We start from the raw sequence: 71048 nt of genomic DNA, 5'->3' as shown, positions 1-71048 counted from the left end.
AGGTAACTGGGATGGGGGCCAAGAAAGTAAATGGAAACAAACCCAGGACAGGGAGGAGTGGAAGGTGCATTGCAAGATGAGCTGTAGACAGAGCATTGGGAGAGAGGATGAGGGAGGTGGGGCATGCATCCAAGCCGGTAGATCCATCTGTCCCCCAGGATTGGGAGACAGGCACTGCAGAAAGATGAAAACAGAGAACACCCTGTGCCCATGTTCAGACACTGTGGGGGAGTCACCTGGAGCATGCAGAAGCGTGACATTAGAGAACCAGAGTCTCCCAGAGCCAAGGCCAGCGAACAGCAGGCAGGTGGAGGCCATGCCACAGATGCTCATCACCAGAGGACAAGGAGAGGACCACGCCCTCCACACCCCAACCCCCTGCAAGGACCAGAAGCGACTCGTGTGGAAGGGCATTTCTGAACCACGTAGGCAGAGGGCACACTGGCTCAGGGTGAGTGGACTCAGAGTTCCACAGCCTATTTGGTGTCCTTCTAGCTGACCTGCCTGTAGAATCCAGGGTCATGCCCCTAGGGCCAGTGCCTCCACACCTGAGAACATGAGACTCTGGGATCACACCTTCCTCCCAGCAGTAGGAGCTTAACAAACACAAAAAAGTTTGCATAACTGCTGGGGGGCTGGGAGGTTCCAGCGGAGGAGGCAGGTGACAGCAGCCCCTCTTTCTCATCCCTGGCTGCCCATACAGGGGCTCTGGCAGCTGGGAGGTGGGTGTGGGGCACCTTCCCCCCTACCCAGGGAAAGAAACACTGCAGGGAAGAAATGCAGCAACACCAAGGAAGTACTCAGCACTTGCCATGCACAAAGTCAGCGCCCAACATTCAATGGGCATGATCTCATTCACTCTTCACAGCACCTTGTGAATAGACACTATTGAGTATGCTCATTTCCCAGTGGAGCAAATAGAAACACAGAGAAGCTAACCAATCTAAGGTCACAGAGGAAGGAAGTGATGGCTTTCTACCCTAGTCTGTCTTGCTCCAAAAATGGTGAAGAATGAGCAAGCAGAATGTCTTCTACACCTATACAGTTCATACAGCAACATGTGCTTTGCACAAATACCCACAGCCTTAGCCCTATTCTACATGGGTATGGGGGAGACATTTTACATTTGTGAGCAAAAATGTAAATTCAATTAAGCTTCATTTTGTGGCTTCAAGCTCTTTATGAAAATACTTTTATACATAATCCTGTGGCTATGGTGGCACCTAAGAGACCACCTGATACAAATGAGGACAAAGAGCTCAGGTCAGGATCCCTTACTGGCAAAGCCAGGTCTAGAACTCAAGTCTCTAGACTCACTCACCAGTGCTCTCTGCACTTCCCTCTGATGGAGAGAAATTACCATGAGCTACGGCATGGGTCCTTCCCAGCTGTGTGCTGGTGAATATTTAATAGCCAGCTCTTCAGGAAACCGAGTGACACCTTTCTTTAGCTCTGGCTTTAATTGCATCCTCTGTTTAAAAATCAGTAACCTGGCTAATATTTACACGTAGTTTTTCTAAAAAGTCATTATGTATTTTTTTAATGTTTATTTATTTTTGAAGGAGAGAGAGAGACAGAGAGGGAGCGGGGAGGGGCAGAGAGAGAGGGAGACACAGAATCCGAAGCAGGCTCCAGGCTCTGAGCTGTCAGCACAGAGCCTGACGCGGGGCTCAAACCCATAAACCACGAGATCATGACCTGAGCCGAAGTTGGAGGCCCAATTGACTGAGCCACCCAGGCGCCCCAAATTCATTATATTTTTAAAGTCCGTTTGCATGGAAATAAGAGTCTACCTTCCCCTGAGTTAACCACACCCATGGAAATCTGTAAATTATAATCCAGATAGTACATCTGTGTGGTGGCAAGACAACCAAATAAAGGCAAAGGGCTCAGACAAAAAACCTTTCCAGCATTAGCCTTACATACTCCATGCCCTGATATGACAGAGTTAATCCTGACGCTTACCCCACCATCCACGCAGCAGCCCCAAGAACAACAGGGGAATGTTCTGAACCTGGGGCTGGGGGGATTCTGTCTTCTGTTTCCACCCTGCTCTCTTTCTGTGCTCTCCTCCCCATTGCCCCTCCATCCCCTTCCCTGCAGACCTCAGTCCATCCCTCCACTGGCTTCTCCTCACCACTCTGCTCTCCTAGACTGGTCTGTTAGGGCATGAAAAATGGCTCCGCGGAATAAAGATGTTTCCCCTCTGATGAGCACATTTGCAGAAGGTATGTCAGAGATCCCAGGGCTGGGGTTGGGCGGTCTCTCAAGAAAGTTGTTTGTCCCCCCTATTTTCCCCCCTCCTCCTTTTCCCTCTCCCTCCAGTGCCCCCACCCCACTTTGCTTACTTATTGGAAGAGTAATAAATATTGGGCCGACAGGCCCTTCTCACAGTTACAAAGCCTACCTGTAAGCGAGCTCAATAATTAGCAGTCTTGAAGATGATATATGACTTTCATTACCCTTTGGGACCAGAGACTAAATGAGGACAGAGCTAATTGCCGTGCAAAGCAGTTTGGCATGAATGAGAAAAATGCAGGCCCTGTCTCCTGCCAAAAAAAAGGGCCCTATTGCCGCTCTGATCTCAAGGCTGGTTTCTGCCGCAGGAGTTCACTCGGTGTCCATAAATCATGGGCTGCTTACAGCTGGGGCTGCCCTGAGTCGTCAGCGGGCTGTGCGCTGAGTGACAGATCCCAGCCGACTGCATTAGAGCCTCAGCTCGCTCCTTTCTTCTCCTCCTCGTCGTCCTCTTCCTCCTCCTTTTAGCACTGACCAGAAAATTAAACCCAGACTCCTCAGAGCAGGGAGGCTGGCTGGGGGGTGGCAGCTGTCGACTGGGGTTGGGTTCTGGATGCCCATGCCCAGTTGCTCATGCCCAGCACATGTCTCCCCCACTCAAAACATGCCCTGGGCCCTAAGGCCGGGGGAGGAAGGCTCTCTCCACCCTCAGGAGGAGGCAGGCCCCTCCTGGAATGCTCCAGACTGAGCTTTTGTCCTTGGTTTGTCATCGAGACAAATGTGGCCTCCCTTCTGGCCACATGTCTCCCTCTTCCCCCACTCCCCTTCAGGAAATGTTTCCCTTCCCTTAAAGGAGAAGGACTGACACCAGCCACATGTGTGTCTGCAGCTGACAGATGGGCACAAGCCGTGGGGGGCGGAGCTAGCTGTGGCTGTGACAGGGAGGACACCTCCCAGCAATGTTTTCATCTCTGCCCCCTCAGCCCTACCCCTTAGCCACTCCTCAAGGAGCCCTGCTCCAGAGGGTCCAAGGTGGGAAACGCCCCGACCATGCAAACACCATCCTTGTCCCCTTCCATTCACTCTTACTGGTTGGGAAGGAGGTTCCCTCCCTTGTGGGCAGACACCAATTTCACACTCAGAGCAGAGCTTCCTGGCTTTTCTAAGGGCAGTCATATAATTAATTCTTAGTGTGGCCAAATTATATTTGACACTTAATTTAAAACTCAAGGTTCCATAATGCAAAACCCTCTCCTGGTAATAAGGGTGACATGCACAGTGTGTGTGTGTGTGTGTGTGTGTGTGTGTGTGTGTGTGTGTGTGTGTGTGTGACTTGACAGCCAGAGTTGGAGGGGTGGCTCCATGTAACTCCCAAAGAGGGAAGCAAGCTGACTTTTATTGAACAGCTACTTTACTTTACATCCAGGGATTTCCTGCTTTCTTTCTCATTATCCCTTTTATTTTCTCACTTCCTTCCCAACAATCCTGAGGCAAGTGTTCGTTATTGCTTCCACTGTGCAGATGAGGAGACTAAGACCCAGTGAGGTTGATTCACCCAAGGTCATCCTGCTAGGAAAGAAGACAAGCTGGTGTTCATGATCTTAGGAGCCTCTTACTTCTCTGTGTCATTCAATTCTTCCTTTAACGATGGGGGTAGGGGTCCCCAAACCGGAAGCCCCAGCTGCTTTACAGGGGTGAGAATAAGGGCCACACTTAGGCTGTGGATTGCAGACGCCTGGGTACAGCCCCTTAAACAAGTAGACATTATTTGTCTCACGTAACAAGAAGGCCAGAGACATGTCATCCAGGACTGGCGCAGCTCAACGAGGACTTCAAACAATCTCTATCTTTCTGCTCTATCCCCCTTACATTCCAGCTTCTTGCATTCCGGTGACCAAGTGGCTGCTGTACCACCAAGCATTATGTCGCAGTCCAGAGAGGGAAAAGAGGTTAGAGACAAGGGCGAGAAAGAATTCTCCAGCCAACCCTTTGTCTTTTTACTTGGGAAGAGGAGACTTCCTCTTGTATGTCATTTGCCAGAACTGGATCCCTATCCGCTACCTTCCCCCATCGAGACCAATCGGAAGCCAGGAGAAAGAGTTGCCGCAGTTCATTTAAACCAATCACAACTCATCCCCTGGGGCTGGGAGCGGGCCCAGGGTCCCAGCTTCCCAAAGACCAAGACCCTCCAGGTGCTAGATGTACAAGTCACATTATCAACAGGGAAGGAGAGAGGATGGCTGCTGGGTGTGCAATGGACAGTGCCTGCCACATGTAGTTCTTACCCTTGGCTGTCTCTTACTCTCATGGAAGAGACCTGGGGCCCAGCTGGAGAAAGACTGATTTGCTGGCTATGTGCACAGACAACTTTGGGGAGTTTGGGAAATTTGGCTCCCTCCAAAGCTACCATCTCTTCTGCGTTCTGTCTACCCCCAAGCTCCCTGATGGTAGGAGTTTGTGTTTTGTCCTCTGGACCTGGGTCTGTGGATCTGTTTGTGCATGGGGAGGGGTGACACCATGATCACTCTCCCATGTGTGAGCCCCAGAGCCAGCTGTGGACTCTGCTTGGGCAGACAATGGAATGAGTGAGTGAAGTGGCGGGGGGGGGGGGGGTGTGGATAATTCCCACAGGAAGGTAAAGATCAGGATGCCAGAGACCCTGTCAGTTCAGTGATAAATGTCACACTCTTGCTTTGTAAAGTCATTGAGAGTCAAGTTGCATTCGGTTGTTATAAGAGGGTTGTTCTCTTCCTACCTCTACCTGCTGCTGGGGCAGGACTGAGCATTCCCTCCCCACCAAGTCTATAGCGCCCATGGGGAAAGTTCTCATCACTGTCTCCAAATGGGGACAGATTCACCTGCTGGGAGAAACATCTGCCTAGAAGCAGGCTAGAGACAGGTGGCACACTCAAACAGGGCCACTGGGTGGGGGGCTTGGGGGGAGGTGCTGCTACATACCAGCTCTCCGCCCAGCCTGCAAGACTCAACAGGTGCTCTTGTCTGCCTCTCTCACGCCCAGATTTCTGATATTGCCCAAACCTTTTTCAAGAGGCTCCTACATGCATAAAGGAAACATGATGGAAGGTTTCTCAGTGCTACGGCCCCATTTCAGGCTCCAGGTGCAAACCAGGTCACATCTCTCTTTCCTCAAGACCCCAGTGGCTTCTCACATCCTTGAGAATGAAACTCTTTACCTTGACCTACAAGTAGGGTGACCTGTTATCCCGACATTATTATTAGTATCACGCCTCCCAGTCTCAAATGTGCCCTAGTCTGGATGATAAATTATGTGGCCATCTTATCAAGCAGTAGGCTCTGCATGTTCCTAGCCCTGCCTCTGCCCCCAGGCTCCTCTCCTCTGCTCACTCCAGCTCACATGCCTCACTCGAGCCAGGAAGAGCCATTTTTGAAGGCCTCAGGACCCTCGTGTCTGCATTATCCCACCTAGAATACACTTAGCTCTCTATTCAGCTCTCAGGTCTCATTTCAATGTTCCCTTTTCAGAGAGGTCTTCCTTTATCTATCCCTTATGAACCTTAGTTCTGTCATACAAATGATGTTATTTTCCTTTATTGCCAGAATCATCAATATGATGACATGTTTATTTGTTTAATATCTGCCTCCCCCACTGGCTTGTCAGCAGAGACCCCTGTATCTCCAAAACCTAGCAGAGGCTGTTGCCCTATAACTGTTTTGTGAATGAAAGGATGAATGAATGACTGACCGAATGAATACATGAATACATGATGTTACTCCCAAATGCATACACCCACTCCCAAATTAGCAAAGTCACTATAATCATCTGCAAGGAGATGTGATTCTAGCACAGTCTGAGCTTCCCAGCAACGTAACACATCACTCTGAGCAGCTCATCACAGGAGTTCAACAAAGGCATTATGGAATGAGAGACATTGCACCGTCAGGCCTTTCCTGCACCTGGTTCTCATCTTACTCCAGGCAGGACATCGGCCAATTTGCCTCCAAATCCACATCACCATATACAATGCCATAGTGAACATATACATGTCCCCTTATGGACCTGTGAGAACATCTCCCCCAAATCTAGATTTCCCAGGGAGCTAAATCAATAGACTACTAGAGATATACACACTTTAAATACTTAATTGGATTAAATCCTCACTTTTTTTTTTTTTTTTTTTTTTAGTCTGCATAAGTTCTAGAATTCTTGGGCCGATTATCCATCTTGACAAGTGGGGCCTTGAACCAAATTTAATTTGATAATTAAATATCAAATTTGATAAGTAAATATACACTGTTCATCTATTCCAATTATCATGGGAAATTTGCTTCTTGCTATAGACACAGCTTTAGGTCCTATTGCCCACTCTTAGGAAAAAAGGCATCAGAATGAGCTGGTTGCTATGGGGGTGGCCTGGGCAACATGAACCCTTGCCCAGCCCCTAGCATGGGTGAGGGGAGCAAGTGGAGAAGAAGAGAAATCTCTGCTAAAGGCTGGCACACACTAGGTTGTGTTCCTCCAAGACCTGGGCTGGGCTAATGGCAACACCCAGAGCCCTCCTATGCCCAGAGAGACCAGCATGCAAGCTACAAACCACAGAAGGGTCAGCCTGGGGCCTGTGGGAAGGGAGAGGAGAGGCAGGGCCCTCAGACTAGCCCCAGCAGACTCAAAACAGAAAAGCCATTCTGCTCCCACCCTGTCTTCCCAATCAGAATTACATAAGGCAAATGTCTGCTTGGCTCATCTGCAGCCTGTCCACAGGCCGGCCCAGGCCTGATGAACTCTGGCATAGGACATCCAGAAATTTGGCAGGATGACTGTATGAGCAGCCTGGAATTTCACCTGAGCAGACAGAAGGAAGAACCCTGTCCTGGGGGGGCAGCCACAGACAGCTTCCCGAACTCTGGTAGAATGCATTCAGGCATGCAGACAGACATTCAGACAGATGTGCAATCAGGGATGACATATATACAGCTATGGGCACAGAGATGCACACCCTCTCATTTAAACTCACTCCTCTCCTTCCAGCCAATCCCATAACCCCCTCAGTCTCCTCCAGAACTGCTGGCCTCCCACTTTAATGGCACTGTTTTGAAAGCAAAAGAGCACTGAGCACTTTCCACTTCCAGCCAAGATGGAGTAACAGGGACAGGATTTATTCTCCCACCTGAAACAATTAAAACATAGCACAAAATACATGAGACAATTTTTGAGACACTGAAAATGAAGCAACATTGATAGGAAATCAACAAGGTGAGCCATATACTTTTCCTAACTTATTGCTTTGAGAGTTTCCAGGATGCAGCAAAGAGAGGAAGAATCCCAGGCAGAGCTTAGTTAAGGAGATGAGTTAAGGAGATGGAGCTAAGATGATCTCTGAGTAAATCAAGTTATCTGGTGGCATTTGCAGGATAGATTCCTGGAGAGGAGAGAGCTGCACAGACAGGCAACCTCAGAGATGTGTAGTTCTTCCTTAAATACTCAAGTACTGGCCAGTGCATGGTGTATGAGGATGCTACCCGAGGCCACTGAAAGAACTATCAGAAAAGATTAAAGGGCCAAGAATATTTGGCTGTTTCCACCAGTCAGACTGGAAATGCTCATTTTTTTACTGGGTATTGGGTAGAGTACTTGGAAGGGTCTTGCATCAGTGGTGGGGCAAAATTAGCCCTAGACAAACACTACTCTGTTTCCACCTAGCAAATTTTAAAAGCAAGACCCAAAAGGATCAAACTGTTCCAATAGCATCCAGAAGAAAGCTTTAAGAGATTTATAAAAATACAAAGTACTAGAGCAGCTGGGTGGCTCAGTCGGTTAAGTGCCAGACTTCAGTTCAGGTCATGACCTCACAGTTTGTGGGTTCAAGCCCGTGTCAGGCTCTGTGCTAACAGCTCAGAGCCTGGAGCCTGCTTCCATTTCTGTATCTCCCTCTCTCTCTCTGCCCCTCCCCTGCTCATGCTCTGTCTCTCTCTCTCAAGAATAAATAAATATTTTTAAAAATAAATAAAAATACAAAGTACTCAACAAAGTAAAATTCAAAATGTCTGGCATTCATCAAAAATTACCACCCATTCAAAGAAGTAGAAAATGCAACTCATAAAGAGGAGAAGAATCAATCAATAAAAACCTAGAACTGGCACAGACATTAGAATTAGCAAAGAACAGTAAAACCATTAATGTAACGGTATCCATTATTTCCAAAAGCTGGAGGAGAAAGCAAACATGTTAAGTAGAGATATGGAAGACATAAAAAAAGATCCATATCAACTTCCAGAGAAATAAAATTGAACACATCATCAGCAAACTGTAGAACAACTCAAGCAGCCTAATATATAATTATATAATTACACAATATTATGTAATATATATTTTATATAATACACACACACACACATACAACGTGAATCCCCAAAAGAAAGGAGAGGAGGTCAAGAAGAAATAATGGCCACAATTTTTTTAAGTTAATTTATTTATTTTGAGAGAAAGAGAGAGAGAAGAAGCAGGGGAGGGGCAGAGGGGGAGGGTGGGACAGAGGATCCAAAGCAGGCTCTGCACGGATAGCAGAGAGCCTGATGTGGGGCTTGAACTCACAAACCATAAGATCATGATCTAAGCCGAAGTCAGACACTTAACCAACTAAGCCACCCAAGCACCCCTCACAATTTTTCAGCCAATTCCACTAAAGCTCACGCAAGAATAAATAGATATCCTGGGTGCCTGGGTGGCTCGGTTGGTTGAGCGAGCGCCCGACTTCAGCTCAGGTCATGATCTCACAGTCTGTGAGTTCAAGCCCCACATCAGGCTCTGTGCTGACAGCTCAGAGCCTGGAGCTTGCTTCAGATTCTATGTCTCCCTCTCTCTCTGCCGCTCCTCCACTCACGTTCTATCTCTCTCTATCAAAAAATGAATAAAAATGTTTACAAAAAGTTTTTAAAGAATAAATGGATATCCTGAATACCCCTGTATCTATTATGGAAATCAAATTTATAGTCATAAACCTTCCCAGTCCCAGATGACTTTACTGGTAAATTCTATCAAATATTTAAGTAAGAAATAACACCAATTCTACACACTCTTTCAGGAAGTTGAAGAGGACAGAATAGTTCTGAACCATTCTGTGAGGCTAATATCACTTTATCAAAACTAGACAAAGATACTACTAAAAAAGAAAACTACTGACCAATATCCCTTGATATAAAAATTCTTAACAAAATTTTAGCAAACTGAATCCAACAATATATAAAAAGAGTAATGCATTATGACTAGGTATGGTTTATCCCAAGACTGTAAGATTGACTTAACATCCAAAAATCAATTAATATGATACACCTTATTAATAGAGTGAAGGGGATAAAAGCCAATTGATTATCTCAATAAATGCAAAAAAAAAAAAAAAGAATTGGACAAAATCCAACACCCATTCATGATGAGAATGCTAAGAAATTAGAAATAGAAGGGGGTGCCTGGGAAGTTCAGTCAGTTAAGTGGCCGACTTCAGCTTAGGTCATGATCTCACAGTTTTTGGGTTTGAGACCCTCAGTGGGCTCTGTGCTGACAGCTCAGAGCCTGGAGCCTGCTTCAGATTCTGTGTGTGTGTCTCTCTCTCTCTGCCCCCTCTCTGCTCATGTTCTGTCTCTCTCTCTCTGTCTCTCAAGCATGAATAAATGTTAAAAAAAAAAAAGGAAAGAAAGAAAGAAAGAAAGAAAGAAAGAAAGAAAGAAAGAAAGAAAGAAATAGAAGGAAACATCCTTGACCTGATAAAAAGCACCATGGAAAGTTCACAGCTAGTACAATTCTTAATGATGATAGACCTAATGCATTTTCCTTAAGATCAGGAACAAGATAATAATATCACTCTTGTCACTCCCATTCAACACTGTAGTAGAAGTTCTAGACAATCCAATAAGGCAAGAAAAGATTTGTTTTTAATTTTTTAATTTTCAAGGGAGGGGCAGAGAGAGAGGGAGACACAGAATCCAAAGCAGCCGCCAGGCTCTGAGCTGTCAGCACAGAACCAGATGCAGGGCTCAAACTCATGAACTGTGAGATCATGATCTGAGCTGAAGTGGGACACTTAACCAACTGAGCCACCCAGGTACCCCAAGAAAAGATTTTTAAGAAGGCATCCAGTTTGGAAAAGAAGAAACAAATTGTCTTTATTTGCATATGAAATGATCATCTACGTAGAAAATCCATTGGTATCTATAAAAACCTATTAAAACTAATAAATGAGTATAGCAAGATTTCAGAATACAAGATCAATGTCCAAAAATCTATGTATTTCTATAAACTAGCACTGAACAAATGGAATTTTTTTTTTTTAATTTTTTTTTTTTTAACGTTTATTTTTGAGACAGAGAGAGACAGAGCATGAACGGGGGAAGGGCAGAGAGAGAGGGAGACACAGAATCGGAAGCAGGCTCCAGGCTCCGAGCCATCAGCCCAGAGCCCGACGCGGGGCTCGAACTCACGGAACGTGAGATCGTGACCTGAGCTGAAGTCGGATGCCTAACCGACTGAGCCACCCAGGCGCCCCTGAACAAATGGAAATTTAAATAAGAATTCAAATTCCATTATAGTAGAAATTAGAATGACTAATATCAAAAAGATAAGAGAAAACAAGTGTTGGCAAAAATGTAGAGAAAATGCACTGTTGGTAGGAACGTAATTTGGTATAGCCACTATGGAAAACAGTATGGAGGGCCCTCAAACCATTAAAAATAGAACCCAGCTTCTGGGTATATCACCAAAGTAAATGAAAACAGGAGATATCTGTATTCCCATGTTTACTGCAGCATTGTTCACAATAGCCAAAATCTGGAAACAACTTAAGTGTCCATCAATGGATGAATGAATAAAGATGTGGGATATATATAAATAATGGAATATTACTCAGCCATGAGAAAGGAGGAGATCTTGCCATTTGCAACAACATGGATGGAATTGAAGGCATTTTGCTAAGTGAAATAAGCCAGGCAGACAAAGAAAAATACTGCATGGCATCACTTACATGTGGAAACTAAAAAAGTCAAACTCATAGAAATAGTAAAGTGATTGTCAGGGTAAGGGTTGGAAACAGGGAGAGGTTGGTAAAAGGGTACAAATTTTCAGCCATAAGATGATAAGGTCTGAGGATCTAATATAAAACATGGAGACTATGATTGATAACACTGTATTGCATCATTGAAATTTGCTAAGAGGTTAAATATTTTCAAAAGAAAGAAAGAAAGAAAGAAAGAAAGAAAGAAAGAAAGAAAGGAGGGAGGGAGGAAGGGAGGAAGGGAGAGAGGAAGCGAGGGAGGGAGGGAGGGAGGGAGGAGCATGAAGGGATGGATGTCAGTTAACTAGATGGGAAGGCACTCCTTTCACAGCATATACATATATCAAATCACTGTGGTGTCCACTTTAAATATCTTACGATTCTATTTGTCAATTATACCTCAATAAAGCTTTAAAATGTTTTTTTTAAAAATCATATAATACCATATAATATACTATAATATTCATATAACATGAATTAGTTCATAATATGAACTATTTAGGGATAAATCTGACAAAAGATGTGTAAGACTTGTACACTGAAAGCTACAAACCATTCCCGAGAGAAAATTAAGCAGATCTAAATAAATGGAGACATATACCCAGTTCACAGGTCAGGAGATGGTTATGAGGTCACTTCTTCCCAAACTGATGTACAGCATCAAATCAATCCTAATCAGAATCATAGCAGGCTTTTGGCAGAAACTGAAAAATTCTTAACTGATTCTAAAATTATATGGAAATTAAAAAAAAAACTTAAAAATAACCAAAACAACTTTGAAAAAGAACAAAGGTGGAGGTCTAGCACTACCTGATTTCAGAACCTGTTAGAAAGCTGCAGCTAGCAAGATGGTGTAGTCCTGGCATCGAAAGAGACAGACAGATCAAGGGAACAGAAAGAGACCCACACATATGTGGACAATACATTTTCAACAGAGATGCAAAGTCAATTCAGTGAAGAAGGGCTAGTCTTTTCAAGAAAGAGCGCTGAAACAATAGGACATGTATATGTAAAAAAAAAAATGTCGTTCAAGCTAGACCTCATACCATATGCAAAACATTAGCTCAAAATGGATCATAGACTTACCATGTAAAACCTAAAACTCTAAAATTTCTAGAAATCTTTGTACCTGAGTTAAGCAAAAATTTCTTAGATATGACATCAAAAGCATGATGCATAAAGGGAAAAATGATAAATTGGACTTGATCAAAATTAAAATTTTCTACTCTTCAAAAAGCTGTTAAGAGAATGAAAAGACAAGTCATACATTTGGAAAATATGTGCAAATCACACATCTGAGAGAGGACTAGAATACATGAAGAACTCTCAAAATTCAATAACAAAAAAAAAAGAATTCAATATAAAAATAATCAGCAAAATATTTGAACACTTTCCCAAGGTAGATATACATATGGCAATAACAGTCAATAAGGAAATACAAATTATTTTTTTTTTTTTTAATTTTTTTTTTTCATCGTTTTTTATTTATTTTTGGGACAGAGAGAGACAGAGCATGAACGGGGGAGGGGCAGAGAGAGAGGGAGACACAGAATCGGAAACAGGCTCCAGGCTCCGAGCCATCAGCCCAGAGCCTGATGCGGGGCTCGAACTCACGGACCGCGAGATCGTGACCTGGCTGAAGTCGGACGCTTAACCGACTGCGCCATCCAGGCGCCCAGGAAATACAAATTAAAGCCACATTAGGATCCCTCTACACACCTACTAGAATAAATAGTTCAAATTTAAAAGACTGACCATACCACGTGTTGGTAAGGATGTAGAAGAATGGGAACTTGCATACACTGTTGCTAGGAACGGAACATGGTTCCATCACTTTGGAAAACAGTTTGACAGTCTCTTCAGAAACTTAAACATGTTAACTAACTAAAATTTAAATTATAAAAAAAGAAAAAGAAAGTTAAACATACACCTAACATATGATGAGCCAGCCTGTTCCCAGATATGTGCCCAGAAGAAATGAAAGCATAGACCCACATGAAGACATGTAGACAAATCTTTTAGCAGCTCTATTTGTAATAGCCCAAAACTGGAAACAACCCAAATATCCATCCACAAAGGAACGGACAAACAAGTGCTGTATGAAAAGGACAAAGTGCTAAGGAGATACTTGTACACCCATCTCCACAGCAGTATCTCTCACAATAGCCAGAAGGTGGAAGCAATCCAAGTGTCCACTGATGGATGAATGGATATGTTTACGTGGTCTATAGGTGTGATGGAATATTATTCAGCCTTTAAAAGGAAGGAAATTCTGACATTTGCTACAACATGGATGAATCTTGAGGACATTGTGCTCAGTGAAATAAGCCAGACATCAGAAGACAAATACAGTATAATTCCTCTTCTTATGACGCATCTAAAGTTGTCACATTCATAGAGACAGATAGTAGAAGGGTGGCTGCTGGGAGTTGGGGAGTGGGGGATAAGGAGTTATTGTTTAGCAGGTACAAAATTTTAGGTTTGCAAGATGCAAAGAGTTCTGTGGATGGATGGTGCTGACAGCACACATTATTGTGAATGTACTTAACGCGACTGAACCGTGTGCACTTAAAAATAGTTAAGATGGTTGAGTTTATGGCATGTGTATTTTATCACAATTAAAAATTTTTTAACTTTCTTTTTAATGCCAGGGAAAGAGATTCCTTGAAAGTATCCTAGACACCTTCCTGGAGGAGGTGTCAACTGAGTGAGATCCAAGAAGGAGAGCAGGATTTACCTAGAGAACAGGAATTGGGCATCACAGGCAGGGGACAGCTTGAGCAAAGGCAGGAAGGCTGGAATGGGTTGCAGGGCGTGAGGTCAGAGAGCTGGCAGCGGGGCACCTAGGGCTGGGGGGAACAAGGCTGAGAAGTAGACTGGACCCAAACCCACAAGGGCCTCTCAGCCTCTGTTAAAGAAGAGACATTTGTAAACATCAGCCCTGAGAGAGCCAGACTCACAGCACCATGGCTCCATCAAGACAGCCATGCGGGAAGGGAAAGACTTGGGATCAGCTCTGGACAGTTGTGGAAAAATAAACACGTCCCTGGACATTCAGGAAACGCTCAGCAAGGCTGTGTCCAGGCGGGGCTGTTTGCTTATTTGTGACTTTCCTGCTTTCCATCACCCTGTCAGCAGCCACCCTGCCCCTATTCTGACCCTGACACCTGGCCCGGCCTGGCCTCAGTCATTGGCTTCGGGAAAAAAACGGGTCCCTGGGAAGAGAAGGCAGGCAGGCGGGGCGGCACACGGGGTTGGTGGGTAAGTGTTTGTGTCAGAATGCATTTGCACACAAGCAGGTCTGGCAGCATTGTGACAGAAGATGTGTGTATGAGTGTGTTTGCCCACGTGCATGAGTGGGTCTGTGTGTACATGTGAAGGCTGATACATGTCAGTGTGTGCGTGTATGTGTGTGTGTGCACGCATGCATGTGTGTCACACCAGACGGAGTAGGTGGAGGCCTGGGTGAGGCAACGTAGACTCTAGCCCCAGATGGACTGGGTTTGAATCCAAACTCAGGCAAGTTACTTAACCTCTCTGTGCCTCAATTTTTATACCTGCTAAATGGGAAAAATAACAGTACCTATATTCACAGGGTTGTGGAAAGGACTGAAATGAATCCATGAATAAAAAGCACTTGAAGAAAAGGGGCCAGCACATAGTAAGTGCCCAGCAGTTATTATTCATAAGTGTGCCCACGTGCATGTGTGTGCACACGAATGTGTGTCTGCATGGGTCCTGAGGGTGGAAATGTGAGCAGCTTTGCAGTGAAAGAGCATGAATGCTCTGGAGGGTCATGTGCCGGGATTCGGGGAAGGGAGCCGTAACCAGCCAGTTGCCAGCCCCCACGGTGCTTTCCCTGGCATCCAGCCCTTGACAACCCAGGCCCAGCCTCCCTGTGGTGGCAAGGAAGGCCTTTGGGCAGCTTCCTTCTCCACAGCCCTGAACCCTGGGGAGCAGGCCTTCCACAACGCTGGCTTCTTCCTGCCTTGGGCTATTCATGCCCCTTGTTGTCTTTCCATTTCCTCAGGCTGGAGGATCCTGGGTATTTTTTTCTACCAAAGGCCACTGACCCCAAAAAGAAATCAAGCAAGGGTCATGTACAAAAATCAACTTAATCTGGGAACTGTTTTTCTTGAAAAACAACAAAGGAACTCAACTCCTCTGCTTTTTAAATCAAGAACAGTAAGTGGCGCCAATTCTAAAAAAAAGTCCTCAATTTCATATTATGTGAAATTGCTTTATAAAGGATAAAGCACTTTACAGATGTGAGGAAGTCTTCTCTTTGAGAGGCACAGTGCAGCCCACTAGGGCGGGCCTAGGAAGAGAGGAAAAGAAGACCAAGGAGAAATCTGTGGTTTGGAACAGAGAGGTTCATCCGGGTGTGAACCTCGGGTCCATCCTTCAGTGTTCATGCAGGTTAACCACCGCTTCTGTTCCTGAGGTGCTCTAACTCTCAAGCCTTCAGAGGTTAAATTCTAGGTGCAAATAGGGGGCTTCGGAATCAAGCTGGCCTGGATTCAAGTTCCAGCTCTGCTGTCACCAGCAGGACCGCAATATTAAACACCACATCCCTGGAATTGTGCCACGTGGGGGCCCATTTTCCAGGTACATGAATTGGGCTGAAGTGAGATGAAGGGTGACCCCAAAAGGATATGTCTATGTCCTATCCCAGGACCTGTGAGTATTACCTTATATGGTAAAAGATGTGAATAAGCAAAGGATCTTGGGAGGAGGAGCTTATCCTGTATTATCTAGATGGACCCTAAATCCTAAATCTAGAGAGGCAGAGGGAGATTTGAGACAGATAAGAGAGAAGACACAGACACACAGAGGAGAAAGTGATGTGAAGACAGAGACCAAGATGGGTGGACTTTTTTTGAGGATTAAAAAATGAAATGAACATACAATTAGTTGTAGAACTCAGGGATCCTGCTTTAAGATTTGGGCTGGCAATATTAACCCCTCAGGTGTGTCCCAGAGCACTTACTGCTGGGGATACATGGTGAACAAGATAAGGGATCTGTACTGCAATGAGAATTTTGAGTTTTATGTCTGCTTTGGAGGCCTCACAGCCTGATTCTCTGCCCTCCTCACCTCCTGACTCCCAGAAACAGTCTAGAGCTCTGCAGTTTCCTTATCACTAATTGTCTCCCATTAGCTATTCTCCCCTTTCTTCCTTTTAGTAGCAGCACCTGCTGAGTGTCAGCTGAACACGTGCTTTCCAGGTACAGACTTCATTTCCCAGACTCCCTTGCAGCCGGCATGGTGCCCTAAGTTCCAACCAATGGGGTGTGAGAGGAAGTGACGTGTGTCCTGAGAAGGAAGTTGCCTGCCTTCCCATTCCTCCCCCACCTCCCACACTTCCTGAAATCCACAAGTGGGATTGGTAGAGTCCTCTTCAGCCAGGTAGGAAGGGCAAGAGTCTAGAGGTATGCTGTTCAACACTGCAGCCATTAGCCACATATGCCTACCTAAATTCATTAAAATTAAATAAAATTTAAAACCCAGGTCCTCAGTCACTCTAGCCACCTTTCCAGTGCTCAGCAGACACATGAGGTTAGTGGCTACTCTACTTGCACACATTGAGAACACCTTCATCATCACCAAAAGCTCTACTGGACAGCACTGTCCTGGAGGATGTGGAGCAACAAGACAGAAGGAGCCTGGGTCCTTGGACCACTTCAAGGAGCAGTCACCCTACAGCCTCCCCTCCCCTGACCGCCCATAACATTATATTTTTACAAGAGAGAAAAAAAACTTGTCTTTATGTATCTGTCAATTCAGCCAGATTTATATCCTAATAAATACTTTAAAAAATCATTTAAGTTACCAGAGGCAATTTCTGTTGCCTGCAACTACTACATGTAAAACAAAAAAGGAAAAAGGGGGGTTGCTGATGTGGCCTGAGGGAGCAGTGAGGACTTTCTCGGGGAAATGCTGTTTATGCCAAGACCTTTGCCATTTTCCCTGTCCACAGCAATGAAACTGGGCTTAGCTCTTTGGGTCCTATAGTGCCCAGGCCAAAGTGAGACACACAATGTGAGAGAGGATGTCCCTCCCCGCAGAGGGACCTAGATTTAAACAGAAGTTCCCAGTTCTGAGGCAGAAAATGTACAAGATGAGCCATGCTATACCAGTCAGTTAACAAGGACTCTCCAAAGACCTCTAGGGTACTGTCAAAATGACTCAGGAGACAACTGAAGTCCTTCCATTGGACAAAGATGGGACAAGTTGGGCATTGATAATAAAACTAACTGCAGTGGATTGAAACGCATCAATATGTTTAAATTTATACATTCATAATGATACTAAAAGCAAACAAACCCAAGAAGATGATAGGGAATTAACTTGTTCTTTTGAAGACTAGTGAATAATAGAACAAATCCAGCCTTAGCCTGCCTTTCCTATATCAATTGTACTCGGTAACCAAGTAGTAGATGGAAGAGAAATTTCTCTCTGCTAGCAAATGAAGAAGGAATGATAGTTTTTACAGTCTCTTATGAATTTATGGATCTAGGGATTGAGTATCAGTGGTCCCTAATATCACAAAAAGAGAGACAACCAGACATTATGTGTCTCCTGATGGAATAATACACTACCACAGAGTAGCCTTACCGAAAACAGAAAAAACACCCACAAAACAACAAAAAATCTAAATCTAATCAAACCTTTAGATCCAACTTCCAATTTTGGGAAATTCAGAGTCCAGAGGAGGCTTACTAAACATACAATTAGAAAATTCAGGCTATGGGGCATCTGGGTGGCTCAGTCAGTTAAGCATCCAACTCTTGATTTCAGCTCAGGTTATGATCTCATTGTTCATGAGTTCGAGCCCTGTGTTGGGCTCTGCACTGACAATGTGGAGCTTGCTTGGAATTCTCTCTCTCCCTCTCTCTCTTCCCCTCCCTCCCTCCCTCTGTCTCAAAATAAATTCATTTTAAAAAACATTTCTTAAAAAAAGAAAGAAAATTTCTTAAAAAAAAGAAAATTCAGGCTATGGGAAACTCCCCTGAACAACATTCTAGTTTCTTCAACAAATCAACTTTAGGGGGAAAAAAATAGAGGAGGCACTTATGGATTGAAAAAGACTTTTGAGATACATCAACTAATCACAATGCACAGACCTCATTTAGGTCCTGACTCTGACAAACTAAATTTTTTTTAAAAATGTGGCATTAGTGAGACACTTGGAAATTGAATATGAAGAGATATTCGATGATCTTAAGGAATTACTATTAATTCTTCTAGGCGTAATAATGGTGTTATCAGTTGAAGTGATGTGATATGAAGGATTTCCTTCGATATAATCTGAAAAGAACAGAAGTAAATGGGGATGTGGATGGGGGAAAAATGGCCATGAGTTGATAATTGTGGAAGTTGGGTGATGGGTACAAGGGGTTCATTATATTCTTCTCTTTCTACTTGGATATGAAATTTTCTGTTTGACATTTTCTTAAAGAACCCTTTGGTATCTTTATCTGTTTGAAATTTTCTAAATATATATATATATTCTTAAATAATTCTCCACACACTAAATCTCAAGGCATAAATTAAGATGACTGGACCAAGGTAGAATTTGGTTTCTGCTGCCTTCCCCACTCCACCCACAGCCACCTCCCTCTCTATCAGCCAACCTACTGGTCCCAAGACTGTCTCATGGTGATTTTATCTCAGGGACCTCAATAACCTTCCCTCCTACCAGGTCTCTTTTATTATGGTTCTAGTAACTGCTTTACTGAAATATAGTTCACATATTGCACAATTCACCCACTTAAAATGTACAATTCAGTGGTTTTTGCTATAGCCACAGAAATGTGCAACCATCACCACAGTCAATTTCACAACATTGCCACTGAGTCTTTATCATATATACATTCCAAAAGTTCTTAATACCTGCACATCTTACACAAAAAGAGTTGGAGTCTTGGTCCTTTCTCTCCCAGAAGTCTGCTGCATTTATGCCAGTCTTCCTGCACTGATACAAGTCCCACGTATCATTTATGTTACATACACACACATGCACACACACACAGTGTCACCTGCCTGGCCACCACACCACAGAATGATGGTTTTCCAAGGCCAGGCTCAGCTCCAACAGAGGCCAGGAGGCATGAAGCTGTGAGCACAGGGGTTGACAGGAACCCTTAGGTCATTCAGAGGTGAAAGAAGCAGATGGAGAAATCCTGGCTGGGTGGAGGAGACTCTGGTGGGGCCCTAGCCATTAGGGGCTGCAGGTGCCCCTTCCCAGAAGGGTGGGAGCTGCTCTCCTCTGCCCTCCTCCAAGATAGGAAAGCTCTGTGTCCTCACTGCCCCTTTCCTGCCCTCCTACCCCACTCCTGAGGCCCACAAATCACGCAGGCCACTAAGCCTGCGCAGCCACACCTTTCAAAGCAGGGGTTACCTTTATGAGAGGATAAGAGACATTTCCAATGTGGGCAAGAGCCCCTTCTACTCCCCGTCCTTCCTTCCCAAGGAATCAATCTTCTTAAATTTTATCCTCCCAGAGACCATCTGGATGAAAACCATTCAGGAAACTCGGCTGGGTACTAAGCTTAGAGCTCTCATCCATCTTGCCCTGTCAGAGCCCAGTATTTTGGCCTTAAAGAATCCTTACAGCTGGGGCCACCATGGGCCTCCTGCACTCAGGGAGCCTCACCTTCCAGACATCTCAGGTCTGCAAACTGGCTTGCAGTCTTCTCCAGCCCTTGCCCTGCTAGACCCTTGGTCCTGCTCTGCTGTGTCACCCAATTATAATATTCAGAGAAATAGTGTGATAGAGTGAGAAGAATTCACATAGACCCAGGACTGGAACTTATCTCTGCTGTGTGACCTCTGAGCCTCAGTGTCCTCCTCATCAGTAAAATTATGGTAAAGATCAAATAGATAATGTACTTGAGAATTACTCTTCTCTTCATTTATTCTGCTCGAGCCTGCTTGCCATCCCTTGAATTGTGCCAACCATCTTCCCAACTCAGGGCCTTTGCATTTGTTCCCTATACTTGAAAGCTCTTTCTCTGGATAGCCATACGCATGGCCCACTGCCTGTAGGTCTTTGCTCAAAATGTTATCTTGCCAGGGAGGCCTTCCTTGACTGGACTATCTAAAATAGACACTGCTCCCACCCCACCACCTCCACCCCTCTCTGTCCTTTACCCCACTTTAATTTTCTTCAAAGCCCTTAATACTACCTAAGTCATTAGAGAATAAGGTGTTTATTGACTGCCTGTCTTCCTCACTGGAATGGAAGTTCAGTGAAGACAGAAACCATGCATATTTTGTTCTCTGTTTTATCCCCAGTGCTGGGACAATGCCAGGCACACAGAAAGCACTCAACAAATACTTAACCAATGAAAGAATAAATGGTGGATTGCATGAACATATTACACAGTACGGTGACCATCACAGGTGCTCAGTAAATAAGAATTATTATTGCTACTAATTTGGAGGTGCTAAGAATGTCCCAGGCAGGGGATGGATTTCTCAAAATGGGTAGGGACTAAAGAGAAGAACTCAGAAAATTCCCTGGCCTGAGAGGGACCTCAAGCTCCACCCACAGCAAGCCCTTCCCCCTGTGCTCTGGGAGCTTGGTCCTGGGTAGGTAGGGGACTGCAATGACCTGAGGCTGGACACCTCCCACCCACACCTGGATGGGTGCTCAGCTAGCCCCAGCAATAAGGTAACAAGAGGCTCTTTGTCCCCACAGGGAAGCCAAGCATCAGAAGAGACGGGTCACTAGGACCAAATTTGTGATTGACTCCCCCCAGGCCAGGTAGGGCATTAGGCCAGGCCCAGCCAGAGGAACCAGAGAACAGGATCATGAGTCTATCACCCTGAGATGTACCTCCAGAAATCTGGGGCTTCCCAATTCAGAAGAAGCTGGACCCCAGAGTTACAGAGGAAAGAGCAAATCTGCACAGAAAGCCCAGCTCCATCACTTTGTGTGCTCAGGCAAATCACTTAATCTCTCTGAGCCTCAGTTTCCCCATATGTCAGGTGGAAATAATAATATCCACTTCAAGATGTTGACAGGATGATTATTAAGAATAATAATAGTCAGCATTTACTAGCACTTTGCTATATGCTGGGGGTGTTACGTTATCTCCTTTGATCCTTAAAACATCCCTAATGTTAGAAATTTCTATCCCTACTTTACAGAGGAAGAAACTGAGGTTCAGAGAGCTTAGTGACCAGCCCAAAACCACACGGCTAGGAAGAATCAGAGCAAAACTGGACACAAGTCTGCTGATAGTAAAGCCCTGTATTAACTACCATCTACAGGATGCACTTAAGCCCCCAGTACCTGGCCAGGCACTAATAGATTCCCAGTCAAGGTGAATTTTCTTTCCTGAGCTTCAGGTCTGGGGGGCAGGTGAGCCCCGCTACAGGGGCTGAAGGTACAGGGAGCCAGGTGGCCCTTATCCACTGAGTTGAGGCTGCAGCAACAGCCCCCACCCCACCCCCGGCCACGCACTAGCAGCCTGGGCTGGCTTCAAGCTTCCAGAGGGTTGCAGGAAGCTCCTTCCCCAACACCTCCCCAGCTGGGATCAGGCTGGGCTCACCCCCGCAGAGGAAGTTCAGCTAGGTCAGACCTGCCCCTTTCCCACAGCCCCAGAGTGACCCTCCACAGCTTTTCCACTCACCTCTGGGCTGAGAATCTCCCAAGGTCCCCCGCCCAGGGCCTGCAGGGTTATGCTGCCGTTGGTGTTGCGCCTTCTATTAGGGGACAGCCTAATTCACGCATGACCCACACCAATAAATCAGGGAGGGGTAGGGGGGGTGGGGACATTCATAAATCCATATCAAACAGTCCCCAAATTATGACAGATGACATGGCAGTCATAAAATTGCACAAGCAAAACTCACCAAGTCATTAATTTCATGGCCGTAGAAAATAAACAGACACATTTTTTCGCGGCCCTAATAAATTTTTAAAAACTCAAAGAATGGTCCATCTGCTTCGAATAATTTTTAATTTCCTATTCTGTCTCATTCCCATTAGCTATTCCACTGAGATATTTGCTAAATTCTTTCATTTACCTCCTCCCATCTGTATTCAATTACCCTATTCCCAAATAGAGTGAGTTTTTGTTTCTCCTAAGCGCGGGACAAAATACCCCCGCCTGTACCTTAAAGCAAATGTTATGTGTGTTTTATTATCTGTTAGACTGTATGAGTCATTCTAACTCCATTGCCTGTGTGGAAAGGTTTGGAGAGCAATCTGATTTTGATGTTTTTTGGCTTGGGTGGAAAACACCTGCCCGATTCTCAAAGCTAATCTATTAACGTGGTAAATGCTGTAGCAGATGTTCCTGAGTGAGCAAGGGGCCGCACTGGGCTGTGACCAGGCCCAGAGTGTCGGGCACACAGTGGAAATGCTCAGAGATCAGAGGCCAGAAATATCACTGGGGGCCAGAGCTGTCATGAAGTCACATTTTCTGGCTGCCCCCAGGCTCTGGCTGTCGGGAGACTCCTCACTGCCTCCCTGGACTCTTAGCAGCCACTCAAGATAGAAGGACATCTCAAGGTCACCTGGTCTACCCCTCCACACCCCTGTTTTTTACATAAGGGACACTGCAGCCCAGAGAAGAAATAAGCCTTGCCCAAAGCCACACAGCATCCTAAAAAAGGACAACATCCTTTTAGGCTGCAGACCCCAATGTTCAGAAGACCTTACAAGTGAGGTGAGACTCCTTTTGTGGAGCTGAGATACAGAAGGGAGAGCATTCTGTGAGCACACCTTCCTCTACACCCCCCCCACACACACACACCAAGTGCCTTCTACCTGGGAAAACAAGATCAATGAGGGGCTTTTCAATCTAAAACTCTTCTATATCTTTCCTCATCCTGGAGGAGTTGGGCCAGGCCTGCAGGAAGTGGGGTGAGGGGCTAAAGCCTTTGCTCCATGGTGGGTTAGTTTCAACACTGTGTACATACCACTGGGAACTGCAAAGCCCTGGAACATGGACTTCCAGGCCAAGCAGCAGATCTGGGGAGGAATCAAGGTCTCCAAAGACACACATTGTAGGAACTATGTTGTTGCTCTCTGGGTGCCCACATCCCCTCAACTCTCATTAAATCCATGCATGCTAGTGGCTTCTTACTACAGGCACCTGAAATACTGCCCAAGAGCTTTCTCTGGCCTGGGATTATGTTCAGTAGAACCTCAGGACAGGCCAGAGGTGCCAGGGACTTGATGCCCCCAAGAGCAAGCCTAAAACAATGATGAATGGGAGTTGGTGTGCAAATATCCCAGCTCCCTCCCCTCTTGGATGGGAGGAAAACAATTCTGAGACATGTTCTAAACCCATGGTTCTCAACCAGACATGATCTTGCCCCAGGAGACATTTGGCAATGTCTGCAGATATCTTGGTTGAATGGTTGCTATCTGCATCTAGTTGGTAGAGGCCAGGAGGCCACCAAACATCCTACAATGCACAGGACAACACCCCCCCCCACACTCCCCAACCAATAGTAATCCAGTCTAAAATGTCATTAGTGTGGAGGCTGGGAAACCCTATTCTATATCCTCTCCCAGAGGTTCCCAAAGAGATTGAGCCGCAGATGCCCAAATCAATAAACTGCTCATTTAGGCACATTCTCCTGACTTCTTTCCCCTCCCTGGCTCACTTCCCCACTCTCCTTTCAGCACCTCCTAGGACCACCTCTCACATAACTACTTTTACTGAAATCTTCATGTCAAGGTCTGCTTCTTAGGGGACCCAACCTAAGATTATCCATTACTACAGTCATAACAACAACCTTGGAAGATTCTCAAAGGTTTGGGTTCCTGTTTCAGTCATCTACACTCTTACCATACACATGAAGTCCAGTGACACCCAAACTGATGTGGGTGATTAAGGACACACATATGTGAGGGCACACCGGCCAGCCTGGCTAGGAGGTTCTTTGGTCCTACTCTGGTGGACCAGCTGATTGGAACTGTGCTCACCCTGAAAAGTGACAGAAGACTTGAGTGCTGATTCAATGCAATCCCTACCAGAATCTCAGCTGATTTCTTTATAGAAATGGATGAGCCAATTCTAAAATTCATATGGAATTACAAGTGACCAGGAATAGCCAAAACAATATTGAAAAAAAAGAACAGGGGCGCCTGGGTGGCTCGGTCGGTTAAGCGTCCGACTTCGGCTCAGGTCATGATCTCACAGTCTGTGGGTTCGAGCCCCGCGTCGGGCTCTGTGCTGACCGCTCAGAGCCTGGAGCCTGTTTCAGATTCTGTGTCTCCCTCTCTCTGTGACCCTCCCCCGTTCATGCTCTGTCTCTCTCTCTGTCTCAAAAATAAATAAACATTAAAAAAAATTTTTTTTTAAAAAAAAGAAAAAGAAAAAAAAGAACAGAGTAGGAGGACTCATACTTCCTGATTTCAAAACTTGCCACAAAGCAACAGTAATCAAGATAGTACAGTACTGAGACAAAGATAGATATATAGATCAATAAACTAGAATTGAGAGTACATAAATACCCATATATCTGTGGCCAACTGACTTTCAATAAGAGTGTCAAGATCATTCAATGGATAGTCTTTTCAACAAGTGATACCAGGACAACTGGGTATCCGCATGCAAAAGAGCGAAACTGAGGGGCGTCTTGGTGGCTCAGTCAGTTAAGCATCCAACTCTTGATTTTGGCTCAGGTCATGATCTCAACAGTTCATGAGTTCAAGCCCTATATCGGGCTCCATGCTGGCAGTATAGAGCCTGCTTGGTATTCTCTCTCTCTCTTTCTCTCTCTCTCTCCTTCTCTCCCTCTCTCCCTCTCTCTCCCTCTCTTTCCCTCTCTTTCTCTGCCCCTTCCCTGCTCGCATTCTCACTCTCTGTCTCTGTCTCTCTCTCAAAATAAATAAATAAATAAATAAATAAATAAACAAATAAATAAATCACTTTAAAAAAAGAATTAAATTGAATCCTTACCTCACACGATATACAAATATTAACTCAAGATGGATCAAAGATTTAAATTTAAGAGCTAAAACTATAAAACCCCTAGAATAAAATATAGGGGTAAATCTTCATTATCTTGCATTTGGGAAAGTATTTGTAGATATTACCCCCAAAAGCATGGATAGTAAAAGAAAAAGTAGTTAAACTGGACTTCATCAAAACTGCAATATTTGTGCTTCTAAGAACACCACCAATAAAGTGAAAAGACAACACAGAATGGGAGAAAATGTTTGCAAATTATGTATCTGAAAAGGGACTTATATTATTAGGTATCTATGAATTTGGAACTACTATTTTCTCCTGATGAATTTAAACCTTACATATTGACCTTTAATACCACTATATCTTCCATAGCCTTTTTTCCTTAAATCTACTTTGTCTGATAGTAATACAATTATGCTAATTTTCTTTTGGTTAGTATTTTTCTGGTTTTCTTTCACTGTTTTACTTACAATTTTTAAAAAAATCTGTCCTCATGTTTTAGCTGTGTCTCATAGAAGCAGAATTTGGCTATTCTTTTCTTTTTAAATTTTTTTTAACATTTATTTATTTTTTAAAGATAGAGACAGAGTATGAGCAGGGGAGGGGCAGAGAGAGAGGGAGACACAGAATTCGAAGCAGGCTACAGGCTCCGAGCTGTCAGCACAGAGCCCAACGCAGGGCCGAACTCACAAACCGCGAGATCATGACCTGAGCTGAAGTCAGATGCTTAACCGACTGAGCCACCCAGGCGTCCCTTGGCTATTCTTTTTAAAATTCAGTCTGAGGGACACCTGGGTGGCTCAGTTGGGCAAGCATCTGACTCTTGATTTTGGCTCAGGTCATGATCTCACAGTCGTGAGACCGAGTCCTGCATCAGGCTCCATGCTGAACATGGAACTTGCTTAAGATTCTCTCTCTCCCCCTCCTTCTGCCACTTGTGCACACACTCTGTCTCTCTCTCAAAAAAATAAATAAATAAAATAACAGGGGGCACCTGGGTGGCTCAGTCAGTTGAGCATCTGACTTTAGCTCAGGTCATGATCTCGCAGTTCATGAGTTCAAGCCCCACATCGGGTGCTGTGCTGACAGTTCAGAGCCTGGAGCCTGCTTAGGATTCTGTGTCTCCCTCTCTCTCTCTGCCCCTCCTCTGCTCACACTCTGTCTCTCTCTCAAAAATAAATAAACATTAAAAATTTTTTTAAGAAAATAAAATTATCTTTAAAAATAAAAAATAAGAAAAATAAAAATAAGAAAAATAAAAATAAAATCCAATCTGATAGTCCATGCATATTAACTGAAGAGTTCAGTCTACTTTTATATATATAAAGATTTATGTAATATTACAATTATATTTATTTATAAAGATTTATATATATTTATAAAGATTACAAATATATTTGGCTTTATTTCTATGATCTTTTTGTGTGCGTGTGTGTGTGTGTGTGTGTGTGTTTTAATTTGTCCTGCTTCCTAAGGATTTCTTTTCTTCTTTGTTGCAATGCTTTGAATTGACTGATTTTTTTTACTCATCCCAGTTTTTCTCCACCTAGTAGTGTGAAAGATAGGCATTCTACTTCTTCTTTCTTTTTTTTTTTCAAGATTTTAGTTTTAAGTAATCTCTCCACCCAATGTGAGACTTGAACTTCCAACCCCAAAATCAAGAGTCACATTCTCCACTGACTGAGCCAGCCAGCTGCTGGCTTATTTCTTTACTGGTGATTTGGCATTTTGAAATGATTACCTAACTTAACATAGTCTAAAGTGAATCAATATTTACCCTTCTCCCAAACAACAAAAAATACTTTAAAAGTTTTAATTCCATTTATTGAGTCCTGGGCTTTAACTCCTTCTCTTGTTTAACCCCATAGAATAGACATTGTTTTGGACAATCAGCGTGTTTGTTTAAATTTACCCATATTTTTATTATTTTCTTAATTCATTGTTTCTTCTTGTACCTCAGACCTTCTTCCTGATATCATTTTTCTTCTCAAGTTCCTCCTTCAGAAATCCCTCTAATGGAGGGGAGGGATCTGTTATTTACAAATTCTCTCAGTTTTAGTATAAATGAAAATGTCTTTATTTCCACCCTTATTCCTATTTTTTGTATTCTTATTGAGATGATTCACATACTATAAAATTGGCCCTTTGAAAGTATACAATTCAACAGTTTTACTATACTTATACAGTCTTACAAACATCATACAATCTAATTCCTGAACATTTCATCACCCAAAACAGTATTTTTTCAATTCTCTTTAGTGTATGAGTATATACTTAGGATATACACTTATTCTTAAAAGATATGATACCTTTTTAAAAAAAAATGTTTATTTATTTATATGGGGTGCCTGGGTGGCTCAGCTGGGTAAGTGTCAGACTTCGGCTCAGGTCATGATCTCACAGTTTGTGAGTTTGAGCCCTGCATCAGGCTCTGTGCTGACAGCTCAGAGCCTGGAGCCTGCTTCAGATTCTGTGTCTCCCTCTCTCTCTCTGCCCCTCTCTCGCTCACACTCTGTCTCTCTGTCTCTCTCTCTCTCTCAAAATAAATAAATAAACATTTTTAAATGTTTAATAAATACAAATGTTAATTTATTTTTGAGAGAGAGAAAGAAAATGCAAGCAGGGGAAGGGGCAGAGAGAGAGAATGCCAAGCAGTCTCCATGCTGTCAGTGAAGAGCCCAATACTGGGCTGATGAAACTTGAGATCATGACCTGAGCTGAAATCAAGAGTTGGAGCAACTGAGCCACTCAGGCATTCAAGATAAGTTATCTCTCAAAAAATTATTTCAGGAGATGCCTGGGTGGCTCAGTCAGTTGAGCATCTGACTCTTGATTTCAGCTCAGGTCATGATCCCAGGGTCATGGGATCAAGCCCTGTGTTGGGCTCATGCTGTGCATGGAGCCTGCTTAGGATTCTCTCTCCCTCTCCCACTCCCCCACTCATGTTCTCTCTCTCTCTCTCTCTCTCTCTCTCTCTCAAATAAAATTAAAAATAAAAAAAATTATTTCAGTCTTATTTAGGATGAGTCTTGGGATGATATGACTTTTTTATTTTTTATATATATATTTTTTATTTGTGAGAGAAAGAGGGTGCAAGTGAGTGAAGGGCAAAGAAAAGAAGAGAGGGAGAATCCCATGAGGGGCAGAGAGAGAGGGTGAGAGAGAGAAGTGGGGCTCACCCCAAGTGTGGCTCCAGCTCACCCAAAGCGGGGCTTATGCTCACCCAAGGCACGGCTCAAACTCACCCATGTGGGGCTCAAACTCACGAACCATGAGATCATGACCTGAGCTGAAGTTGGATGATTAACTGAGCCACCCAGGTGCCCCAGTATGACTTCTTTAAACCTCTTTAAAGCTACTAGTCTTCTTTCACTGTTACTATTGATACTATTGTAAACTGATCAGCCATTACAGTCTAATTTCTTCTAATTATAGAAGTTGTGAACAATAAAAACTTTTCTGTTATTTTAAAGATCTTCTCCTTGGCATTCCTCAGTTTGACTATCATGTATCTATGTATGGACTTATTTTTATTTATCATGCTTTGGATTCACTGGAATTCTTGAATTTGAAAGTTCCTGTTTTTTTAATATCATGGAAAATTCTCAGCTACTATCTCTTTGAACAGTGCCTCTCTCCCATTATTCCTATAATTGCTTTCCAAAAGTCTGACTAGACATATATTAGAGCTTCTTATTTTGTCTTCCATGTCTCTTCTCCAAATTTTTCATTTTTCTTTCTGTGCTGAATTATGTGTAGTGCTTTCAGACCTGTCTTCCAGTGTACTAATCCTCTCTCCAGCTGTGTCTATTCCATTTATCTGATCCACTGAGTTTCTCATTTCAAATGTGATACACTTACATTTCTAGAACCTCTGTTTTGCAAACGTTTCTGGTCATTTTCATAATCCCTTGCTTCTTTTTTGTGCCACAGAAGCTCAGGGTGTGGAGTTGTCGGCTGCCCAGCAAGGTAGGTATCCCTGGGGACATAGAAATTTCAGCACTCACTCTCTTCCCTGGGTTCATGTTCCCAATTTGTTCCTGGCCTCTGAAAATTCCCTTATTTTATTTTTTTTTTTAATGTTTATTTATTTTTTAAGAGATGGAGAGACAGAGTGTGAGTGGGGAAGGGGCAGAGAGAGAGAGGGAAATACAGAATCCAAAGGAGGCTCCAGGATCTGAGCTGTCAGCACAGAGCCTGATGTAGGGTTTGAACCCATCAGCCATGAGAAAATGACCTGAGCTGAAGTCTGACACTTACCCAACTGAGCCACCCAGGAGCCCCAAAATTCCATTATTTTCTTAGAGGCTCTTTTGTTAACTGAAGAAAATTTCAAAAACATATTTCTAGCATCATTAAAAATTTTTTAAGCTTATTTATTTATTTCTGAGAGAGACAGAGGGAGTGTGAGTGGGGGAGGGGCAGAGAAAGAGGGAGAATCAAGCAGGCTCTGCCCCATCCACACAAAGCCCAACTTGGGGCTCAATCTCATGAACCGTGAGATCATGACCTGAGCCAAAATCAGGAGTCAGACACCTAACCGACTGAGCCACCCAGGAGCCCCATCATTAGTTATTTTGTAGCTGACATATTTGTATGCCTTTAATCATCATCATCTTATAGATTTTTAAATACCTTTGTTCCTTTTCCAACACCCATGTTTTCAGAACATAGCTATTAAGCACCTATTATGTGCCTAGAACTGTGCTGGGGACTGGGAGAATGAGACAGAGATTGTCCCTGCCCTCAGAGTTTCTTATGGTCTGTTGAGAAGCCAAACACTTAACCAGACATCTGCACCCACCCCACCCCCCATTAATCAGTGTGCTCTGATGAGGGAGGCATTCGTAAACAAGACCATGATGAGACACATAAAGTGCAGAAATACTCTAATAATCAAGTTGATCTCTTTATGTAAATATTCAATACTTATTTAACGGGCTAGCTTAAATAAAAACTCAAGCTCTTTGGGGCTCCTGGATGGCTAAGTTGGTTAAGTGTTCTACTTTGGCTCAGGTCATGATCTCATGGTTCATGAGTTTGACGCCCACAATGGGCTCTCTACTGTCAGCACAAAGCCCTCTTCCAGATCCTCTGTCTCCCTCTCTCTCTGTCCCTCCCCCACTTGGGTGCTCTCTCTCTCTCTCTCTCTGTCTCTCTGTCTCTCTCTCTCTTTCTGTCAAAAATAAATAAACATTTTTTTTTTAAAAAAAAGCTCTTTTCCTGCATTAGGAGGCATGAAGGAAGCTATTATTATTCAAGCCCATATTCTTACTGGGACATGCATCTTTTGGGGACAGGATCTAGCCCCACCCCAACCCCAATCTACTTAGAAAATCAATTACTCTAACCATATACCTCTTGGAGGGATGGTCTGGTAAATTTTTCCATCTCCTTGCATTTCTACTGATGTTTCAATTGCTTCCCTAGTCATCCCTTAATTCTGGTGTTCTGAGTAACTACTGCTGTATAACATATCACTCCAACACAGTCGCTTAAAACAACTACATGCTATGGGTTGAATTATGTCCCCAACAAAGATATGTTGAAGTCCTAACCCTCAATATTTCAGCATGTGATCTTCTTTGAGAAATAGCATCATTGCACATGTAACTAGTTAAGATGACATCGTACTGAGATAAGGTGGGTCGCTAATCCAATATAACTGGTGTCCTTATAGAAAGTGGGAAATCTGGACACAGAGACACAGGGAGAACCCAACACAAAGATGGAGGCAGAGATTGGAGTGATGTATCTATAAGCCAAGGAATGCCAAGCTTTGCTTACAATCACCAGAGCTAGGAGAGAGGCATGGAAAAGATTCTCCCTCAGAGCACTGGGAACCAATGCTGCCAACACCTTGATTTGGGACTCTAGCCTCCAAAACTGTGAGAGAGTAAATTTCTGGCTTTGTACCTAGTTTGTGGTCATTTGTAACCTAGGCAGCCCTAGGAAATTCATACATGATCCTCTATTCTGAGCATGAATCTAAAGGCTGCCTGGACCCCAGGCCGCTCCCACTCTGGGTCTGTCCTGCACTGGTGGCTGGGGCTGTGCTCACTCATCTCAAAGGCTCCTCAGGCACATGTCTGACACCTGGGCTGGGAAGACTTGAACAGCTGGGGCTGGATGCATTGGGGCCCCCGGGCATTTCTCTCTCTCCATTTCTCTCACCTGGCAGCCCTGGGGAGATGGACTTCTTACAGGGCAGCTGACAGTTCCCAGAGCAAGTTTCCAAGAGAGAATCTGGGAGAAGCTAGCAGGCCTTTTCTAACCAGCCTTGGAAGTCATAGAGCATCACTTCTGCTATGTTCTATTCATAGAGGCCCCCTATATCCAAGCAAGGGGCATGAAATCTACATCCTGATGAGAGGAGCGTGTAAGTATTTATGGACACGTTTTCAAATCTGCACACCAGCTCTGTCAGGGGACATCTGACCTGAGGGATGGGGGAAGGCTCCCTAGAGACAGTAACGTCTACCTGCCTGAATTCCAAGGCATGAGGAGTTAGCCAGGGAGGAAGGAGAGGAGCCATTCCCCTCCTCCCCCTGCCCTGAGCCTCCCAGCTGATGCGGGAATCCTGTCCCCCTTCCATTCTCACTACAGCCCCCAAGCCCAATGAAACCCTAGGCTCACTCACTCAACGCACTCACTCAATTGAGCCAGGCCCCACACATCCAGACTCTGCCCAGATAACCACCCAAGCCAAAGGTCAGTCCGGGCTCCTCTCTCCCACCAACCAAAGAGGTGGAGGGCAAACTTAGGTCCTTACGTGCCTGACAGAGACCCTTCCTCTTCTGTTCATTTCTGTCCCTCCTTCCCCACTGCTCTGGGGCAGACAGCAGGCCCCTCAGAGAGACTCCCACACACACTATAAGCCCCAAGGTTTGGCATCTCAGCCTTAGGGTCTGGTGCAGCTACTCCCCCCATGTAACCCCTCCTGTGGCTCCCCAATTCTCTCCTTTGTACTGAGTCTTTACAAATCTGCTCCCTACCCTCCCCCCAGCCCATTCCGCTGATAAGGAGATGAAAGCATCTCTGGCTATGTTGTTAGTCTGCCAAGGCCACTTTTCTGTGAAGGGCAACATCCAGGTGTCTCATCACCTGGAAGCGCCTAATCTGGGACAGTGAGGGGGCGGGGGGTGTACACACGCACACAGACAAACACACACACACACACACACACACACACACACACACACGTGCGCGCACTCCCTTTTCCCCACCAGGCCTCAGATCTCCGGAGGAGGCTGAACAAAGGTTTGTCCAAGGTCACATCCTCCGCCTCTCCGATCCTGCCTCCACCCTCAGAGCAGCAACCAAGACCATCAGACCAGTGTGTGCAGGGCAGGAGTGCCCATTTGTTGAGTATCTGCTACAGTTCAGCCCTGCACCCTCTGTCCCTGCCAACCCCCTTACTAGTCTACTCAATCACAGGATGAAGAAGCCGAAGCTGGGTCTGTGCCTGAGCTGAGATTCATTGTCATGTTTGTCTGAATATTGTTCTCTAAAACTACCTCCTTCACTTCTTGCTTCCTCCCACCCTCCTCCTCTTTACCTCTCCCTCTCTCTTCCTCTTCTTCCCTACCTCTGTCCATCTGTCTATCTGTCTCTAGGCTCCTTCTCTCTCTCCTTTGCTGTAATCCCCCACAAGGGTCTAGGGCTGTTTAGAAGCTAGAATTATCTCCAAGATGGATTTGACCTTCTATTCAGTCTTTTGTACCAGAATCTGGCCACACTTGTTAGGAAAACTGCAGGGAGGAATGAACAGTGGGCTATCTGCTGCCTCCTTCTCCCCACCCGCCAAGGGACCTTTCTCAGGTCTTTAAGCTGAGACCCAAGGTGGGTTGGGTGGGGGAAGGAACAACTAAAGACCAGAATGGTAAGGGAGATAGATCATTCCCAGTGGTCAGGCTACAGTAGGACACATACAGCCGAGGAGACAGGAATTAAGTGTTTATCAATAATCAAAGTCCCTCCCAACCTGAAAGCTCCAGCCCAAAAGAGTGCTACCACTTGAAACCTATGTGACCTCTGTTATGTCACTTAACCTCTCTGAGCTAATAGTAATCCCTAATTTAAAGGACTGTTATAACGATTTAGTGTTGATTTCTTTAGAATGCTTTGGGCTACAAATAACAGAAAAGTCAACCAAGACTTCCTTGAGTGGGGCGCCTGGGTGGCTCAGTCAGTTGAGCGTCTGACTTCGACTCAGGTCCTGATCTCATGGCTCATAAGTTCGAGCCCCTCGTTGGGCTGTGTGCTGACAGCTCAGAGCCTGGAGCCTGCTTCAGATTCTGTGTCTCCCTCTCTCTCTGCCCCTCCTCAACCCCCTCTCAAAAATAAATAAACATTAAACATTTTTCTAAAAAAAAAAGACTTCCCTGAGCAATAAAGATAGTTAATTCTCTCAAACACTGAGATCTGAGAGGTAGGTGTTTTCAGGTTTTGTGCAATGATTCAGAAATTCCATCAAAAACAAGTTTCTTTCTACATTTCTGTTCACTGTCCTTACCTTGTTGTTGGCATTTCATACTGCTCCTCATGGTTGAAAGTTAGCTGCTGCCACTCCAGACATCATGCACCACATTTAAAAAGTGGGGCGGGAGGGAGGATATTAATAATACAACACCCCTTCAGACAATGGATCCTAGTGCAGATGATCAAGGATCCCACCTTAAAAGATTCTGCCCTACAGCATGATCTCCCAATGAGAAACTCATTCTCAAGATACTTTTGCATCTTAAAGGTTCAGAGAAAAATGGTAACACCCCAATGGTAGGGCTCCACGCACATGTGAGGCTAGGTAGGGCAGGAGAAGGCTTCTTGGCGTCTCAGGTCATATCATAGACCTTCAGAACTGGAAGGGACCAGAGATAGTCTCCCCCAACCCCAACCATACAAATGGGGAAACTGAGGCCCAGGGCAGAGAAGTGATTTCCTTATGGTCACACAGCAGAGCCAGGATCAGGAATAAGGATTCCTGGCTCTGATCCCCTCTTAGCATTCTGAGGCAAGTCCTCAGAAAGGAGGGCTTAGACCAGGAAACGCAGGTGTCTTAGGTGGGCTCCCCAGAAGCAGAGCCTGAATCGGGGATGCCTATTCAGATGGTTCACTGGGAGAGGCTCTGAGAAAGGGAGTGAGGGTGCGCATAACAGGGGAAGGTAAAAGCTAAGTCTAGGCACAGCCTGTTCCCACTGAGGGTCCTGGAGCATGATCAGCATCACAGAGTTAGTCCTACCTTGAGGTCTGGGGGCGCCTGTTGTACCACCACATCCGCCAGCCACTGGCCGCAGCCCGCCCAGCTGGTTTGGCCTTCGGGGTGGGGCAGCTCTCCTCCCTCCGGTGAAGGGGCAGCTGTGAGCCACTAGCAGCAACTCTCTGGCAGCTGGGGGAATGCACACACCAGCAGGTTAGAAGCTAAACAAGCAAGCGTCCTCCCAGAGCCCCAAGCCATTCCTGGCAATCCCAGCCACAGAGCACGGTGTACCAGAGAACAGGCCTGTCCCCTCTGCAACGTCAGTTTCCCTGTTCATAAAATGGGCATGCAGGACCAAGGGACTGCCAGACTCCTTCCCAGCTCTTCCTTCCCAGCTTCTTTGATTCTACTTCCTCCTCACCCCAAAGTTCCAACCGGACAACCCCAGCTCCCAGACTGGCCACTTGCCCGGGCAGTGGAAGGATCAGTGAGAGCAAAGCAGGGTCTCCACTCAATCAGTCTTGAACCCCACGAGGCTGGCAGAGGCAACAGTTTCTTGGCATGTGTACGTCTCCAGCCTGCTGAGCAGGCCTGGGGAGTCAGTATTTCTTGAAATGTAAGTACCGAGACCACACTGGGTTGTCAGTAAATTCATTATCCCATTACGCAGACCTGAATTATTCAGCGCTCTTGAGGCCGCCTCAGGAACGTGCCCGAGCGCAGTCGATGCCGGCATTAGTGGGATGGATGGAGTCAGGCCCGGGGCATGGTTGGTGCCAGGATGACGGATCTGGGCCCAGAGAAGCTGCCGGCACAAGGGAGTGTCTGACTAGCAGGCTCTGGGCCCTGGGTGTTTCTGGGGCCTAGGAAGTGGATAATGCACACATCCACCACTCCCCTCATCCCCCAGGAAATTGGCAGAGTGTGTTTTTGGAGCCCCATCTGCTCCACAGGGCCCAGGGACAGAAGATCCAGACTTCACCTTTTCCTGGCTGTGTGACCTCCAGGAGGCTGTTTGCCTCTCTGAGTCTCAGTTTCTTTATCTGTAAAATGCAGCTAAATGTTCCCAGTATCCATTCTCCCACTTAACTATAGAACTGATTTTTCTCTGAGCATATAATGCTCTAGAATAAAGGCTATTTCTAGACTGAAGTGTGGCCATATGACTAAGTGCTGATCAAAGGAATGCAAGTAGAAGGATCCAGTGAAACTTTCAGGAGGTGTCCTCAAAGGAAAGGGGAGAGTCCTGTTTTGTCTCTTTCATTTTGCTGAAAACTAGGATGAAGGTGTGATGGCTGGAGCTCACGCAGCCATATTGCTCAGGGAGGAGAAGCCACATGATGAGGATGGCAGCACAGCATAGTACAAGCCTGAGTCCATGTTGGCCCTGGAGCCTCCTTATCACCTCAATCTCTATAAAATAGAGATCAAACTCTCTCTTGCTTAAGTTGCTATTCTTTTGGATTTTTCTGACACTCCCAGCCAAACCCAACCCTACCTTGTTGGGCAAGTCTGAGGGTGAAATGAGACGTTACAGGAAAAGCAGCCACCTCAGTAGGCATTTCCTCTAGGACACTTCAGTGATTAAGAACTGTAAGCCCTGAAACCTTAGGATCAAATCCCAACTCTATCGCTTATAAGCTGTGCAACTTTGGGCAAGTTGCTTAACCTCTCTGTGCTTCAGTTTTCTCATCTGTAAGACAGAGATAAAAATTACACCTTCCCCCTCACGGGGTTAATGTGGACTAAGTGAGTTAATATGAAGTTACAAAAAGTAGCTGACACACAGCAAGTGCTATATAAGAATCGGCAGTTAGTATCCCATTTTTACCTATCTAGGGGGATTCCATACACAGCTCAGGGACCTACGTTCCCATAACATCTCCCAAAGCTTCATCTCAGTTTGGTTTTTCCCCTGAAGGTGATTGTGCTCTCAGGGCAACGATGCCAATGGCATTCTGAGTTTCAGCCATGACACGAATAGCTTTGCCTCGAGGGAGAGGACCCCGGTCTGAGCCAGTAGAAGTGGGTGGCAGAGACTGGGCTCCTGGTGTGGACCCCAAAAGAGGGTTTTCTCTCCAGGATGCCTATGAAGTACTTAGGAAGAGAGAAAGAGAAATAAAGACCCCTTACTGGCTATGTATCCTGCACAGATATCCCTTCCTTCTGGGCCTCCGGGGAGTGTATTAAATCAGAGGTCACAGCTCATGTGCCAGCAGGACAGAAGACCAATATGAAATATGAGTGAAATGTGTCAGGTCTGAGGCAGCAGGGAGCAGTGGAGACCAGGACAAGAGCACATGACCCAGGGGGGGGCAGGCATCACACAGAGCCAGCTAACCTGCCAGGCTGCACAATGGGCCTGCTGCTGTCAAATCTTCCTTTCTTTTTTTTTTTTTTTTTTAAGTTTATTTTGAGAGAGAGAGAGAGAAAGAGAGCAAGCAGGGGAGGGGCAGAGAGAGAGGGAGAGAGAGAATCCCAAGCAGGCTCTGCACCATCAGCACGGAGCCCAATGCAAGGCTCACTCGAACCCGTGAACTCTGAGATCATGACCTGAGCTGAAAGCAAGAGATGGACACTTAACTGATTGTGCCACCCAGACACCAAAATCTTCCTTTTCAAAAGGAATGGAAATCAAATCTGAATTCTTTGTGAAATTTTCTGATCCTCCATTCAAACAAACAAAACACTGATAAAGGCAAACAAAATATGTCCCCGGGCCAGCTTCAGGCCACCAGATGTAAAACAAATGCTGAGAGGTGTGCTATGTGACACAGTCTGAATTCTGGAGTCCCAGGATATATTTCACGGCGTATGTGAGGGATCAGCTTGTGCTGAGCCCGGGCGGGCAGCATGGAGGAAAGACAGATGCTGGGAGCTTTCCCTCCCAGGGAAGCAGGTGCCATGGGCTGGACCGGGGTTCAGGATGGCAGGGAGCGCGGGCAGAGGCTCACGCCTATACCTCAGGTAACACTCTGGCCCCCAGAGCTTCACGTCCTTCCTCTAAGAAACAGATTAGGGAGTCCAGTTTCGGCCCCTGGCACAACCCTGGCCCACCCGCCCTGCTGAGGCCCTGCCCAATCCACAGCCTCTGCACCCACAACTTTGGGGACCCCCTCGGGGCCTGTGCTAGATTGGACTGCTGATCCTGCCTCTTCAGTCTGCCATCCGCAATGGGGTTGCACGCCCACACCCTTCTCCACGTGACTTCTCCACTGAGGGGGTAGACTACGCATGCGCCTGTACTCAGCCTGGCCAAGTGACTTGCTGTGGACACTGCAACATCAGCAGCCCTGACTGAGGCAGAGGCTTTAGAACCACTTGTGTGCTTGGCCTCTTGCTCCTGTGCGCTGGTCTCAGAATGATCTGAACCCACCACCTGAATGAAGCACCCCAGCTGACCTGCCGACCCAGGAGAGAAAAGTGCATGGTTATTTTGGAAGCCAATGACACTTGGGACTGTTACACAGCACTTTTGCAGCAGAAGCCTGACTATTATGTTGGGAAGACAGGGGCTTCCCCCACCCATACCCAGCTCACTGCACAAAATCTCTCGCCTGTCTGGTCATCATCACAGAAGTCCCTGTGCCCCTGCCTCCAAGGCAAACACAGAGAATCCCTCTGGAGGGGGGAGTCCCCCAAGCTGTGGGCTGTGAGACCTTGGATGAGCTACTTCCCCTAAGAGTCACCTGTAGGGTGTGGGTGACATGCCTACCTCACCAGGGATTGGGAGGTGTCCATGGGATGCGTCAGGTCTGAGGGGCACAGGGGTGGGAGGAAGTACCCAGGGCTGCTATTTGGACTTGTCAGGAAGGGGGGGGAACTTGGCCTGCCTCAAGTGATGGGGCGTCTGCTGTGAGAAAGCTCACCCCTGAGGTAAATGGGGCCTCACTTTTGCAGGGTGTGATTTTGAGTACAGTGGGGAATCTGACACTCTAGCCTGAAGAAAAAGCAAACAGGGTTATCTCAGGATCCACTCCAAACCACTCCTGTGGGAACAAGCCACATTGTTTGTATCAGGAATGCTTTCGAGCTTCCAGTAAAAGAATATGCAACTAATCGTTGCTTTTTTTTAAATTTTTTTTTAACATTTATTTATTTTTGAGAGACAGAAACAGAGCATGAGTGGGGAAGGGGCAGAGAGAGAAGGAGACACAGAATCTGAAGCAGGCTCCAGGCTCTGAGCTGTCAGCACAGAGCCCGATGTGGGGCTCGAACTCACGAACTGCGAGATCATGACCTGAGCCGAAGTCGGACTCTCAACCGACTGAGCCACCCAGGCGCCCCCTAATCATTGCTTAAATACAAAGGGTTCCACTTTCTTATGTAACAAGGAGTCTAAAGGCAAACAGTTGCTGGTGTTGGTTCAATGGCTAGATAAGGTCTTCAAGGACCAACCATCATTCCTCTTGCCATCTTTACTGTTTGTTTGGGTTTTTTAATCCCGAACATTATTGCCTCACAACCACAAGAGGTCTGCTATGTTTCCAAGCATTTCATTTTTACACAACCCCATTCAAGGTAGGAAGAAGCTAAACAAAAAAAAACAAAAAAAAAAAAAAAAAAGGAGGAAAAAGTCCTGAGAAGCACCCTTTTATCTCTGGCTGGAAAAGAGCTACAGGTGAGGATGAGACAGCAGGTATCTTCAAAAAAGGACTGGGATGGTCATGCCAGTCTGAGACCCATCACGGTTCATCCCCCAGAGTTGGGCATGTTGCCTGAACAACATGAGCTCCTGCAAGCAACAAAGAAAGAAGCAGACAGTAGACTAGGTTGACATTAACAGTGTCTGTTGGAGGTGGAAGAATCTTCCCCACAGAAGAGAGTGTACCAGGCAGGACTCTTAACTGCAAATCTCACAAGCTGCTCTGTGACAAACAGCAGATTTCACTTTGTTGCAAACAACAGAATCCACCTGGCTGCAGATAAACCCCATTGCGTTGCAAACAGCAAACTGGCGGGACCAGAGAACCGGGCTTGGGTGCTACACAGCCAGGAACTCCACCTCCGGAAGCTCCACCCACTCACTTCCTGGGACTCTTCTAGTTAGAACACAGCTCCCGCCACAGCCCACCTGTGGGAAGGGGCTCCGCCAAACCACCCAGCAGAGCGGGAACATCCACGTCTGCCACACTTGCTTGCCAGGGCATCAATCTCCACACAGCCAACGCACGGCGCCCACACTGGCATTCGGGACCCGTGCAGCACCTCTGATAGGTGGAAGCAAGGTCACATGCTTGCAACGGCATCTGAGAAGTCTGTATGCTTGTCTTCTTTTTGGGAAGGAAGGACCCACAACATAGGCCAGTGTCTCAACGTGGATAGGTAACAGCTGCAAGGAGACGCTCTCCACCCGTTCTCGGAAGGGCCCCATGAAGTCTTGGCCATTTGAAGCCTCCTGAGGATCAGCCAAGATGCCCCACAGAAGCAGTGACGCCCAGGAGTCACCATGGCAGCCCTGGCCATCCCGTCAAAAAAGGAGGAAAGTGGGGCACCTGGGTGGCTCAGTCAGTTAAGCGTCTGAGTGTGGCTCAGGTCATGATCTCCCCGTTCCCGAGTTCGGGTCCCACATCAGCCTCTGTGCTGACAGCTTGGAGCCCGGAGCCTGTTTCAGATTCTCTCTGCCCCTCCCCCATTCGTGTCTGTCTCTCTCTCTCAAAAACAAACATTAAAAAAAAAAAATTTTTTTTTAACATTTAAAAAAACAGGAGGAAAGAAACAGATGACATCGTGAGACACACACCAAGGTCATCGGGGATTGTGGCAGACAGAATTTTGCCCCCATGATCTCTGTGACATCCACCATCAGTGCGAATCCTGTGGTTCTTATCTTAAATGGCAAGGGGACTTTGCAGATGTAACTAAGGTTACTAACCAGGTCACGTTAAAATAAGGACATTACATGCTCTGTCTCTCTCTGTCCCAAAAATAAATAAAAAACGCTGAAAAAAAAAAAAATTAAAAAAAAAAAAAAAAGGGGGCGCCTGGGTGGCGCAGTCGGTTAAGCGTCCGACTTCAGCCAGGTCACGATCTCGCGGTCCGTGAGTTCGAGCCCCGCGTCAGGCTCTGGGCTGACGGCTCGGAGCCTGGAGCCTGTTTCCGATTCTGTGTCTCCCTCTCTCTCTGCCCCTCCCCCGTTCATGCTCTGTCTCTCTCTGTCCCAAAAATAAATAAAAAACGTTGAAAAAAAAAAAAATTAAAATAAGGACATTACCTGAGATTATCTGGGTGGGCCCAACGTAAGCACAGGAGCACTTAAAGGCAGAAGAGAAAGGCAAAGTGATTTGAAGCACCAAAAAGATCCAAGATGTCTTTGCTGGCCTTGACATAGGAGCTTTATGAGAAGGAACTGAAGTCCACCAACAACCAGTGGGCTGAGAAAAGAGCCGGGGGGCCCGGCAGAACCCCAGCCCCAGCAACACTGTGACGTCAGCCTGGCGAGACCCCCAAGCAGAGAATGCAGCCATACCTTGACAGCTTCTGCCCTACAGGACTGTGAAATGATAAATGGGGGCTGTTTAAAGCCCGCACGTTTGTGGGTGGTCAGTACACAGCAAGAGAGGTAGAGAAGTATCACCCTCATTTTCTAGCTGAGAAACTCTGAACTCACAGCCACGGAGCTATGGGACCAATGACAGACCCCAAGTCCATCTGATTCTAGAGCCCGTGCTGTTGCTTTCCCACTGGGCCTGTCCAGATAAGGAAGCCAGGGCACGGGAGGCCGGGGCATTGCCAGGTCTGTAGCATCTCAGCACAGAGAAGGCAGGAGCAGGCAGTGGGGCTCCATCGTCCCCACCTCATCTGAGAAGCCCCAGAAGCCCCTAATTCATGGTCTCTCTGATTCCATCTGCTTGGCCTGAAACACCCCCAGAGCCTTGGAGTTAAGGCATTGCCCCCGCCCACACCCCCAAAGTCTTAGGTGAACAGGTGCCATCCTCCCTGGGGAGCTTGGCAAACCTCACCCAGATGCGGTCAGACTTCAGGCTGCAAATTTCTATATGGAGAGGCCTACAGAAGGCAAGACCTGGACAGAGGCTCCAAGGTGCCCCTGGCAGCCCACAGCTGCTGGGGAAGAGCCCACTGAGCGTGGGAAGGGGATGGAGAGCCCGAAGGTAGGAAAAGGATTCCTGAGGTGGGGCAGGGCAGAGGCGTCAGCTGGCCCCACCAGACTCCACCTCCACGTCTCAGCTCCTCTGATACATGCTCCCAATCAGAGGAAACGGTGGTCCCAGGGGCCAGATCAAACCCAGACATCAAAGATGTATTCAGTTCGGCTGAAGCAATGCTTAAAAAAAAACAAAAGTCTAATCCAAATGCTTAAAATGGTGAGGTTTCACATTACAAGCCAGATTTCAACCCTTCCTGAGAACTCACAAGCTCTGGCCACACTGCATCCATCTTCCCACATGGCGGCATAGGCGGCCAAGTGGCTGCCAGGCCTTTGGACGGGACATGAGCTCTGCAGTGCCCCAGTCCGCACTGCCCCCTACTGCTTCCCCTCACCTACCTGTGCAGCCCCTGAACACTTCCATCTTCCAATTGCTTAGGCCTGACCTGACTCCACGACCCTACTTTTCTGCCCCTACCCTGCCCTGCACAGTCCTGGGGAGCCCCTGGGAGAGAGGATCCAACCCATGTGATGTCAGCAGTTCAGAAGTAGAAGCTGGGGGTGTCATGATAGAAATTCAGGGGCCTCTTCCAGACCCATTGTTGTGGAAAGCTGTTTCCAGGGCCCTGATTTGGCTAAGAATTTGTCAGGGGCCAATTCTCACTTCCTGGTATGGACCTAAAGGCATGAAGAGGCACCCACTTTCTCTGCCCTTACCAGCCTGAGAGTTCCTGGGTGCCTAGTGGGGCATTTGACCTGCATGGGACCAAAAGGGCAACCCAGAGAGGTAGAAATGGTGTTCCCCCTGCCCAGCCCCTCATGGCCCTGGGAGCAGCTGCCCACATCCAGATGGCCCTTTGGGGAGGCCCAGCTCCCTCCTCCCCACCGCAGGGGCACCTCTGAGGAAAAGAAGCAACACTGACTTTGTTTTCAGCCTCCTGGAAAAGGCTCTGTAGGATTCCAAGGCGACACTTTGCTCCCTTCATTGTGAGCTGAGATGCCCCGGTGCTGCAATGCAAGAGACAAGAAATGAGTAGCAAACGGGGGAGGGAGGTGGAAAAATTAAATTTTGCGTGATCAGCAAGGTTTCAAACAATCGCTCGCCAACTGAAGTGGGTGCCACGTCTATAAGTCATTCTGTTTTATAGACCATTAGGATCTCCAGAGAGAGCCTGCATGGAGACCACTGCTTTTTGTTGAAATTAAAATGTCAGAGAAAAAGAAATAGAACAAAACAGGGAATCTGCAATTAATTACCAGGCCATAAAAATTCAATAATCAGGAGGCAGAGCGGCCGCGGGCCCAGAGGTATCAGAGCCAGCGTAACAAGAATGGAATACATTAATCTTTTCAAATTAGTTTTTTAATCTGACGGGGATATATGGTGACATGCCTCCCCTCCCTGCCGGCTCCCCGCCCCCCCCCCACCCCCTCCGGGGCTCCCGCCGGAAGCCAGGCTTGGGGAGGGAGGCTCGGGTGTGAGCTGGGGGCCTGCCCAAATCCGGACTGCCAGACAAGGTAGAGCTGAGCCCAGGGCCCCCAGGCCGGTGGCCTGGTGGAGAGAGCCCAGCACGGCTGCCAGGAAAGCACGTCTTGGGTGTCTGGATCTTGCTGGGTCTCAGCGCATGGAGTCAGTGAGGAGGGCACCTCTCTGAGCTTTGGTTTCCTCCTCGGGAAAATGGAAATAGTATGCCAGCCTCATAGGTAGCCTGCATTTAGAAGGCCTGGTACTCAGTGGAAGGCCCCTACGGTTACTGTGTTGACTGTCTAGACCCGCAGCTGCAGCAGCAAGGAGCGGGGTGCCGCTACAGCACACTGCTCAGGCCGCACTTATGTATCATTTGCTGTGTGCTCAGCCCTGGAGGAGGAGAGACCAGCAGCCCTTACCCTGGGGATGAGGCTCAGAGTCTGGTCAGAGAAACATTTACTGGGGGCCAACCAGGATGCAGAGGATTCGAAGGTAAGGGGGCAGGTGCTTCCCAGCCAGCCTCACCCCCCGCCCAGCCCAGGCACAGACAGCAGGCTCCACCCCGCGCCCGGGGTCAGTCCCGCCCCCTGCGTCTGACTGGAGGTCACGTCAGCGGCTCCTGGAGACTTGACCCGGAACTGAGCCCTCCTCCTGCACCGCCTCCCAGCTGGGGTCAGGGCTGTGCTCTGAGTCTCTCCAGCTCGCTCCGATCTTCCTCGGCTTAGCCGATCTCACGGACCACCCCCTAAACCTCAACAAACCTGCCTCCGGGCCTCGGGGTCCGGGGGCCTCGCACCCGCTAAGCCTCCTCTGGGAAGCCCCCCGGTGGAGTTCCTGACTGGCCAGAGTGGGTACTAAATGGGCTGTTGGAGCACCCAGCCCGGGGGGAGGTGACCTTGAGCGGCCGGATGACCCTCTGCCCTTTGGCCCTGGACTCCTTTTAAATATAAGTTACAGCCCACCAAGTGCCGGCCCTGTGTAAATCCTTCACGTGGATTTTCTCGTTTCATCCCCTGGGAGGTGGCGACTGTGAATAACCCCATTTTGCAGAAGAGGAAATTGTGAAAGCAGAGCTGCTCCCCATTCTAGTTTGTGCTGTGGTCTCTGAATGCAGCGTCACTAGGAATACAAGCCACTGGCTTCTTTCGCCTTCCCCACTTTGTGTTACAGTAAGTGTTCCATCAATGCTCACTGGAGAGTGACCCTGCAGAACAGCCCTGCAAGGGGACCTCACCTGCCCTCCAATCACTCCCCCTCCCCCAAATGTCTCCACTCCCAACAGCTGCCATTTACTGGACACCTACTGTGTGCCAGGTTGTGGGATCTGGTGCTATTTACGGTAAGACCGTGGTTCCTACTTCACACAAAATAAACAGGCTGAGAAAGAGGGACCCAAGAGCTCATACGTCTGTCTGGCACCCAACGGCGGCTTTCTAAGAACCTTGTCTCAGAGCCCCATCAACAAGACCTGCCTCTGGACTCTCAAGCCTCCCCTCCTGTGGTTTTTGTCCACACACCGGGTCCTTCAACCGGATACCCTCACTCACCTCCCACAGGAAGCCTCCCCTAATTCTCTCAGTCCCTCTGGGAACTCCTGTAATTTCTATCACTTCGTGCAAATTACTATCCTGTTACGCCAGCGGCCCAGCCACCCACCCACATATGCCCAGGGTCCCAGCAGAAGCAGCAGCGATAATAAGAAGCACCCAGGAGGGGCATCAAATTTCTACCTCCCTGACCCAGGACCGTAGACCTCGAGGACCCGCACCGAAAGCCCAGACCCCAGATGCAGGCTTGCTCCCCTTCCCGGGCGCAGTTCCAAGCGCAGCCACCAGGTGGCGCCCGGCTCGCGCTAGCGGGGCTTGCAGTAAAGCTGTGCGGCCGCCAGATGGCGTTCGAGACCGCAGTTCTGCGGGCAGTACCGGGACAAGGCGGAGACTAGAAGGCAGGCGGGTCCCAGTGCGGGCGCAGAAGCCCAAGCCAAGTGACCTGGACGTCGCTCCCTCCTGGCCGCACCATGATCCAGCCCGCACCCCGGCTCTCTGTGCCCGCCGCGTTGGCCCTGGGCTCGGCCGCGCTGGGCGCCGCCTTCGCCACCGGCCTCTTCCTGGGTGAGTAAGGCGGGGCCTGCGGCACCTCCCGCAGAGCCCCCGCAGGCGGGGCAGGTGCGGGAGCAGAGCCCGTGACTACGCGAGGCTGGCTGAGGCTGAAGCTCAGCCCTGGCGCCCCGGAGTCCCAGACCCTGACCCAGGACCCCTCCCTGGCAGGGAGACGGTGCCATCCGGAGCGATCCCGGCGAGAGAAGCGCCTGCTGCCCCCTGAAGACAGCCCCCTCTGGCAGTATCTGCTGAGCCGCTCCATGCGGGAGCATCCGGTGCTGCGGAGCCTACGGCTGGTCAGCAGGGCCAGGGGCGGGAACAGGCGCCCACTTCGGACCCAGCGGGCCCCACGTGCTTGTGTGACCTTGGGCTGGGCCTTGGAGCTCCCCGGGCTTCCGGGACACCACAGGCGGGGCGCGGTGGGCGTTCCCTGAGGGCCAGTCCCCCTAGGCCACGCCCACAGCCGCGCACCTGGAGGGGGTGTGAACACGGGGCGGAGCTGGGTGACTGGCAGTGGTGGTGCGACCCTCTCCCCTCCACCACCGCGACACAGCTGACCCTGGAGCAGCCGCAGGGAGATTCCATGATGACCTGTGAGCAGGCCCAGCTTCTGGCCAACCTGGCACGACTCATCAAGGCGAAGAAGGCGCTGGACCTGGGTAGGGCGCACTGCTGGGACCACTGGGAGCCTAAGTCACCAGGATGTCCCCCATTCTGGCCTGAGCCTGTCCATGTCCCTGCCCACAGGCACTTTCACAGGCTACTCAGCCCTAGCGTTGGCCTTGGCGCTGCCCCCGGCCGGGCGCGTAATAACCTGCGAGGTGAACCCAGAGCCTCCGGAGCTGGGGCGGCCCCTGTGGAGGCAGGTGAGTGTCCTGCACATTTGAGGCCCTCATCAGGCCCTTGGAGCCTGACCACTCCCAGCCCTAGGAGAAGGGACCTGCTGGCTGTGACCCCACTCCTTCCGCAGGCTGAGGAGGAACACAAGATCGACCTTCGGTTGAAGCCCGCCCTGGAGACCCTGGGTGAGCAACGGAGTAGAAGGGGCCTTGGCACCATTTTCTAAGTGAGACGACTGGGCGTGAGCTAGTGACCAGGTCTGCTGGGCGGGCTTGAGGCAGTGACAGTCCTCTGCTTCCTGGCCTCACCTATGCGGCCACATGCTGGGTGGCAGGGCGCCCCTCCAGACCAGAGTCCCTGAATGGTCACAGCACCTGGGCAGGCCTGGGCAGGGGCTTCTGACCACCTGGGCTGCGGACTCAAGACCTATCTTACCCCCCGCCCCCGCTCCCCCCTCAAGACGAGCTCCTGGCCGCGGGCGAAGCTGGCACCTTCGACGTGGCCGTGGTGGACGCGGACAAGGAGAACTGTGCCGCCTACTATGAGCGGTGCCTGCAGCTGCTGCGCCCTGGAGGAGTCCTCGCGGTCCTCAGTGTAAGGGATAGACTAGGGGGAGAGCCCTCCTGGGCTGGGTCTCCATCTTTTTCCTTGGCTCCTCCCTGTGCCCCGCCCCCATGCCACAAAGCCCCGCCCAGTGCTTTCTCCCCCTGGGGTCCTGTCTCCAGCTCTCACCCCGCCTCCTGCTTAGGCACCTCCTCCTCGGCCCTGTTCCTCCATGATGCCCCGCCCCTCCGCAGGTCCTGTGGCGCGGAGAGGTGTTACAGCCTCAACCGCGGGACACCGAGGCCCAGTGCGTGCGGAACCTGAACGAGCGCATCCTACGGGACGCCAGGGTCCACATCAGCCTTCTGCCTCTGGGCGACGGCCTCACCTTAGCCTTCAAGATCTAGGGCTGGCCCCCCGAGAGTGGCCTCAAGTGAGGGGACCTGGGAACCCCAGACATCAACCCTGAGTTCTAAATTCGACAATAAAGTGGGGCCTGGGACAAGATCTTCTCAGCCTCCGTACGTGGCTCTAAAGTGGGGTAGGGAGGGAGGGCCCAGCACTGGCAGGTTCTTCAGCAAAAGGGAGCCTTGAGGTCATAGGCGTCATCCCCTCCGTGGCATTGTCCTGAGGACCACGTGGGACCAGGGCTAAAGCCTGAGTAGGAGCCTCCAGCTGACGGGAGGCAAGATATAAAGTTTTGATTGACCTGGCCACATACAGTGGCTCAGAGATCCCAGCTCTTCGGATTTGCCTCCATTCCACAGGATGCTGGCTAGAGCCCCGCCTTGGTCTCCCTCCTACTTAGCTTCCTAGGAGGGTCAAGTGAATGACGCTCTTGTTTGGCACAGCTAGGACTGGTTGGGAGACCATATCTGGAGTCTGACAACAGGAAACAGACCCTACAGCTGACCAGGTTTGTGGCTGGGTACTTTCACAGGTTATGCTGGTTCTGCTATCTGCCCATGTTTTCACAGCACTGTCAGCTCGATCTCACCTCTACAGTGGAGGCTCTGGTCAGTGGACATCACTTCTGAAAACCAGGCCACTTGACTTAGACCTGAGGACCACAAGGTTGGAGTATATATCCTGTCCTCCCCCTGAAGTCCTGGAGAAAGGTGAGGGACTGAGTGGGATCACTGACCAGAAAGGTGTGAAGCAGACAGGCCAACAGGTAGGAGACCATCAGTACTGCGGTTTTAAGTAAGTTCCCCAGAGGAAGATGAAGATATGGTTAGGCTGTCCGGCACCAACATCTACGAGCTGAGGTGGAGGGAAGCCAGGTGCTTCACTTCTCTCATCTAAACCTCCCTAATCCTAATCCCCTAGGAAGATATCTCCAGGCCACAGATGAAGTATTCTTCCCACTAACACTGCCTCAGGCAGAAATGGCATCAGCCTAGAAGACAATCAGGTTTTGCCACCACTTGGTTAGGCCTGGGTGCTGCTATGAGGCTGGAGGCTACTAGAAACAAGGCCACAGGAGACCGTAACAGGCAACTTTCATAATCCTAAACTTGGTACGTACCTTACATTTTAACCCACAGGGCTCTGGGTGTGAACCAACCCTTGTCTCTCCACACATTAAAGCCTATTAAGGTTGCACATGGGGAAGGGGCGCCTGGGTGGCTCAGTCGGTTAAGCGTCTGACTTCGGCCCAGGTCATGATCTCACGGTCCGTGGGTTCGAGCCCCGCGTCGGGCTCTGTGCTGACAGCTCAGAGTCTGGAGCCTGTTTCAGATTCTGTGTCTCCCTCTCTGCCCCTCCCCCGTTCATGCTTTGTCTCAAAAATAAATGTTTAAAAAAAAAGATGCACATGGGTAAACAGGCCCAATTTACTCTTAAATAGATCTTTGACAAACTGGTAGCTCACTTGTGCCACACCCAGTCCTGAGTACTGGACCAGGTAAACACAACATGAGGGAAGGCCACTGGTTAAGTAAGGGGCAGCAGGAGGCTTCAGGGGTCACCAGGCCTGTGACCAGTTCCTTCCCACCAAGCACTGCCAGCAGTTTCTCAGCGGTCTGCTGAGCTACTTCACACCTCTCCTGTGTATCCCAAAAGCATGAGGTGTTTTCACACCTAACTTACAGACATCTTTTCTGTTTTTTTTTAACCTAGCAACAGTGTCTCTCAAATGGCTCAAATTCCAACTTTCTGCCATTAAGTCCTGTCTTATTCATACAGGCCATTTCTGCCAGTCCCTCAGTAAGATCAGAAAGACCCCTTGTTTTTAGAGGAGAGCACAAATGGGGGGAAGGGGCAGAGATTAAGAATCCTAACCAGGCTCCACACTGAGCACAGAGCCCAAGGCAGGGCTCAATCTATAACCATGAGATCATGATCTGAGCTGAAATCGAGTCAGATGCCTGACTGAGCTACCCAGGCGCCCCAGAAGGAGCCTTTTTATCACCCCAGTGTGGAAAGTTTGCTTGGGTTTCTAATCTCTCATCAGATTCTTTCTGACCTAGAAATATTCAGCATGTATCATTTTTTGGGTAGTGAGTCTGAAAGTACTTACATTTCCTTATCTGTTCTCTCTCAGACTTCAAATGGTACACTGGGTCTAGTAGTTTCAATGTGAACAAATCTCTCCCTTCTCTTAAACTCTGATCACATTCTTCAAACTGTCTCCTCCCATCAAAACACTTGCTCTTTCCTACTATTCCAACCAGAATCACCTATTAATTTCTATCATTCAGTCCAAGTGCAGATTAAGGGCCAGTGGCCACAAAACCTGATGGCACGGCTTCTGGTCTCACACACTTAAGCCCGACCCTTTCAGTCAGTGTCTGCCTAGAATGAAATGACATCTGACCGAGGCCCACATATTCCCTTCTCAGTTCCTCTGGTTACAGACACCCCACTCCACTTGCCTATACCTTGTCCCATCCCACCTATGGCCTAGCTCATTTTCCACAGCGATAGCTTGCAGGGGTGTGGTGTATGTGGCTAACCTTCAGCACCATCCCTTCTTCCTTTCTTCATCACTTACTCTCCACTCCCTTCTGGGGTCAACAGTGATCCAATGGAATTTTGGACAAACTTACAAACTGAAGATATAAAGGCATATATCCTCTTATTTTATTGTGTCCAAAAAGCTCATGGAGTTACTTTAGGGACAGAGGACTTAATGGCACAGATTTAGGTAAAAAGCAAAATGCTCACCAGAAAAATAAAGTACTAACTAGATACAAGGGAGATTTGACCCTAGCTGGCAAATGTTTAACTCTGCAAATACTTGGAGTCATTAGTTATGTATACTTGTTTTATTCATAATCTGTAATGTTTTGGGATACCAAAAGTAACTCTAATAGTTGAATTTAACAAAATTTTTTAACCTCATCTTAAAACTTCCACTGATCCATCTCATTCAATGGCAATTTTCAATGTTAATAAGAACATAAAAACAAACATGCACACAATTGCACAGTTTTCATAAAGGTCTATTTCATTATTGGTGGGTAGCGCATTTAACAGTTAAATACATTTAAATAATGTATAGGTGACTGCACGACTGCAGCATTGGTAACTAGATAGATAACCGATTCAACTAGAAACCAGCTAACAAGTAACTGTCTAAATATTTAAAATACAGCTCTTGTTTAGATCATCCTTTGTTTTGATCACCTTCTTGGGGGGAAAAAGCCTGCTGGTCGGTCACACTGGAAATATATTAAGGCCAAATCTTCTGATATCCATTCCCAGAGGTTTCTTTCAGCTAGATTAAGCCTCCAACTCCAGGGCAAGCCCAAGTTTGTGGCCTCCAGCATTAATGCTCTTCCCATCTACCAGAGCAGACAGTGTAAGCTTGACACCTGTAAACAAAAGCAGGCAACTATGATTTGTCTGAACACCTCGAAAGTCTGCAATCTTTAATAGCCTGCCTGTCCCTCCTCAGCCTGTCAGATGACCTACTAGTGCCAGCCACCAGAGGGCACTTAGGAGTAGCAGAGATACAAGAGAATTCAGAAACTTAAGAGATAAAGTCACAGAGCGTAAAAATGTTAATAAAGTTCAAAGTGCTATAGAAAATATAATAATATTCAATATGCTACAAAGGAAAATCATAATTGGACTCAGGAAAGGAAACCTACAATAGACAAGTGGGGGAAACAGAATATAGACTACATGTATAGACTATTATGTATTGCTAAATTAATGTTAATTTCCTTAGCTGTGACAGTGGTATTGTAGTTAGGAAGAAAAATGTCTTAATCTCAGGATATGCATGTTAGGGCTGGTGTATTCACATGTCTACAAAACAAATAATTCTTAAAGGCATATAGAGAAAAAAAGGATTATGTATGCAGACATGGACAGAGAAAACACATGTGGTAAATGTTAACTGGTGAATGCGGCTAAGGGCATATGGGTGTTCTTCATACCATTCTTTCCGTTAGGTTTCCAAAAGGCCAAAATAAAGTCTGGGGGAAAATCCCTATCTGAAAGGGGGGGGGGGGGGGGGGGGGGGGAGCAGAGTTCCAAGTGCTTTAGAACCTGCTATTCAAATGTGGTCCAAGAACCAGTAACACTGGCATCACACAAGAGCTTGTTAGAAAGACAGAACCCTTCATCCAGATCTATGGGCTCAGAATCTGCATTTTGATGAGTCCCCGGGTGATTCACGCACACTAAAATTTGGTAAGTACTGCTCTAGAAAACATAGCAAGGCTCAAAATAGTACATAAAGTAAACGAGACTACAGAGACCAAACAATGAAAGCAATGAGTTATGTAGGAGAGCAGAACATTCCTGTTCTGAGTAGATGCATGCTGAAGCATTTACGGAAGTGTCATGACAGCTCCAACTTCCAAACAGTCCAGCAAAAGAAAAAGAAAAAAAAAGGAATAAAAAAAATTGTGGCAAAAGATAAACATGTTCATTGCACTTTTTTTGAAAGGTTTACAAAGAAGCTGAGAAATAAAAAATAATTTTTGAAACACCATCAAAAAAATCCTACGTATCAAGAACACTTACCAGGCCTCAGAGTCTGAGTATAGCCCACTCCAATTAAACTAGAGTTGTTGACTTTTGCCTAAAATAAAATACAAAAACAGCTGTAAAGTTTTTGAATCTCCGGAGAGACAAAGGGCCTCCAGGTTTCCCTATCATGCAATTATGAAGTGTTCTGCTTTTTTATTCACATGTGAAATAAAATTCAATATTGTTATTAAGCCAAACAACAGCCTGGTGCCACTTAATTCTTATCCATTAAACTCAAAGTCAGATTATCAGTAGGACCCAATTTTCTTCGTTGTAAAAAGGTGACAAACAACCTCTAGGATCGAAACAGATTTGGAAATTATTTGATGTCTACACTCTTGTAATGTGTAACATCAAAACAGTCCAGTCCAGAGACAGAAACGATGTACCTACAAGCAGAAGTCACATAAAAGGCACTTACATTCACTCGGCACACAGCCAAGTCTTCACTAGCCACCAATGGCCAAGTGAGCTATTGGTCTTAAGAAAGAAATGCCCCACTAGTGACCATCTTGTGCCCAACAAGCTAAGAGCCTCAGACAAAACTGGATACAAGTTTCTACTATTTCAGAATAGAAGTAAACCATCAAACTGTGATGGGCAATACTTCTTCAGGGTGATGCTTGATTGGGGGCACAGGGGCACTAGAAATGTTAGATGTATTTCCAAACTAATCCCCAGGAGTCACTCAATGGCACACAGGCCAAAGTTGCCTTCCCATTTTAGACTATGAGAGAGCTACATCAGCTGGCATTAAATCTGTGATGGTGCCATGGACATACATTTGAAAAGAACAGCAATGTAGCTACCAGAGGATAGTGTTGTGTGAATCCTAAGGTTTTTACTGCTACAGTGTAAATGGAAACAGAAGGGAAAAATAAATGAATCAGCGCCTTGCCAATGGGAAAAGCATTCTGGGTGCTTCTCATTCTTTCTGCTTACAACTGCTATCATAAATTAAGAGTGAGGCTAAAGCTTAACTGCCTAAATTATCAAAACATTGTTCTCAGGAATGAAGATCACTTTACGTAACAGAAATAACTCTCGAGGAAGGTTTAACTTCCTTTCATTCCCAGTACATACAGTATAGGCAATGCCTGACCTGTAAGCAACTGACACACAGGAACAGCTGCTAATGTGCCTCAAACTAGAGCCAGTGCCTTGCCTCTACACTCTCAGACACCGCACGCCCTTCTACCCTAAACCCACTATGACTGAAAGATGAAATAGCAAAGAAGCAAAGCGACTGGGTAGCTCAGTCAGTTGAGTGTGCAACTTTGGCTCAGGTCATGATCTCATGGTTCATGGGTTCGAGCCCCCAGTCGGGCTCCGTGCGGACAGTGCAGAGCCTAGAGTCCGCTTTCGATTCTGTGTCTCCCTCTCTCTCTCTGCCCCTCCTCCTGCTCAAGCTGTCTGTCTCTCTCTCTCAAAAACAAACATTTAAAAAAAAAAAGCCTAAGAAAAGGACTAGGATGGCTATCCACCCCAACTAACCAAGAACAGGTGGAAGGGAGTCCTTGGGATGCAAGACTTTTTTTTTTTAAATGTTTATTATTTTGAGAGAAAGATAGAGCGCTGGCGGGGAGAGGCAGAGAGAGAGGGAGACACAGAATCCGAAGCAGGCTCTAGGTTCTGAGTTGTCAGCACAGAGCCTGACACTTGGCTCAAACTCACAAACCGTGAAATTATGACCTGAGCCAAAGTGGAACACTTTGCCGACTGAGCCACCCATGTGCCCCTGGGATGCAGGACTCTTAATGCTAAAAGCTGGAATAGTCCCAGGCAAAGCAGGATGAGCTAGTGGTCACCCTGGCCAGGAGGGAAATCAAAAGATGTACGAGTCCAATCCTGGTTCTACCCCTTCTGCTCTGGGCCTAGCAGTAAGGAAAGTCCTTTCTCTCTCTAAGCTTTGGGATCTCCACCTGCAAAACAGCATTTGTACCACAGACGCTGAAGATCAAATCTAAAGATATTTTGTTAACCATAAAGACAGAGTCCAACTAACATAGTACTACTATTTCCTATAGAAAGACAAAGTAACAATTAAAATGCTATTACTCCTGGCCTGGGGCCAAAACACTGGCTTCCCTGAGCTTAGACAGGCTTGGAGCTCAGGGTTATTATCCACACTAACTGAGCAGCTTTTGAGGTTAAACAAACTATGACCTGGTAACAAACTTCTAACACTGTCTCCACAGAAAATGCAGCATTACAAATTCTAATTCCAATCTAGGAGTAAACTAGGGATCCTGTGAACCACGGTTCAAACTTTCAATACAATTCAATCTACCCAAAGATGAATTCCCACAAGCAAAGAGCCCACTCTAAGCCCACAGCAGTACTCACAGAAATGGAAGCAGTGGGGTCCAACTGATATTTGGCTGCAATGCCAAAGCGAGTGCAGTTGGTACCTGATGTCCAAGCAAGGTTTACTGAAGTGTCAAGATCTTCACATACTTTCTGATAAATTGATCCTCCAAATTCTGTCCCATCATTGCTGTAAGATACTTTAAATTAGTAAATCTAAAACAGACACTGTAATGTCTACAGCACTAAGCTGTTATTGTAGAATTATAGTTAAACAATGCTATAGTTATATTGCTCACATGGGTCTCTAGTATTCCACTGAAAACGTGTTTTAAAAGGTCTTTATTCCAATGTATGCCCCAAAGTAAGGTCATACAAATCATGATAAATCATTCAGTAGAATTAATTACCACCCAGCCACTAATAATCATGCTGTAGAATGCTATAATAAAATTATCAAAATGTATTGAGGTAGTACGGGAGGGATTATAAACCAGGCTTTGTAATACATATTTTCTATATTTACATATAAGAAAACTCCCAAACATTATCAGGTAACAAAGATTATACATCTAGATGGTAGGATTAGGATTATGAGAAATTTTGGTCTTCTTCTTTGTACTTCTGCTATTTAATAATCCGTTGTTTTTATAAGGGAGAAAAATTCTTAAATCCTTTCAACATACATACCTAATTTGGGTTAGGTAAAAACACCATTCATTTTAGGCAATCCTACCAACTCAGCACCTCAGATATCACAGACAAGTCAAACATACTGGTAATTTGGCAACATCTTAGCCTTTTCTAAAACTCCAGAGCACATCAAGCCTCATATAAATTAAACATTTACTCTCTCAGCACCAAAAGTCAGACTAACATTTTTTACTATACACTTCTAAGGGCACCCAGAAATGCCTAAGGATGATGATCTTTTTGTGTTAAGAGAGATCCTTTAGGGGTACTGGGTGGCTAAGGTGGTTAAGCATCCGACTCTTGATTTTAGCTCAGGTCATGATCTGACAGTTTGTGAGTTTGAGCCCCTAGTCGAGCTCTGCGCTGACAGCGTGGAGCCTGCCTGGAATTCTCTCTGTCTCTCTGTCTCTCTCTCTCTGTCTCTCTCTCTCTCTCTCTGCCCCTCCCACACATGCGTGCACACACACTCTCAAAATAAATAAAGAAACTTTCTTTTAAAAAGGCAGAAATTCTTTTTTTTTTTTAAGAGAAATCCTTTAGATTGTACCTGGGTTCATAAGAAATGACAGGTGACATCAATACCACTCCCAGGTCCTATGTCCCCATAACCCACAAAGGAAATACTCACACATTAGTGTGTAGCTGGAAGTCCCCAGTCCTGTAGCCCACTGCAAAGTTGTTTCTTGTCAGCTTTGATTTGGCACTGTCAAAGGTCATCTGGTACCCAGCAAGCCAGCCCTCATAACCAAAGACAGCTGAACCATGGATTGCAGGTCCAGCAAAATCAAAGTCAACATCACAACCGAGGTTTATACACTCCCTCTTGTAAGAAGACTTGATTTTACCACTTTTCTTTCTGGAAAAAGAACAAACTGACTTAAAACTGGTGCCAGTGGGAAAGCCTTACACACTCAACCTCTGCACAGAGAGCACAAGAGGGATTTATGAACTGCAGCATAAATGGGGAGTAAAAGCAGTAGCAGGATAACCCTAAGAGGTAAAGGAGATACAGCTCAGTGAGCTAAAAAACAAGGGAACATGGAGTTACTGGACTTCTACCACCATCAGAAGATTGCTTTTTGCACGACTGGCAATCAGTCACAAAAGCCTATTAGAAACATGTTAATTACCCAAGTTAGTGCCACAATGGGAAGAGGCATATATTTGAAGGGAAGCCAACAATAGCGACTGTAGTACTCATCATCTTCCAAAGGCAAAAACAGAAATTCACCACCACAAGGAAGTTAAGGAAGCTATCAAACAGTAAACGTGCACCTTTCCTAAATATACAGAAATGCTTTTAAATTTAAAGCAGATAAAGGGGTGCCTGGCTGGCTCAGTTGCTAGAGCATACGACTCTTGATCTCAGGGTTGAGCTAAAGCTCCACACTGGATATAGAGATTACTTAAAAATAAAAACGAAATTTAAAGCAGATAAAAATGTCTGTACATGCTTACCCCGTGTTTGGTGAAAAGGTAGTATCAAATGTCAGTTTCAAACCTTGACAAATCTATTTTGAGAGAAAAAGAATTTGTTTTCATCTTTATTTCCTTTTTGAATTACAAAAATAAATTAATACTAAAACACATGTTCAAAATGTTACCTGGTCTTCAATTGCTATTTCTGTTCCCAGAGTGTTATCAGTGTTCCATTTTTCTGTGAAAGTCAGACCATACTCACACCATTTATATTTGGTCTCCAAGGTTCCAGTAACTTTACCAGTGTCTGTGTTAGATGAACCAGATGTTGAGAATTCCTAGTAAGACAATAAATGACTTCATGAACTTTCTTGTAAGCCTAGAAGAATCACTGCCTAACTTACATGAAACCCCACTAAAATACAGTAATTTCACTAATCCTTTTTTCTAGTTTTCCAAATATTCCTATCCTCTGCTACTGTGAGTACACACAAGAACAAATTAGCCTGTCAGTTACTAACTGCCACCTTACATACACTGGACATTTCCAACCAGTCAATCACAAGTTAACCTGTATCTAATTCTCAAATGAACAACAAACTGTAGACCTTTTAAGGAAACTTCCACTAAGGTAATTTTATTTGGAATTTAAAAATCAGGGAAGGTGGCAGGGAGGAATGAATGTTTTGGCACTGTTTCCTTTCTGCCTGATATTAAATAAAACACGAAGGTTAGTATGGTTAATCATAGATGCCCTCCCATCACTAAAATGAGCATTTATAATAACTGACACACTATTAGGAAATGTTTCCTGAAAATTCCTACAACAGAAAGCACTCCAGTGTAGGAAGAATTCATGCCATAAGAAAAAATTTAAAATCTTTGGTAACTCCAATATTCTATTTTTCTGAGATGAAGTTTTCCTAAGATTTCATACCTTCCCAAACATCTTTCACATTCTCATTAAAAACGAAACAAAGTAGGAAAAGATTTGCTCTACAACTGGTTTTATCATGCATGATGTAAACTATATTATGTATGATAGATAATATCAGTAGAGAAAACAATCTAATACAGGTATTAATTTGAAGTACACCACATAATCTTATGTTTGCAGCAAATATAAGTAACTTGCCAATCCCTAATTGCACACCAACTGCAAAGGAAGGCATAATATGGAGGCCTTACTGAAATTTACAATCTGCTATAGAAAATCCAAAAACCTAATAATCTTTCAAAGTTTATTATACAGACAGGCAAACTTCCAAGTTAAAATATTAAAATACCTACTGAGTGTTCTGATTCACAATTTGTCTGCTAATGATGGCTACACACTTTGGCCAATGGAAAGCCAAGTCTAAAGAAGACAGCTAATCTAACTAATAGAACTCAACCTGAAATTGTGATGCAAGAGTGAGGAAATATCAAAAATATATCAGTGGAAGAAAAGGCCAATCATCCCTCACTTAGAAAACAGAACATTTGTATAACTATTGCTCTGCAGTGAGATGGACTCAATCTCCTGATGTAAAATGCTTTAACAGGAATTTCAAGTCAAGGCTTGGCACTCAGTGCCCATACTAAAAAGCACTGGATTGTTAGGAAAAAACACTGGATGTAAAATTTAAGAGCCCTGGCATCCAGTTCTGGCTGTCATTTAGTAAATGAGTAACACTGAAGAAGACACTTTTCTGGGTCTCAATTTCCTGAATTGTATTAACAAGATCTACCTTTGGAGGATTAAATTGGACTGGCACTGTGAAAGCTCTGCACATCTTCCTGTGCTCTACACAAAAGGAAAGCATTACTAAAACAATACATATGGAGCATGTTCTTCTAGCAAATACCTGGAATGCTGAATATGTGGAAGTAGCTATTTTTAATCCTGAGTGACAAAGACCAATGACTCTTGAGGCTCCACCCACTGCCATCCATCAGCCTATAGGTTATGAGCCAGCCTATATATATATATATATATGTGTGTGTGTGTGTGTGTGTGTGTGTGTGTGTATATATCTATATCTCCAAGGAATCCTCAAGACACAAAATCAAGATCATCATGTGGGACCAGAATTGGACCAGATGACATCACTGGAACAGCTTACACCTTTCACTCCATCACCAAACACTTAAGGCTTCTACATTCTGGAGCAAACTGGACACCTCTGCAAGTTTAGGTGAGAAAACAGAACGAGCTGTTAAAGGGACTTATCTGGGGCCAGGTACATACTACAAGAGCAGTACCACACTGAGTTACACATTAAATGGAAACAAAACATACTGTATGGAGTCCAACCCATATACATCCTTCTTGATCTTAAACCTAATTCTGTAAAGCGTTCCTTAACCGCTGTCCACAAAAAGCCTTTTCTCTCCAACAAAGATTTTGATTAATCAATCTAGTACTAGATACACTTCTCTGATTGTTCTCCAGATTAAAGTTTATTTTGTCTCTCCAACCAGCAATAAACAAGCTCTTTAAACAAGGATTGAGTCTTCATTTTTCTCAGAAGGCTTTTGTGACGCCACAAGTGCACAGCAAGTGCTTATATAGGACTTCAAGAGGTTAAAGAGTGGGAACACAAAAACAAACACTAAGTCACTGCTCTGTACTATTACTCTGAGCAGGTAAGCTGCACAACCAGTGAACACTTGGGCTTCCTTACAGACCAAAGAAGCCAAATGACAGATGTGACCAATATAATACCCCTGAAATCCAAGTCCGTGCATTAAGAAACTACAATATGATCAATTTTAATAAATATCAGTTATATGCACTAAGGGAGCTAACAATTACAGCAAGGATTTATCAAAATAACCAGTTAATAGTCAGTATTCACACACATAACCATCCCCAAAGCAATCTCAAAACAGGGCAGCGCCTGGGTGGTTTAGTCAATTAAGCATCTGACTCTCGGTTTCAGTTCAGGTTAGGGTCTCACAGAGCTCAAGCCCTGCATCAGAGCAGTGTGGAACTTGCTTGGGATTCTCTCTCTGTACCCCTCCGTTGCTCATGCAACGGTGTGCGCATGCTCCCGCTCTCTCTTCTAACAAACAAATGAATGAACACTGGAAAACAAAAAAGGCAGGGGGCACCTGGGTGGCTCAGTGGGTTGGGTGGCCGACTTTGGCTCAGGTCATGATCCCAAAGTCATGATCTCGCAGTTTGTGAGTTGGAGCCCGGCGTAGGGCTGTGCTGACAGCTCAGAGCCTGGAGCCTGCTTCAGATTCTGTGTCTCCCTCTCTCTCTGACCCTCCCCCACTCATACGCACGCTCTTGCTCTCAAATGGATTAACATTAAAAATGTTTTTTAAAAAGAAAAAGGAAAATTATTTAACAGTTCATCAGGATTTATTAGATATCTAACACTCACCACACCACTGCATGACTTTGTTTTCACATCCAGTTTCACCAACCCAAAACCTTCAAGTAGAGAGTAAAAGATAACGAAATGATTATTCTGTATAAAAAATGCATACCAATAGCTGAAATCACATAAAAAACAGAAAAACTTCATATATTCAAAGGAGCATAAAAATGTGGGTTGATACAACATTTAAATGAAAAGATTTTTAATTACTCTATGTAAAGTAACATGTACAGCACAGAACATCTCATGCAGCTTTGCCTAGTGTTCTGGTGTATATATGGCACAAAAAATGGTTTTCAAACCATTTTAAAACCTAAATATCAGATCAGAAAATTAACTTTAAGTCTTGGAATAACCAATAGTTTATTTAACACAGACATTTAGAACAATTATCCCAAAGAGATCTTCCTTTAGGATTAATCAACTAAGTAACTGGAAGAATAATCCAAAGTAGAGGGGGTGTATGTGCAACAAAATCTTCAAGAAGAAAACCCAAATTCATTTGAAAAAATCCATAAACCACTAGGAATAACCACTGCCAAAGCAAAAACACTTTAAACATCATAATTCTAGTCACTCAAGACCTAAGCTGTATCTGAAGGAAATGAAGAAAGCACAGCTGTTTTTTTTCTTATAGATAAAATCCATGAACTACAGTTTGAAAAAAAAAAATAGAGGAAACTGGGGTGGAGAAAAATGTGGATTGTTACTATTTTAACAGAAATTTTATCTAAAATGTATCTAGTAAACAAACCAACACAGCAAGATATTTACAATTTGAAAAAATTATTAACTTCCTCAAGCAATCCAAACACATTTTCACTTCTGATCGGGGACGGGTAAGGAAAAAAAAAAAAAAAAAGGAAAGAAAAAAAGAATCTTACCAAATCCCTTGTTGAAAATATCTCTGGCAGCTTTGCCAAGGTCAGCATATGATGGAGGAATACACATTGCTGGTGGGAAGAAACATTCCAGGGTTAAGGTTCCTGTTCTCCCACTTTCTGTCCAGGAACTAGATTATCACCCACTGCTATCTTTAAATTGAAGCAGTCCAACTTGTTGAAGATGTTTTCTTTTGATACCACCAGGAGCTACACTAACTATATGTATTCTAATGATCCGTGAAAGAGATATCACCAATAAAGCTTTATTTCTAAAATGAATAACCACAGTAAGTGGCTATATAAACTTGGGCAATTCCTTCCAAAACAGAAAAAAACAGACTTTCTATTCCTAAATTTACACAGTATCTACAGCCTCACCTCTTAGGACCCAACTAGTACAAAGAGCCAAACACATACACATAAACATATCTATACACACAGAAATCTCTGCCAAAATTCACTGGGATAGGCTGATTTAACCAAGTGACCTAAAACCAAAACCTGAAACAAGGCCCTGTCCCATAATAGACCTCTTAGTATCCTCCCTGAGTTCGAAACCAATATTCTGGAGTGGGAAGAGATAGGTAATTAACACGTTAATTTAAATACTAGAATTTAGACAAAAACACAATAATCTAGGATTCACTCAAGCATCTACATCAACTAACTATCAAAAAGCACTTTAGGCATATTTTTTTTTTAATTTTTTTTTCAACGTTTTTTATTTATTTTTGGGACAGAGAGAGACAGAGCATGAACGGGGGAGGGTCAGAGAGAGAGGGAGACACAGAATCGGAAACAGGCTCCAGGCTCCGAGCCATCAGCCCAGAGCCTGACGCGGGGCTCGAACTCACGGACCGTGAGATCGTGACCTGGCTGAAGTCGGACGCTTAACCGACTGCGCCACCCAGGCGCCCCACACTTTAGGCATATTAATATGGCACTCAAGTCCTTGGCCAATGCTATGCGGCTTAAGGACAAGCAATCTGTGATGGTTATACCAGCTCATTCATTCTACAGAGCACGTCCACGCCCTTAGGAGCACGTGTAATGACCTTGTGCTCTCACCAAGGGGGTTACTGCTTCCTCTAAAAAAGTGACTGACCCAATCTTCCAAAGGCTGAATCCAACAGTTAGTAACTTTTTGCTTTCGAGTTCGTCAAAGGCACGTTCAAGGGGTGGAGGTGATGCGTCCACAGACCAACTCCCCTGACCTAGTCCCTCTATCTGAAATCCCACAGCCCAGCCCCTCCTCCGCAGAGCTGAGGCAGTCAGACGGTGGAACGGCTACCGAAAGGGGCGAGTTTCCAAGCCCCTGGAAAGATTAGGGGAATGAAGGTGCGGTTTTCCGGTGGACAGGCTTCGACTCCCAGCCAACCCCGCCCCATCCCGCAGACATCTCTGCTCTACTTACGCCGCACGCAGCTCTGTCCATAGGTCGCCATGGCGAAGCCACAGAAAGAGGTGATCTGCTGGAGGGACAAGAGGTGCGGTCAGCGGGGGTTAGGGACAAGTCAAGAGGCCAGAAGGGATCTCAGACAGGGAGGCGAAGAGCCGCGGGGCTGCGCGGCCATCTTAGGGAGCCAGGGCCGACCCCGAGTGTGGCTAAGGCGTCCTGCTTGGTCGTCGGGGCCTAGGCGGCCAAGTGACGCGACAGCGGCGTACCTGGTGGTCTCCTGGGAGGGGCTGCTGCCGCCGCTCTGCTTGCAGCTGAGGCCGCTCGGCTCGCTCAGGCTTGGGCTGCAGCTACCGCGGCTGGAGGGCGAAGTGAAGGAGACACCGTTCCGCCCGCCGCAACCCTGTCCTCCCCCCGCCAGGACCCCGCCGATGCCCCCGAGGCTGTCCGCCGCGCCGGCCCCCGCAACGCCGCCCGCTGTCCACTCCAACCTGCTTCAGAACAGCCACGAGGGCGGAAGACACACCCGGCCCCGGGGTGGGCTGCTTCTGTCCGTCGGCGGGGGCCGGAAAGGCAGAGGCTGCTGGACCTCGGGTCAGGCAGCGACGAGGGCAACCCTAGAGGAGAGGGGGCGGGGAACGGCGGAGGCAGCGCTGTAGGGACTGCGCGTGCGGGGAATGGGGCCGAGGCCCCGCGCGCGCTCCTCATGGATGGGGTGGGGCGTCAGGCGCGCGCCCGCGCGGGACCCGGCGCCACTGGGCGCGGCTGCGCAGCACGGGGGTCACGTACGATTCTCCAACTTCCTTCCAGGGGTGTGTTTCCCATACCCTGCAGAGACCGTCTCCCATCGCAGAGGCCGCGGTGGGAGGACCAGCCCAGAACTAAGTGGAGCCGGCCTCAGGGTGCCCCGCCCCTTTTCCTCGCTTCTAGCCCTTAGGGTTCCTCTTTTGTCGCCGCCTCCTGGCTTAGGGATAGGGCTGCTTTGCACACGCACCGAACCGGAGCTGTCTTGATGAGTCAAGCCTGCTAGAAAATTTAGGAATTTTGCTGACGAGGCAGTAGAATGTTGCGCTCAAGTTCCTTGAGTGTGCTGGAAGAGTGAGGGAGCTAAAAGAACAAGAAAAAATGAGCCGTCTGATGAGATAGAAATAGGGTCAATTGAAGCCCCGGAATCCATCAGCAATCTCAGCATTTTATCCTTACTGTATCTGAGTTTCCTCATCACTAAAATGGCAAGTTTAAAGGAGACGAAGTGGTCTTTAGTAGCCATTCAGCCGCACACAATGAGGAAAGCCTCCCAACCCCCATCCCCTCTGGCTCTGAAAGCCACCTCTTGCTCAACTCAAATGCTGCTGGAAGTTCCACCCTCCTCCTAAACCAGACGGTAACCAGAGAGATTTCCACAAGGCAAACCCAGATTGGAGGTGCATCCTGATGGACTCCCTCCCATGTGTAAGCTCAGCCATAAAACTTGCCTGGTTATGGTTGGAACTACTCCTGTAACAGGTTAGAAGAAAGGAAGAGTCTTTGCTCAGGCACCAGAAACACTAATTAATGCCTTCATTCAAGCTCAGACAGGTTGCGCTGAAATCAGCCTGGTTCTACTGGGAACTTGTTTGCTTTGGCTGTGCTTGATGCTTTGGTGAAACTAACAGCAAAGACTGATACCTCATCCCAAATGCAGCCTGACACACCGCCTTCCCTGAAAAACCTAGTCTGTGCCCAGCCACCTCCATTACCTGCAGTAGGGCTTATTCACAATGTGAACTATCTGTAGTATTTTTAACCCCCAGAGAATTTCACTGTGCCACAGAACCCAGACCTTAGGCTTTAGTTTAACCTCCAGGAACCCAAGGAATGTACAGAATACCTAATGACCAGGAGAAGAGTCATGGCAATTTATTTCAAAGTTGTAGTCAGTAAATATATTCCAGTGCTTTCATTCAAAGCCCTTTAGAAGCAGCAATAGTCGCAGCCACCACTATAAGCAACTACCTTGTGTCGCCACAGGGGAAGCAAAGCACACTCAGCTGCACTTCCTGCTCTCAGGGCACTTATGGTCAAGTGTGTGTAGAGGTATCCAGAACCGTGAAAAGTCCAAGATTTTACTCCACTTGCAAGCTAGCAAGTTAGTCTACCATAGTTTTATAGGTTCATAAATGCTGGCAGAAGACATGAGACTCAGAGACAAAAGACTTTATTACTTGTGGCATGGCAAGCAACATAGGTTCATGTTTGAATTAGTTCCCCTTGCCCTCTCTGTCCCCAGGGGTGATGCAGAACAGCCCATGTGGAAGCTGTGCACAGTAAGTGTTTGTGTCACAGCTGAGGACCTGAATTTAAGAAACCTATTTTACAAAAAAAGAAAAAGAAAGAAAGAGAGAAAAAACCTCCTGTTTCACAAGCCGCTGCTGTAAACCTGCCCAACCTCTTCACTCTGCCCCAGAAGGAGACACTATCTCTATCTTCCAAGGCTGTTCGCTATGCAGACATCCTTGAAAAGATAGTTTGGGATAAAAGAAGTCATAAGACCCGGAGAAACTCCATGGAGAACTGTCCCACAAAAAGGATAGGGAATTCAGGAATTGCAAGTACAGTGCTAAATGCAAGTACAGAGATTTGTGGGCATAGTCACACTGAAAAGACACTTGCCCTAAAGTCTGAAAGGAGAACTTATCAAAATTAAAAAGCCAATAGGTCAAGGGTGGAAAGCTAAATTCTAGAAAGAGACATGTGCAAAGCCATACGGGTACTTCAAGTGGCAAGAATCACTTGGAAACCACAAGTAATTAAGTAAACCTGGAAAAACCTACAGGAAAAGTTGAAGATGTTGGGTGGAGTCAAATGCTGAAGGTCCTGAAAGCAGCAAGTGAGGAGGAATCTAGGATGGCTGGGAGCAACATTTCTGACCTGAGCAACTGGGAGAACAAAGGTTCCACTCAGTGTTGTGAGGGCTACAGGAGGAGGGTCAGGTGTGAGGATGGAGGATGAGGAAGAGAGAGGAAAGATGATTCTGTTTCAGATAAGTATGAGGAACCAGGGGCCACATCTGAATAGAGTTATCCAATAGGCAATTATGAAGCCTAGGAGAAAGGTATAGGTAGGAGATACTGGAATGAAAATTTTGGTTTTAATTAGGACTATCCTTGGGTGTGATTAAAGTCAGTAAGTGATGGGATAGCAATAAAGATAGTAGAAGCCTTAGCAGTATTGGTATTCCAGGGGTGAACAGACTGGCCAGGAGGCTAAAAGAAAACCTAGGAGGGAATACTTCCTGGAAGCCAAAGGGCAAGAGCAGTGACTGGATGGTGCTCTGCAAGAGCAGTGACTGACGGGGAGAGTGCTAGACAGTGTTACATCCTGAGGAGTGGTCAAGTGAGGCAAAGAGTATTAGCTTCTCTTAGCTACAAATTACCTCAAAACTTAATATTTTAAAACAACAAACATTTTATTACCTGAAAGTTTCTGTGGGTCAAAAATTGGCTTAGCCGGGTAGTTCTGGCCCAAGGCCTCCCACTGAGGCTGCAGTCAAGATACTTGCTAGGGCTACAGTCATCTGTAGGGTTGACTGCTATAGGATCTGCTTCCAAGATGGCTGCCTCATATGGCTCTTGGCAAGAGGCCTCAGTTCTTCACTATGTGCATCTCTCCATAGGGTTGCTTGAGTGTCCTCATGACATGGCAGCTGGCTTCTCCCAGAGCAGGTGATCTAAGAGAGAGAGGCCAAAGCCACAATGTCTTAGATGATCCAGCCTCAAAAATCACACTGTTGGGGCACCTGGCGGGCTCAGTAGATACAGCATGTGACTCTTGATCTCAGGGTTGTAAGTTCAAGCCCCACATTGGGCACAGAGCCTACTTAAAAAAAAAAAAAAAATGGATTCCGAAATCACGCTGTCATTTCTGCCTTATTCTGTTTATTACAAGTGAGTTATTAAGACCAGTCCATGCTCAAGGGGAAAGAAATTAGATTCCATGTTTTGAAATGAGTGTCAAAGAATTTGTGGATATATTTTAAATTACTACAATCAATGCTCTTGTCACATTATTTACATTTCTCCTACATGGAAAATATATTAACTCCCTCTGAAGATCTCCCCCAAACCTCCAGCCTTTATAGCATTAGCAGAAATCTTCCGAAGTATATTTCCTTAAGTACAGCAACTCCAGTACAGCTCCTCTTGATCTGAAGACTTATGAACCAAAGAGACAAGCTGTCTACCCCCCAACACATACACACTTTCAGTACACATGGGGTAGGATAGGCACAGGAAATCTAACTGCTAAAGACACCCCTGGTCAAAAAGGGAGAAATAGGACATATACAGGAGTCCATAGCAGTTCTGAAATCCAGCCAGGCCAATTTTGACTGTTTCTCTATTAGGACTCAGTCCTATTGTTGCCTGTGCCAGATGAGGTCACATAGGGAGAGACAGCCCTAGATTCACATGTCTTCTTTTCCTGTCCCAAGCTCTGTCCCATTATGTGAAGGGTACACCCCAGCTCACACTTCTACTCCATCCCCCTTCACATACACACACTCCTTGACCACTTCTGTGGGCTCAGGGGTATGTCACTGGCAGTTCAATCCATGCTCAAGAGAAAGGACTCTGGGGAAGAAATCCTTACAGTCCCCAGAAGCAGGCTGAGAACTGTTTCAATGGGGAAGACAGATCTTCTGTATCCAGAGTTTGGTCCAGCTATGGAGAAGGTGAGCATGGTAGGCATGTTTCCTTGGCCCTGCAGACTCCTCACCCCATAGAAATAGGTACAATCTGAGGAGGGTTTGAGGGGGGCTTTCTAAAGTATGAGGCCCAGGGTGGGAGGGCCCTTTTGCCCAGGTCTAAGGACAGCACTGGGGCTAAGGACTGGGAATCTTCATATGACTGAAACAGACATTTATTGTGATGAGAGAGAAGGAAAGCCAGGATGGTAAGCTGTGGTTATGGTTAGAATGTGGGACGTTGAGATGTAAGGTTTAGCAGTGGAGCATTCTGGGTGGTGAGGAACCAGGGAAGAAGGTGGAGTGGAAGTGAAGTTCACTGGAGTTGAGGTCAAAGATGACAGGTGAGGCTAGGTTGTTGAAACTAACCACCCCACATACACTCAACATGCAATGGTGAGATAGGCACAGGTTGTGGCAGGGATACTGAAGCCACCAGGATGTTGCTAGGATAAAAGGTAGAGAGGAAAACTAGGGAATCAAGTGCCAAAGTCCTCAGGGAACACAGGGGAGTAGCCAGGAAGTTAGTCATAAAGGATAACGAGTAGAGGATGATAGAACTGATGGTAGAGGTGATTTTATAGGAGGGTGGAGGAGAAAAAAAAAAAAAAATGGCCACCCTTCCCATCCCCAGGTCCAGCCCTTGAGTGTGGAAGGGTGTGGGGGAATGATCAGGCTTCTTTCTGGGAAGAAGGAACATCTGTGGGAAAAGGTCCTTTTTTTGCCAAGGTGAGGAGAGTGAAAGAGCATTCACTGGTGCAACTGAAGACTTAGGGTAGTTTATTTATAATAGAACAAGGCTCTGGAGGGGATCAAGGGAGGGGGCAGCAGTAAGAGGACAAACCAGAAAGAAGGAAGCACAGACAGAACTGTGGTGCAAACTAAGGAGAGTGCAAGGAAATAGGGGGACTTAAAATATTTGGGGAAATTAGGACCCATGGCTTGAGGTGATGTCATTCCTAGGATTAACAGGGCTCAAAAGCCAAGCCAGTACCTATGAAAAATCCCTGAAATTGTGCATAAAGAACAGTATGCCTGGTTTTGTGCACATAACTTTGGGCTATCATTCTCAGATACTCAGATATCATTTTCATCACTGATCTAGATTGCCTGTCAAAGCCCAGCAGTGACCAGGGGAAAGGAGAAGCATTCTGCAGCTCTCCAGATCACAGGCAGGGGGGACTGTATTTCAATTTACTATTTAATATAAGATGTGATGATTAAAGAAGATAGTGGAGTTAGAGCTTAATAGGTAGAACACAAAATAAGTGTAAGTTTCATGCAGTTCCTCCCCGTTGATATTCTGGTGGAATGATTCTGGGTTGATGCAGAGACTGATATAAAAGGACTTTGCTACTTATCATGCAGTCAGCAACCTGGGGTCTTGCTCAGAGTTCCAATTAGAACACTGGTGAAACATTGTTTTTTTCCTTGAAAAACTCACACCTTCCTTATGGGAAAGCTTAGCCCAAAGCAACAGGGAAAATGAAGAGAGGCTCCTGACCAAGAAACTTCAGTGGCTCCCGTTTGCCCAGAGCATAAGGTCCCTGGTATAAGGAAGATGGATCATGATTGCACTCTGCCTTCCTTCACAGACATGTTTCCTACCTACCACCTGTGCTAATTCAGGTCATGGACTATTCCCAGATCACGGTGTTTTCATTCAGTCTCACTGCCTTTGCTGTATGCTGGTTATCCCACCTGGAAGGCTTCCCCATCCCCACTGTTTTGAATTAAGAATCCTTCTATTTTCTTTTAAGTTTATTTATCTATCTTGAGAGAGAGAGAGAGAGAGTCACAAGCAGGGGAGGGGCAGAGAGAGAGAGAGAGGGAAAGAGAGAGAGAGAGAGAAAAAGAGAGAGACTTCACACCATCAGCATGGAGCTGGATGCAGGGCCGGATCTCACAAACCATGAGATCATGACCTGAGCCGAAATCAATATCAGACGCTTAACCGACTGAGCCACCCAGTTGCCTCCTCTGAATCCTTTTACAGCCCGACTCCAATGTACTCCCACCACAGTGTTTGCTGACTTACCAACTATGCATTCATTTACTTTCTCTGAATTTCTAGGGCATTTATGACCTTATGGCATTTATTACATAGTTTCTAGTATTTTATTATGAAAATTTCCAAACATACAGAAAAGTTGAAAGAATTGGATAATGGATGCCATATGCTACTATCTAGATTCTACAATTGCCATTTTGTTACATTTATTTTTATCCCATATCTCTCCATCTATCCATTCATCAATCCATCTTACCTTTTTGATGCATTTCAGGGTTAGTTGCAGACATCAGTACACTTCACCTGTAAATACTTCAGCATGCATACCATTAACTAGAGTTCAATATTTATTTGTGCTTTTTAAAGTGAAATTTACTCACATATATCATGGAGTTTTTGTTTGTTTGTTTGTTTGCTTTGCTTTGTTTGTTTGTTTTTAAATACTCTGGGGCATCTGGGTGGCTCACTCAGTTAAGCATCTGGCTTCGGCTCAGGTCATGATCTCATGGTTTGTGAGTTCAAGCCCTGCGTCAGGCTCTGTGCTGACAGCTCAGAGCCTGGAGCTTGCTTTGGATTATGTGTCTCCCTCTCTCTCTCTCTCTGCCCCTCCCCTGCTCTCTCTCTCTGTCTCTCTGTCTCTCTCTCAAAAATAAACAAACATTAAAAAAAATACTCTGCCTTCCCTATGACTCTTTTTTTTAAATTTTTCAATATTTATTTTTGAGAGAGAGAGAGAGAGAGAGAGAGTAGGAAGGGGCAGAGAGAGAGGGAGACAGAATCTGAAGCAGGCTCCAGACTCTGAGCTGTCAGCACAGAGCCTGATGTGGGGCTCAAACTCACGAACCATGAGATCATGGCCTAAGCCGAAGTCAGAAGCTTAACCTAATGAGCCACCCAGGCACCCCTACCTTCCTTATGAAACTTTTTAATGGTGAAAATCATTTATTACTCAATTCTATCCCCACACACCCAATATCTAATAATGATGACACTAGTAATGATAAACATAATCAAAATAATCATGGCTAACACATACTGAGCACTTTGTGCCAGGCGCTGTTCTAAACACTTCATATGTTTTTTTAAAATTCTTATAACAACCCCATGAAACAGGTAGTATAAAGATATCTGTTGTAGATAAAGAGAGGTTAGGTAACTGGCCCAGGTTGCATAGTTCTTCCAGTGGGTGGAGACAAAATTTAAACCCAGCTCTGAGTCCAGGGCATAGGTTCTTAACCACCATTCACATTGCTTCCCCGTTGTCAAAGCCTTACCCATTGAGGGAGAGTAATTTTATTTATGGAACATTCAAAGAGTCCACTGCTCTGGACCATCCTTGTCATGACACATTAACAGAGATAGTTGGCTTCAAAATTTCCCCCTGTTAAATTTGTAGTAGGGGCATGAATCCATAATCTAAGGGAGAGGAAAGCTGGCTTCTCCACAGACTTGTCACTGGGTCATTGCTGTGAGTCTCATGACTCACATCCCACGGCTGCCTGCATCTACTGTATGGCTGCCCTGTATTTCTGGGCCTAGTGTGGGAGGCAATGGAAGGAGGGTGAAGGAGAGTTCTGAGGCCTGGGAGAGTCACAAGGACAGCTTGGCTGGCAGCCGCCTGGACACTCAGTACAGAGGGAAGCTGATGAGGAAGCCAGAGGCACAATAGGCCATTATTTCTGGCTGCAGGAGTTTGGTCGGTTTGCTACTGGGTGACCCAACATCCCTCCTACCAGTTTGAGTTCCCTTAGACCTTTGGTTGGAAGTAAAGCAATTCTATTTCAAGTGATTCACAGGCTATGTCTGGAGATTGGGGGAAATACCAAAGCTCATTATGGCTGTAAGTAATCAGGCATTCACTTTGAAGACCTCCCTCTTGCTACAATCCCCACTACACACCACCTCCAGGTAATACAACAGAGTGCATGACTCCCCTCTTCAGACCCCTCCATAAAGCCATGAATGCACCAGGTTAAACATAGGCTACAGCCCTCTGAAATATGGTCTAACCTAAGCTTCTAAGCAAGCATAGAGTTTTGTTAGCCATTATTTACACAGGGCATTAATAGAATTTATATATATAGAAAGAGCTCTGTGATCAAATAGATTCAGGAACTGTTGGATTAGTTAACCCATTCTTTAAGTGGAACTTCTGAGAGCCTTGAATTGATGTGCATGATGAGTCTCTGCAAGAAGAATGCAATATGTTCCCAGTTTTTTCAAGAAGGATCTCAAGAGACTAGTGTTCCATAGAAAGTGTGCTATCTCTGGGGTGCCTGGGTGGCTCAGGTGCTTAAGCATCTGACTTTGGCTCAAGTCATGATCTCATGGTTCATGAGTTCAAGCCCTGCATGGGGCTCTTTGCTGTCAGTGCAGGGCCTGCTTCATATTCTCTGTCCCCTTCTCTCCCTGCTCCTCCCCATTCATGCTTTCTCTCTCTCTCTCTCTCTCTCTCTCTCTCTCTCTCTCTTTCTCTGTCAAAAATAAACTTTGAAAAAAAAAAAGAAAGAAAATGTGTTATTTCAAATATCATTCTCAACATAGCTATCCCTGAAATGTAACCAGTTCTTCTAAGCCTATCATGGCAGCCATGAAAATGCACTGTTCAGATCTGCTGCTATGCAGAGCACAGCCGACTCACTGGTCCAGTTGCTACCCTTCTAGATCCAGTGAAGTCACACAAGGTATTTCTAGCCTGGAACCAAGAATAATGATGAACAGGGGTCCTCATGCAGGTCCGTTGCCGCACAATGTGGGACTCCTCTCACAAATGGCTTTGGCTTAAGGATGTCCCTTTGGC

The 71048-nt window shown here is 46.1% G+C and overlaps 2 protein-coding genes and 1 long non-coding RNA gene across 5 annotated transcripts; 1 reads left to right on the top strand and 2 right to left on the bottom strand.

Moving 5' to 3' along the window:
• Window positions 1-34433: 34433 nt before the first annotated feature.
• LOC102950853 lies at window positions 34434-43511 on the bottom strand. Its single transcript, XR_446765.3, has 3 exons — window positions 43396-43511; window positions 42432-42516; window positions 34434-34589 (listed from the first exon to the last, which is right to left on the bottom strand). It is a non-coding gene; the product is annotated as an uncharacterized LOC102950853 (long non-coding RNA).
• A 1377-nt stretch (window positions 43512-44888) lies between these two features.
• On the top strand, window positions 44889-48107 carry COMTD1 (catechol-O-methyltransferase domain containing 1). Its single transcript, XM_042960390.1, has 7 exons — window positions 44889-45087; window positions 45244-45371; window positions 45629-45734; window positions 45823-45941; window positions 46046-46100; window positions 46376-46509; window positions 46713-48107. Exons 1-7 carry the CDS (start codon window positions 44994-44996, stop codon window positions 46863-46865), a joined length of 789 nt encoding a protein of 262 aa, XP_042816324.1. The 5' UTR covers window positions 44889-44993; the 3' UTR covers window positions 46866-48107.
• A 1605-nt stretch (window positions 48108-49712) lies between these two features.
• Window positions 49713-62144, bottom strand: VDAC2 (voltage dependent anion channel 2). 3 transcript variants are annotated; one of them, XM_042961011.1, is made up of 11 exons: window positions 62006-62144; window positions 61784-61873; window positions 61533-61587; window positions 60119-60187; window positions 59238-59287; window positions 56049-56201; window positions 55903-55955; window positions 55073-55300; window positions 53791-53941; window positions 51439-51496; window positions 49713-50276 (listed from the first exon to the last, which is right to left on the bottom strand). In XM_042961011.1, exons 3-11 carry the CDS (start codon window positions 61561-61563, stop codon window positions 50185-50187), a joined length of 885 nt encoding a protein of 294 aa, XP_042816945.1. In that variant the 5' UTR covers window positions 61564-61587; window positions 61784-61873; window positions 62006-62144; the 3' UTR covers window positions 49713-50184. The 3 variants fall into 3 exon arrangements, with proteins under 3 accessions (XP_042816945.1, XP_042816944.1, XP_007095691.2); XM_042961010.1 differs by having other exon boundaries at window positions 61533-61590; window positions 62006-62143; XM_007095629.2 differs by lacking the exon at window positions 62006-62144 and having other exon boundaries at window positions 61533-61590; window positions 61784-61935.
• Between the last annotated feature and the right edge of the window lie 8904 nt (window positions 62145-71048).

Source organism: Panthera tigris, chromosome D2 (genome assembly GCF_018350195.1).
Source record: "Panthera tigris isolate Pti1 chromosome D2, P.tigris_Pti1_mat1.1, whole genome shotgun sequence".
NCBI lineage: Eukaryota > Metazoa > Chordata > Mammalia > Carnivora > Felidae > Panthera > Panthera tigris.
The sequence above is the reverse complement of the archived record's forward strand: the minus strand, read 5'-3'. Positions and strand labels throughout refer to the sequence as shown.

Coding starts and splice junctions, on each gene's coding strand:
- COMTD1 (XM_042960390.1), top strand. CDS start 44,994: ATGATCCAGCCCGCACCCCGGCTCTCTGTGCCCGCCGCGTTGGCCCTG. Junction 45,372..45,628: donor TGCTGCGGAGCCTACGGCTG/GTCAGCAGGGCC, acceptor ACCGCGACACAG/CTGACCCTGGAGCAGCCGCA. Junction 45,735..45,822: donor GAAGAAGGCGCTGGACCTGG/GTAGGGCGCACT, acceptor CCCTGCCCACAG/GCACTTTCACAGGCTACTCA.
- VDAC2 (XM_042961011.1), bottom strand. CDS start 61,563: ATGGCGACCTATGGACAGAGCTGCGTGCGGC. Junction 59,288..60,118: donor TATTTTCAACAAGGGATTTG/GTAAGATTCTTT, acceptor CTCTACTTGAAG/GTTTTGGGTTGGTGAAACTG. Junction 56,202..59,237: donor CAAAGTCATGCAGTGGTGTG/GTGAGTGTTAGA, acceptor TTGTCTTACTAG/GAATTCTCAACATCTGGTTC.